General features: G+C 38.9%; 3 protein-coding genes across 8 annotated transcripts; 2 read left to right on the top strand and 1 right to left on the bottom strand.

Moving 5' to 3' along the window:
* Positions 1-899: 899 nt before the first annotated feature.
* LOC105037449 (valine--tRNA ligase, mitochondrial 1) lies at positions 900-20,047 on the top strand. Of its 6 annotated transcripts, none has more exons than XM_019848493.2 (24): positions 900-1,195; positions 1,347-1,535; positions 1,714-1,772; positions 2,163-2,204; positions 2,471-2,515; positions 4,892-4,954; positions 5,078-5,247; positions 5,335-5,407; positions 5,795-5,860; positions 5,985-6,068; positions 7,342-7,419; positions 10,711-10,794; positions 10,892-10,971; positions 11,190-11,247; positions 11,365-11,667; positions 11,774-11,944; positions 12,986-13,185; positions 13,319-13,721; positions 15,751-16,002; positions 16,081-16,581; positions 16,669-16,766; positions 16,900-16,999; positions 18,497-18,642; positions 19,673-20,047. In XM_019848493.2, the coding sequence occupies exons 3-24, from the start codon at positions 1,764-1,766 to the stop codon at positions 19,830-19,832; spliced, it is 3,186 nt and encodes a 1,061-aa protein (XP_019704052.1). In that variant the 5' UTR covers positions 900-1,195; positions 1,347-1,535; positions 1,714-1,763; the 3' UTR covers positions 19,833-20,047. The 6 variants fall into 6 exon arrangements, with proteins under 6 accessions (XP_019704052.1, XP_029118286.1, XP_073100982.1 ...); XM_073244881.1 differs by having other exon boundaries at positions 982-1,195; positions 1,279-1,535; XM_029262452.2 differs by having other exon boundaries at positions 982-1,195; positions 1,279-1,535; positions 1,723-1,772.
* A 15,325-nt stretch (positions 20,048-35,372) lies between these two features.
* Positions 35,373-48,388, top strand: LOC105037440 (uncharacterized). The gene is made up of 4 exons (XM_010913105.4): positions 35,373-37,159; positions 37,890-38,044; positions 39,395-39,618; positions 46,994-48,388. The coding sequence occupies exons 1-4, from the start codon at positions 35,647-35,649 to the stop codon at positions 47,778-47,780; spliced, it is 2,679 nt and encodes an 892-aa protein (XP_010911407.1). The 5' UTR covers positions 35,373-35,646; the 3' UTR covers positions 47,781-48,388.
* Positions 48,389-53,183: 4,795 nt separating this feature from the next.
* LOC105037429 (uncharacterized) lies at positions 53,184-59,221 on the bottom strand. The gene is made up of 7 exons (XM_010913097.4): positions 58,820-59,221; positions 58,137-58,721; positions 56,744-57,099; positions 54,460-54,671; positions 53,836-54,092; positions 53,569-53,747; positions 53,184-53,472 (listed from the first exon to the last, which is right to left on the bottom strand). Exons 1-7 carry the CDS (start codon positions 59,016-59,018, stop codon positions 53,389-53,391), a joined length of 1,872 nt encoding a protein of 623 aa, XP_010911399.1. The 5' UTR covers positions 59,019-59,221; the 3' UTR covers positions 53,184-53,388.
* Positions 59,222-72,089: the final 12,868 nt, after the last annotated feature.

The following is a 72,089-nucleotide window of genomic DNA, read 5'->3' on the forward strand; positions in this document are numbered from 1 at the left end:
ACCATATGAATAGTATTAAAGTTGGTGTTTTTGTAGTTTATAGCCCGTGGCACTTCTATCTCGCATTAATTAACGAAGTCCTTTAAACCAAAAAATCTATAATGATTATTAACTCCACCAACATTTGGTGGAAGATAAACTATGTCATACGAATTCATAGCAAGGAAAAATAGAGGGTTCCTATTTATAAGAGGAATCATAGCAGGGGAATATAGAGGATCAATTATTTATTAGTACACAACTTTTGGAGAAAGAAAGTGGACCCATCTTAAATACTATCAAATAATTTGATTTATACTGGCTTCAATAGTATTTGATCAATGCCAAAGCCATAAATAGCTTAAATATTTTTGTGCTAAATCAAATGCTTATGTGCTGTAACAGAGGAATATAGAGCAGCTCCTCATTTATTTTATATATATATATATATATATATATATATATATATATATATATATATATATATATATATATATATAAAAGGGAATATATAACTCCCTAGAAAGGAAACTGGGGCCATCTTAAATATTATAAAATAATTTTGCAGCCAATTTTCGATTAGGATCTCACAAATCTGCCATTCCTCGTTGTCTCCTCCTCTAAGAAACCTCACAAAAGATCTTATATTTGTCCCGATCTTTGATAGGGTTTTGATATAGTTTTAAATGATTTTTGATCAAATCAAAATGTGATATATTTTTAAATAAAAAAAATATTCTATGTATTGTATGGGTTATATGTTAGTAATATAAAAAAAATATACAAATTCTCAAATGTTTGGTAGGGGTATGGTTCGGTCCAGGCCGGCCCATTCCTAGCCGTATCCCAAGAAAACGCAATCCACCGAACTCAAAGGGAGTTCAGAGTCTAGAGCTCTCCTACCGCGCCGAGCTCTAGACTCTCGCGAGATTTTTTTTTTCACGGTCACGAGGTTGTTTTTTTTTTTTTTTTTTCCCCTCAACGCACCGGCAGCGGTTTTTTTTTTCGTCGAACCGTTCCCGAGCCCTAGGACGCCCCCGCTATCCTCGCCGCCACCGTCCGCCGGTCTCCGCCGTCGCCTTCCTCTTCATCATCACCGGCGTCGGCCTTCCCCCTTCACCTCCCTGCTCTCCTCGCCGCTACCTCGCACCGGTCTCCGCCGTCGCCTTCCTCCCCATCGTCACCGGCGTCGGCCTTCCCCTCCGATCTCCCTCAGGTGCTTTTAATTTTTTCATCGTTGATTTTTTCTATGTTTTGCCTTGGTTTTTTCTCTTTAGAGACCCAACTCCTCGATCGCAGCGTCAAACTCTCCCCTTACATGGACCCAGTCGGCTCCGAGCCTTACGAGCCATGAATCATGATTACAGCATTTCGGATCCGGATCCGGATCCGGGTAAGAAGATGCAAATCGTGTCCGAATCCAAAACCGTCCAGCCTCCAAATTCCTAAACCCTTCTCCCCGCCGTTCCTTTATTTTTGCCCCTACTTTCGCCGCCTTCTCTCCTTTACGCCGCCGCAGTCTCCGCAGCTGCTTGGAGCCGCTCCACCGGAAGGCGGTACGTTGATTTGTTTCCCCTCGATTTTTTCCTCAAATCCGACCTCGTTGTTTGAATTGAATCGAATTGATCTGTAAATCAATTTGTTTTCTTGTTCGTTTACTTTCCTATCTCAATTTTTTTTTCCTTCTTCACAAGATTAGCTGATTATTGCATCTATTTGATTCTATGATGGTAGTTTGTTCAGGTTCGGAATTTAAGAAGCCTTTTGCTGCCGCCAATCCCTCCATGTCTCCGGTAAGATCCGCTATTTCTTTAGATATTGGTATGATTTATTGAGATTTATGCTCCGCATATCTCCTAGATTAGTAAAAATGAAGGGCTCTTTTTCGATTTTTATTGTCTCAAAATGTCGTCTGTTGATTTCAATAATTGGATGGTATGAATTTTTAGTTCATTGAAGGAGTAATATATAGCTACTCTCTATTTGCTTTAGCCTCTAAGAGTAGTGTATGTGGAGCAAATAAGTTGATGCCTTTAGCTGAACATAAGTTTTTCCAAGGTGTTTTGCAATTTGCCTTCTAATACTTTTGAAATCAAGTAGATTTGGAGTAGTCTATGATTTATGATGGGCGAAAATGGATGAAAGTTTGCATTTTGATCTTCGCTTGTTAATGGTTTGTGCAGATTGGAGAGGATGGATTGGAGAAAACAGCAATGGAGCAAAAGGTTTGCTGCTTGTCTGCTTATCTTCTACTGTTTTGGATTAAATGCATTATTATTTACAATTTTTTAATTGTTACAGGCAATAAGGAGAGACCCTAGGGTTTCTGCTTACTGTTACTGTGGCTTTGGTTAAGCAAACATTACCAATTAAATTTTCAATATTTATATCTAATATTAAACTTAAGTAGATAGTGAAGTTACCATATTTTGAAGACAAAGAATTAAAATTTATATATACATTTTGACCAATGTTTTAATGGCATGTGCAGCTTGAAGAGGAAAATTTGGAGAAGAAATTAAAGAAGGAGAAAAAGGTTTGCTCTTTTTTTAATCCTTTTTGTGCTGGTAGAACCCAGTGTATTATAAACATAAAATACAAGAAGTGACTGAACATGGTGAAATGTGCACAAGAGCCATATGTAATTTTCCTATGTAACGTTCTAACATGCTACTAGTCTTTATGCTTCAAAATGCTATTGTTACAGGCTGACTTAGACTCTTTTGTAAAGTACGGTCACTCTCTTTGCATGCTTGAAATAATAATTTGGAGAAATATTCCGGTGAATCAATAAATCAACTTGACTTGCTATTCTAAGGCCGTAGAAGGAACAAAGCTCTCCATGCTTTTGCTACACTCCACTCTTCTTTTGATAACTGCTGGTTGCAAAATGAGCTATTACCATTCTAACACTACTTTTTAAAATGATAATCATATGTTTAGAGGAGGATATAAAGAGAGAAGAAAGCCCCTATAGGAAGTCAGTAGGGGTGGCAATGGGTCGGGTATGGATCGGATCGATCGATATCCGTACCCGCCCCGCCAGCAAAAAATTCATATCCGTACCCGCTCCATACCCATCTCGGGTTGGATTGGGTCGGGTCGGGTCGGATCGAGCTCCAAGAATGGATTGGGTCGGGTCGGATATGTCTGAAATCCCTATATGGTTAAAAAAAATTTTGTGCAATGAAACAGAGCCCTATAAATTAAAAACTTTTTGTAACCAAAGGAAGAATCTTTTCAATCAAAAATCCCCAACCTTACAAAATATCATGCTTCTACCAAGATTAAGCTCTCAAAACCTCAAGGAACCAACTCACACCGCTACAACTCGGACAGTATCCCATATACTTGAGGAAAAAAACCCAATTGGAACCTCGGAAACCCCTCTAAACTATTTCAAGTGCTCTCCTTTCCCACAGATCTCTAAAAAAGATAATGAAAAGAAAAGAAAAAGAAGCAAAAAGGAAAAAAAAAAGACAATATATGTAGGAAAAGGACTTACCTCTCATTTTTTTTTCTGCTTTTCCTTTGTTTTCTTTGATTTTCCCTTCATTTTCTCCCTGTTTTTCCTCTGCTTTTTCCATTCTCAAGAGTCCCAATCGGGTGGGGGGCTTGGAGTGGCTAAATATGGAAGCTTAGGCCGAATACGGGAAGCTTAGACGGCTAGGGTTTTGTGTTGGATATTTGGGTATATATATATATATCGGGTTGGATTCAGAGTGGGGCATACTATCACCCATACTGGATGTATACCTGCTTCAGATTTTTTTTCTAAAACCCATACCCGCCCCTGATTTTAATCGGGTCGGATAAAACCTGCCTCTTTTGGTTCGGATCAGATCGGGTATCCGACAGATCGGACCAAATTGCCACCCTTAGAAGTCAGAATGAAAGAAAAATGGAAACGTGCAGCATCAACAGTATTAATTAAGCACCAACCGTGGAAAAGTCCCAATTTTAGTGGGTAGAGATTCAGTGAGATCTAAATATCATTTATTCAAACCCAATTTGATGTTATTTTCCCACTTAACTGTTTATGGCCTTCTTACAGTTTTGCTTATTTCTATTGAAGTCTAGAATTGGCTGCATGGAATATAATACTTTGTTTTCAATCTCTTTTGCAGAAACAGAATTCTGCAAGAATGATAGTTTGTTTCTTCTGTCTATATAATAAACAAAACATTGATTAATAAAAAAAAAATGCAGAAAGCAGATGCATGACTGAATAACTGTTTTCAATTGGGCAGTACATTGTGTGGACTTTGATCTTTCCTTTATGTTTGGGCTTGTAGGCACTGGCTGATGCCTGTGAGATGGGTTTTCTGAGGTTGTAATTTGGAGTATCCCCTTTCCTTCTAACCCCTTACACCCAAACAAAAGAAAAGACAAGAAAAGAAATGAATCTGTATATCTCACATCTCAACAAAGAATCTTTCTAACAGCAAAACTAATCAGCTTTTGGGTTTAGCACAACCAGAGAAGATATGCATCTAAGAGAAGCTCTAGAGTAATTGCTTTCTTATGTGAGCTACTTGATCATGGATTGCCCAGCTTTTCTTTTGTCTCATGACTTATCAAAAGTTAGAAGCGCATCTGCTCTGCTGAGATTACAGAAGAAACAACTGCTATTGTAAATAAATATGGTAAAATACAGTAAAACAACACAACCAACTGGTAAATAAAGCAGAAGTAGTTTTCAGGTACTCTAATCTAACTTCATTAGAGGATCCATATAGGTTTTTTTGGACATGTAGAAGAAAGCTGAAAGTCTGAAACAATATCATTTGCTGCAGTTCAAACGACAGCTTTGCTTCTTCAACTTCTAACCTTCCTCCTCCCTTCTTCTATTTTATAGTTTTCCAGAGTTTGTCATGTTTGATGAATAGTGTTGTTTCTCTTTCCTTTGTAGGCAAAAGAGAAAGAAGAAAAAAAGCTCAAGGCAGCACAAAAGGCAGAAACTGCAAAACTCTGGGTACTTTCAGCTTTTTTGAGTACAAGCTGACTGTGTTCATTATTTCTAAGTTATTGACAGTTTAAGGTTAGAATATGAAGAAAATCTAATATAACGAAATGGTTATCTTTGTTATTTTGCCAGGCACAAAAGGCATCTGATGGACATAAGAAAACCGAACGAAAAAATCGAAAGAAAGATGCTGAAGAAGAGAACCCTGAGGATTTTGTTGACCCAGTGACTCCTCCTGGAGAGAAGAAACAACTTTCTCGTCAAATGGCTAAGCAATATAGTCCCAGTGCCGTGGAAAAATCGTAGATGCTGATGTTCCTTAATGTTTCAAACTTTCAATTAACTGCAACAATTATGACTTTATAACTCAATCTTTCCTCAACCTTCAGATGGTATGCATGGTGGGAAGCATCAGGATTTTTTGTGGCAGATGCAAGCAGCTCTAAACCCTCGTTTGTAATAGTAGGTGTCTCACTAGTTATAAGCTTTACCTATCATGTTTTTTGTGGAGTATTTAGTATCCAGGATGATGCAAACATCGTCTGAAAAGGGCAAAAAGGTCATTGCAATTATAAGACTCATAATCTGACCATTTTACATGACACATACATTCGGCTAACTTGTCCGAATTAGAAGTTATAGATTGTAGGAACAATTCTTAGATTATTGACTATTGTTGAGGCTTCATAAGAATATTTTCTTCTAAGATTCTTGATGGTCAGACTATAGTTGTTGCCTTCAATTATCTGTTATCTTTGTTTAATTAGGCTGTAACTTTATTTGAAGTCTGTTTAAGTATTAAATTTACTTGGAACTTCTTTAGTAATCATTCTTCAATAACTTATGCAGGTTCTGCCACCTCCAAATGTGACTGGGGCCCTTCATATAGGTCATGGCCTTACTGCTGCGATACAGGTGACCACATGAACCACTTTTTTTCTATATGGAGTTGCTCCACATAAGTATATTTCTTTTTAATGTTTCTTTTTGGTTTAATCTACTTGTTTAGAATTTCTCATGCAATTCTTTGATAATACAGGATACAATTATCCGGTGGTGCAGAATGTCAGGCTACAACACCTTGTGGGTACCAGGAATGGACCATGCTGGCATAGCAACTCAGGTTTTAATTCTGTAATCATCTTGTACCTTGATTATGTTCATGTTGGCTGGCCTTCACAAAGCAGGTGGACAAGCTTCATGGGCAGAGCTGATGTGAAGAATGTTACTTTGATGTTTGACTAGTATTGTTATCCTCAACAAGAGTTGCATGCTTGAACACTGGCATGAAAACAGACAAATTTAGCCATAGATGTGACTTGTTTCAATTGGCTCTTATTAGAGCTAGGTACTTCCATAAGATGCCCAACTATTCTGTCTCAACATATATATGCTTCAGATTAGGATGCTTATCATCAAGGTATTGAATAATTATATATTTCTATGGTAGTCTAGAAAAGAAATATTATTGTATCTTCAAATAGTTGTACTGCTAATTTATTTTCCCAAAACTTGCAATGGATTACCAAATTCTCCATCCTTATGTTAGTTTAGGGCCTTAAGCAATCCATAAGTGTCTTTGTTTCTTTTTGAAGTTTAAAAGTGAAGACCTACTTTTTATTGCTAAAAAAAGAACTATTTAGTAAGTGTTTTGCTTCTTGTAGTTGTTTGTCTCAAATTTAGGGAGTAGTGTTTTGATTGGCCTTGTCTCTTTTATAGGTCCAATGTCCTTTTTAATTTAATTGAATCCCTATATTTTGAAAAATCTGGTATCATATCCATTCTATTTTCAAAGATATTATCCCAGATGACAGAATTACCATTTGGTCATTGAACCCCTATAAATATAAGCGTCTCTGTATTGGTGCAAGCAGTGCATGTATTACTTGTATATGTTACTTGTGGTGTACATTCTGTGATAAATTGTATATGTATTCTTCTATTCACAACATTTTTTACATAAATGTAATTGCATATACGCTAATGCCATTTGACAATTAAAGAAATAATTTAGATTTGTAGCAAATTGCAAGTGTGTTTTCACATATATCAGTTATGTATATACTTGAGTATGGATCGCAACTTCAGAAAATTATCTTCTCTGGTATCAAACTTTTGCAGACCTGCCATATAATTTTCAGAATACAAATACACAACACCCTTTAACTTGTTTGCACATTCCTTCTCTAGTGTACATAATTTTTCATAAACCATCTTTTCATCACCAAAAATGTGCACATAGGGGTTCAACATTCATAGTGATTCTTCAGTTGATCAGCTTCTAAAAGTCAACACTTTTACTCCCTCTTTGCTATGTATTGTTAATTGTCTTTCTATATATTTGCATGCTGACAATTCTTAGAGCTAATTGTTGCAGTTTGTTCTTCATATCTTAGGTTGTTGTGGAGAAGAAGCTGATGCGTGAAAGAAAACTAACCAGGCATGACATTGGACGGGAGAGTTTTGTATCTGAAGTGAGTTTGTTAGCTGTTGTATTAGTTGATATTTCTTGCTTTAATATTGCCTCAACCATTTTCTATCTTTACTCTCCCCTCAACCTGTAACTTCTATTTAGAATTTGCAAATGGGTTGGGTCGGACCAGGGTATGCTTGACCTCAATCATGTCTAGTTCCTAATGTTGGACCCAAACCAAACCCAATAGATGATTGGGTTGGGTCGGTTCAGGTCCACTTTTTTTTTTTTTTTGAACCAACAGGTTGGCTGTGTTGGGGTTGGGTCAGGGACATGTATGACTCGGTCCCAACCCATTCGGGTCTGGATCTGCACTTGTTTACTAACAACAACTCATGGAGAAAAGACTGAATTTTGGATGCTATTCAAGGACAATAATAATAGAAAATAAGAGCCTTGCACTAATCAAAGGATAACATTGTTTAAAGGATACAAATACTTTAAAGGATATAAAGATTATTTATTTTGCCACAACACATAGAGTCCAAATTGAGGAATAGGTTATTCTCATTTCTCATGCAGAGTAGAAACCGAGCACCAGTCTGGTCATATAAACTAGCCACAATTACAAAGTAACAAATTCTAAATTTATGAAGTATATCAGCTTTTTAAGTTAAACCCTGAAATGCACATAATCTTCTGATGCCTAAACAAAAGGCTATCTGTACATGAACTGCATTCCACCCACCACCGAATGCTCATTGCATGAACCATGGTACACCTCCCTCTAGGCGAGCTCAAATAATAAGATTCAAGCACGAGGAACACTTTTCAATACCACTAACAGGAACCTGACAAAATTTTGTCCAAATCCTGGCATTACATAGGTCAAGACAATAAACAAAATGGCTTTGAGGAACAAGATAGAACTTCAATTTAGGTATCATATAAAATGGTAAGAATCCATGCAGGAAGGTTACATTTACATGTAGGATAAGCACACGATTGTCTATAATATGACAAGAATGGAAGAATTGAATTTCATATTCATTTCAGTATACAGCACAGTGTCTTGCTTAGGAACACAAGGCTGCAGAAAGGACTTTTCCATGAGAGCTGTAGTATGAATGAGCTCTTACAAAGTCCAACCAGATACAGAGAATATGCTTGGCCAATTAAATAAACATATTAATACAATTTTCTGAGTCTGTATCATGGCACTGCCATATTTTAATCCGCAAAAGCAGTCAATGGTTGATTAAGCTGCACCAGTTGAAGAATTTAACATCTGAGTCTGCTCAGGGAAACAGGTGGATGATCAGGATGCACCTCAGAAAATTAAGTTTGGAGTAATTAAGCTAACTTCCTGAACAATATATTTAAGAAGCTATATGATTAGACTTCCCAGAATGTCACCTGTTATTTCTTTACATGTCTGAGATGCCAAAACATGAAAACCAAAGCTGATTTAGATAACAGAAGAGCAGCCAGCACTAGGATCCATCACAAGTTGTTGCTGGAGATGCTGCTTTAGATGGAGGATAGTCAGGATACACGTAGGAAAAGTTTACAATCACGAGTTATTGCTGGAGATGCTGCTTCAACAAATACTGAACAAATAGGAAAGTTTACAAGACGGTTAATATTTGTGTATATTGTTTAGAGTGATGTTAGAAAGCTAGAATTGCAGTCAAGAAAAAATTGTGCACAACCTTTAGTGGTCTCCAAAACATAAACTGTTCAAAAACTATTGTTTCTATTGTTTTCTTGTCATGTAGTGTTCTCCATCATGCAATATCTTTTTTCTTCTTTTGTTATGCAATGCAGATACAACTCAAGGATGAACACTATCAAACATGTAAGAATGCACATCCAAAGAATGCATAGGAGTGTATGTGGACATTTTAGTGTAGGATCACCTGATGAAATGGTTGCTGATCGTCTACATGTCGGGCCAGGAGTCAAGAAGGGTAGAGTCCTACCTGATAATGATTCTAGCATGGGGACCATTTCAGTGGCTATTCACCAGATTGTTGGTTTATCCTTTTCTAATTAAAATTTCACTAAAGAATAATGGGATATACTGGTGTTGTTCATCCCAGTCTTAGTAGATGGGGGAAATTGTTTTCAAGTTTCAGGTTCTGCTGTAAAGGCTACATGTTTGATAATCATTTCCAAACTTAGATGATAGGTCTATTGTGCGACTAGATTCTGAAAAGCAGTACAGGAGCTGCACATGGTGTATTTGTTTTGTTAATCTAGCAAGAAAAATCTAATGCAGCGGTGAGTAATGTTTCTTTTCCTTTTCTTTCTTTCTTTTTTTTTTTTTTCAAGAAAGTAATGTAACTACCGCAGTTGTTGTCTTGACTAAAGATCATACAGATCAAGTTCCTTAACTCATGAGAATAAAAAGTGCTCATAATCACACAAAGATGAAAAAGATGAATTCTAGCAGGTTTACAAAAGAAACAAGATCTCCTATATAAAGAAAGAAAGAAAGAAAGAAAGAGAAGGGAAAAAGATGAGAGAGATGAAAGCTAAGATATAGATCAAAACAATCGGCAAACAAGAAACAACAAGAAAACCATTGGAGGGAGGGGGCAAGGAGGCTCACCTTGGTTCTTGGAGTGGGACATGAGTCACAAGGTCGAGGATTCTTGAGGTTGTGGTCGAAGATGGCAACTTGCTTGATGGTAGTGTTCTTGTCTCTGAGAATGAGGAGCTCTAGCAGGAGGGATGGTTATTGGGTTGGAGAGATTAGCGTGCTGACTATAGTTAGATTGTTGGATGATCAATTACACCGGACGGTTGGGCCAAGGTGAGAGGAAGATTTGGGATGTTGACCGGACCGTGGAGGATTTGGGAGTCTCTTAGGAGACAAAAGGAGACCGTGGAGGAGATCAACATGGAGGGCTGAGTCCGGACTGTGCAGGAGGCCAACATCTCGGATGGCCAGATTGAGCCGAAAACATGACAAATTTCAAGGACATGGGTGGACCCAGGGTTTTGAATTGGGAAAGGGGAGATAGAACAAGAGAGATGTCAAGATTAGGGATGGTAAGAGTGAGGGTGGGGTCAGGTAACAAATAGGGAGACCCAAATAGACCCACATAGCATACAAAATCTGATCAGGTCAGGTCAAAGTTTATGAAAACCAGACCCAGCCTGAAATGTGGAATGGGTCCTTTATTTTAACCTGACCTGGTCTTACCAGTCTTCATGAACTTGTCAGGTTTGGTCAGGTCACAGGTCAAGCCGACCCATTTGCAGCCTTTTTTAGAATATCATGATTTCTTCTAGAGTTCTTTTGTGCAACTGCTTATTAATCTACTTTTGCTCTTGTTTTTCATAGGTTTGGAAATGGAAAAATGAGTATGGAGGTACCATATTAAATCAGGAACGTCGGCTGGGAGCTTCTCTTGACTGGTCTCGTGAGGTTAAATTCCATGAATCATTACTGTCTGACGCTGTTTAAACAAATGTCATGTTGTTGCCCCAGAACAGATTCTGATATTGCACTCTGTATCATTCAGTGTTTCACTATGGATGACAGAAGATCAAAGGCAGTAACTGAGGCGTTTGTTAGGCTGTATCGAGAAGGTCTAATATACAGGTCAGCTTGGTCGGACTGAACCTTGTGCATATTGTTTCTTAAAATGCACATCTCGTGCAAGTTAGGAAGCATGATGGTTTTTCTACATTATGATTTCCGCCATACTCCTTAACTTCCCTCTATTGTCTGGGAATGATTCATTTAGGTGGCTGATTCAACAAATCTGTGTCTGTAATTCCATCAAATACATATTATCCTTTTTCTAACTCATGTTTCAGGGATCATCGCCTTGTGAACTGGGACTGCACATTACGAACAGCAATATCTGACATTGAGGTATCTGTTATTATTATTGTTATATTTTTGAACCGACATTTTGGAGTCATATGTTAGTATGATATTTCTAAGATGATTCTCTGTATTTATATTTATATGACTGGTTGGCACTTTTAGGTTGATTATAAGGAAATTAAAGCAGAGACTTTGTTAGCAGTTCCTGGGTACGAATCCCCAGTCCAATTCGGTGTTTTGACATCATTTGCTTATCCTCTAGAAGGAGGGCTTGGTGAGATTGTTGTTGCCACAACCAGAATAGAAACAATGCTTGGTGATACTGCAGTTGCTATCCATTCTAAAGATGAGAGATACACTCATCTACATGGAAAATATGCAATCCATCCATTCAATGGAAGGAAACTTCCAATAATCTGTGATGACATCCTAGTTGATCCAAAATTTGGGACTGGAGCTGTCAAGGTGAGCATCATCTACTTTCATCATTTACATTTGTTGTTTTTGGATTTTTCATGTCAAATCCACATGTTGATTTTTTATTCTTATTTTTAAATCTTCTTTATTGCAGATTACTCCAGCTCATGATCCTAATGACTTTGAAGTTGGAAAGCGCCATAATCTTGATTTTGTTAATATTTTCACTGATGATGGGAAGGTAAATAGCAATGGTGGTGCAGAGTTTGAAGGGATGCCACGATTTAAAGCTCGTGTGGCTGTAATTGAGGCTTTGCAAGCAAAGGTATTGCATTATGTACTGTGCTGCTGTCTTCTAGTAATGTCAGCATTGGTCTACCGGATTGCTTTTTGTTTACATTTTCATTTATTTCTGATATTTAAGAATCATTCAGTAAAAAATAGAAAGTGCAAAGGAATGAAGAGGAAGAAGAAGACAATTGATTCATACCTGTGCAAGTGCCTCTCATCTTTGGATCTTAATGCCTCTAAAGATTACCCTTTTGTCCAATTAATAGCATTTTGTGCGCACTCTTTCTATCTTGAACATTCTTGTCTTCTATCCTATTGAATGCTTTGAGGTGGAGTTAAAACTTAAATGCCCCTTGCTTTTATTAACTAATGTGATGCGCCAATCCATGGAAACTATTGTTGCTTGTTCTTTCTAGCAATCATGAAGTATGAGGCTGATTTTTTTTTTGTTTGTAATTCCTCACTGGCCTATTACAACACCTCAATCTTCTACCCTTGGAAAGAGATCTGGATCCTTGGATTCTGTTATTCTAATAACCCATGGAAATAATATCATCTCTCCAAAATCGAGCTAGAGTCATCCAAGTGGGCTTTTCTTCAGTTTATAGTTTTGGAGCTTCCATGGTACGTAAGAGCTTTATCATTTCCAGTTTTTCTTGTTAATTATAATCTATGAAAAGAGGGCATCAGTGGTAACTAGCATCCCCGTTATTGCCATGTGACTAAGAAACTTATTTTGACTTCTCGTGGGGACAAACCTTAGAGTATAAAGAGCCCATTTGAAACATGGAGATCTGCGAGTCCAATCACTATAAGCATGTCTTGATAACAATGTAGTCCAGCTATTATTGGAAAACTTTCCGAGCTATATAAGTCATACTGTAAATTATATAACTGCCAGGTTTGGACAGACACCACTTGATTACTTGATTAGCCTAATGACCTGAGGCAGAATTTGATGTACTAGTATTGTGTTTTGTATTTATAATGTTCTAGTTTCAGGTTAATTCTTTTGTTCTCCTTCCTTCATGTAGCCTATTGAAATTTTATTGACCAGAACCTTGCTTTGTATCAGGGGTTGTACAGAGGTGCCCAGAAGAATGAAATGAACCTTGGTCTATGTTCGAGAACCAATGATGTCGTGGAACCAATGGTAAAGCCACAGTGGTTTGTTAGCTGTAATAGCATGGCAAAATTAGCTCTTGATGCTGTGTTGAGCGAAGACAATAAGAAGATTGAGATTATTCCACCGCAGTATGAGCAAGACTGGAAAAGGTTCCTCCTCCCCCCTTCCCCCAAATTTTATGAAAAGAAAAAAAAATTCTTGAGGAATTTTGCATCACTAGCAGTTGTCTTATGATACCTTGTGATGTAGCTGTCTGAGTTATCATGGGTTTAAATACTACAGATGGCTGGAGAATATACGTGACTGGTGCATTTCAAGGCAACTTTGGTGGGGCCACCGCATTCCTGCTTGGTATGTGACACTTGATGATGATCAGCTCAAGGATATGGGTTCGTATAATGACCACTGGGTGGTTGGTAGAAATGACGAGGAAGCATTGCAGGAGGCAAAACAAAAGTTCCCTGGGAAGACATTTCAGATTGCCCAAGATCCAGATGTGTTGGACACATGGTTTTCATCAGGTCTTTTCCCATTATCTGTACTTGGCTGGCCAGATGCTACAGTAGATTTTAAGGCATTTTATCCAACTTCACTCCTTGAAACTGGACATGACATCCTTTTCTTCTGGGTGGCTCGGATGGTGATGCTGGGAATGAAACTTGGTGGTGATGTGCCCTTTAGAAAGGTATAAAAATGTTCATATTGATACTACGGAGCTAATGTAATTGTAAATTTTGGAAAAAGTAAAAAACTGAATTATAATAATCTGATCAAGGGCATTTGACAAGTTATAAAAAAAATGTGTCAATTTATTGGTAGGTTTATGCATTTTAAGCAGATAATGCACCATTTCATGGGGGCACACAAAATGATCTGCAATCTACTTAACATTAAATGAGCTATACTATGTCGAGACATTTCTTATCAGGAAGTAGTTTTATAAAATACTTGGTTAAATAATGAATAAAAAATATATTAAGAATACATAATAAAGTATAAATTTGGATTTCCAACAGAAAGTCTGCTTTTTTTCCTCCCTTGAAACTTAGAGTGAAGAAACAAAATGGTGTGATATATTCAACAAACTCTAAAATTTAAAAAACAAGAAGCAATAAATTGGATTTTTTTAAACCATGTCAGACATTATAGAGACCACTGTGGTTCTAGAATGGAGTGCTAAAGATCAGTCATTTCAACTTATGAGAAATGTTTATCATCACTGCTTCAGATCTGAGGGAAAATAAGGCACTTGCAGATTATTTATAAATCCTATGTATGTAAAGAGTGGCTGATTACTGAAGTGAGGATGGGATTGAACCAAGGCCTTGTTTCAGTATGAGAGACTTTCCAACTCAGCCAGTTAGCACCTAGTTTTCACATCTATCTTGGAATCGCAAAATTTGGATCTTTTCTCAGACCTATATTATAAGACACATACAGATTGGTCCAGGACTTTCTTAATCCAACCCATTTATAATGACAACTCTATAATGTAAATCTGCTATAGTAAGGAGGTCCACCTAGAGTAAATATTTAACTTTTCTAATCAAAACTGTCTCTGAAACGATTAAAATTTAAATTCTAATCTAGAGGAATTTAAAAACATTTTAAGCAAGGGTAAACCTTCCTGATGTTCAACTTTAATATAACTCATTCTGACCATAAAAAAGTAGAATAAAGTAGCTAAAAAAATTCCCCATCTAAACTTAACTACGTCTGTAATATTTCATCATGCTCATTCTGCTTTAAGTGAAAGCTGATCTGTAACTGATGATGCATTACTCAACTAATACTAGCATGGTCATAGATAAATCACATTTTGGTCACATTTATTTTAGATTTCAAAGAGTAGCTACCAACATAAATCGGATTTGTGGGTTAAGTTTTGGAATGTGAAATCTGACAGTGTGGATGTGCATCCTGCAATATATACATGTTGTTGCTCATGTTTTCTATATTTTATGTATGCACACATAAGTGGTTTCTTGTTCTGCTTCAACGACAAACTTCTACATTATGCTTAAGATGAATTAGATCTCATCTCTAATCTCCTACATTATGCTTAAGATGATCTCTGATATGGCAGTTCAACTGACAGCTTAATGGATGACTAGTATGCAAGTTTTACAAAAAAAAGACTACTATACAACTTGATTCCATGAATAAAGAGATTGTACATAAAGAGAGAAGAAAGTATTGCTGAAAGCTATTAAGTACTTGGGAATTCATCTATCCAAAATTTTAATCTAAAAGTTGATGTTCATGTGTTTGATGTCATTTGGTATTTTACACATCTAGTGTTATTTTTTGAGATTAACTATTTTAGCTCCTTGCTACAGAAAAAGCCATTTGCAGACATCGATATTGGCATGCAGAGATTCAGATCCCAGTGGGACGTCCCGTGGGATATCAGGATGGGGTACCATCTCATATGTTAGGATAGGCTGTCCCGCTAGTGTCCCAACGTCCCGATCAGGACGCCTTGGGACATTCTCTGTCCCAAGTGTCGGGACGGGATGGGACAGCGACGCATCCCGTTCCATAGGAAAACTGAGATAGCCCCGTCCCACGGGATTTAAAATCTTGTTGGCATATATGTCAAATAGTAGACATTGATATTGGCATGCATATTGAACAGTTCATAGTTAAAAGTAATTCTACTCTTTGAGTCTAGGAGTATACTTTGATATCTACTTGTGTTTCATTATCCTCAGGTTTATTTGCATCCAATGATCCGTGATGCTCGTGGCCGGAAAATGTCCAAGTCTCTTGGCAATGTTATTGATCCACTTGAAGTAATAAATGGAATATCTTTAGAAGGCCTCCACAAACGGCTGGAAGAGGGTAATTTGGACCCAAAGGAATTGAAAATTGCGAAAGAAGGACAAGTGAAAGATTTTCCAAATGGTATTGCTGAATGTGGCGCTGATGCCCTCCGCTTTGCACTCATCTCTTATACAGCCCAGGTTGTCCTGCACTCAGTTGATTTGCTTATATAATTTGTCTTACTTCTGAGTGAACTAATGCCATCTTTTCTTTCTCAGTCTGATAAGATAAACTTGGATGTTCTAAGAGTTGTTGGTTACCGTCAGTGGTGCAATAAATTATGGAATGCCATTCGTTTTGCTATGAGCAAGCTAGGAGATAATTATGCTCCTCCTACTATTCTTGGGGTGGATTCTTTTCCATCCATCTGCAAGTGGATACTTTCTGTTCTTAACAAAGCTGTGGCCAAAACTGTATCATCCTTTGAGTCGTATAGGTTCTCAGATGCAGCTACTGCAGTTTATTCATGGTGGCAATTCCAGCTTTGTGATGTATTTATTGAAGCTATCAAGCCATACTTCTTTAATGACTCAAAAGAGTTTGAATTGGCAAGAGCAGCCTCTAGAGATACTCTGTGGGTATGTCTAGACACTGGTTTGCGCCTGCTCCATCCATTCATGCCATTTGTTACTGAAGAGCTATGGCAGCGCCTTCCTCAAGCAGAGGGAACCTGCAGGAAAGAATCAATAATGATATCAGAATACCCATCGGTTGTAGAGGTAAATTTTGTTCTATGACATTTGAATTCAATATTCTGTTGAATTTCATATTTAGAGTTTGTACACATCAATTATTGTTATTAACAGGCTTGGACGAATGATGAAATTGAAATCGATATGGATATCATCATAGGTGCAGTGAGAAAGCTTAGAGCTCTTCGCCCACCTAGCGACAAAAATGAAAGGTGTACCTAGGAAAATTCTTATGTAGATGAACTTTACTCAATATTCTATTTGTAATAATAGCTTCTTGTTTAGATTTTTTCTCCCTTCTTTTGAGAAACCTTACTCAGGTTATCCTATATTCCCACTTTGCAGACGTACAGCTTTTGCACTTTGCCAAGGAGATGACGTTGCTGAAATGATTAAAGGATATGAGTTTGAGATTGTAACTCTGGCTTCGATATCATCTTTAAAGGTTCCAACCCCCACAACCCCCCCCCCCCCCCCCCCCCCCCCCCCCAAAAAAAAAAAGTGGAGATACATTTTTGTTAGTTTTTTACTTTCTCAAACTCTCCTTCACACTTTCAAGCAATTACAAGAGAATTGATCTGGTATCATGAGCTTTATATATAAGCACCAGCTAACCAGGCTTCAACGGAGTCAGATGTGTTTGTTGTTGTACATTGATAAAGATTTGGAAAAATAAGTTAGAAAAGACATGCTAAAACATAAGGAACCTGGAATCTTGGATATTTTTACAAATTTTATGTGTTTATGATTAGTATTTAGCCACATGTTTATTAGCACCAGTTACATCTGGGTACTTATTAGACTTACAGGTTCGGTTTTGTTTTTTTTAGGAGTTTGAAACATGATCTCATCTCTTTGGCTTTTGAAGAATATTTTTATTGATGATAAAAAATTCTTCTGGTATTATAATATCCACAACCGAACCATCAAAGTTGAGTTGAAAATAATATGGTTTACTCACATCATATGTCATTTTGTAATTGCTTTCCTTTGCCCTTTTTTTTTTTAAATTGGTAAAAGTTTTGCATTTATCAGTTATTATTGCATTTTGTCTATTGAACTAAATGTAAGACCTATCATTAAACCAGCTCGGAATGACCTCTAAACTGCTACCTGTGGTGCAACTTACAGATCACCGCCAGTTGCACCGATATGAAACTATGAACTGAGGTTTGTCTACTGGTGGATGAGTGTTTATGTATGACTGTAAAGTAGCTATGATGTATAGTTCACCAATTTCTTCTCTACAAGCTCCAAATTATGGTTATTTATGCCGAAGTCATACTTTTCATATGTAAACAAAGACCGTTGGAACAACCTTGTGAATTTTTTGTTTGAGGCCAGAATCTATCCATCTGGAACCTCCAGCTGCTTAAATATTCAGGATTGCTTATAGGTTTATTCGCTTACAGAAGATTTAGAGACGAAGTTTTCCTGTTGGTTCTGTGGTTCCTTTGAATCAATGGTTTGCAGAGTTTAAATCACATTTGACTGACAACTTGGTTAAGAGAACTGATAGATTTATTTGTACCTCTAGGTCAAAAACACACAGTAGAGTTGTGCACTTTATGCTCCCCTTGTTGGATGGACTTTGCCTGACCCCTGCTATGGGACCAGTAAAAAAGTTAGGGATGTCCGTGTTGTGTGTTGATGCTTTCCTCTAGTTGTTTGTGTACATTTAACATGTATTATGTGGCTATGTTTTGACTATGCATCCACCCCTCTCTCTCCCCCCCCCTCTTTCTCTCTCTCTGTATGTCTGCGCGCGCATGTGCATGCATGCACCTGCATGTGCGTGTGTGTTTGTTTGTGTATGTGCGTGTGGGTTTGTGCATTCGTGCATGCATGAATGTATCTCTGTGTTTGTATGCATGCATGTTTCTTGGTGTTTGCAAGCTCTCTCTTTTAGTTAATGCATCTGATCTCAATGATACTTTTGTAGGTCTTGAGCGAGAACGACGCGTCTCCAGTTGGGTGTGCAATTGACATTGTGAATGAAAATCTTTCTGTGTATCTCCAACTCCAAGGAACACTTAATGCCGAAGCTGAACGTGAAAAACTCGGGAAGAAGAAACAGGAAATAGAAAAGTGAGTTCATCTACATCAAACTCAGCATGATATACTTCTTTTTGCTGCAGTAATAATTTTGCTTTCTCATCTGATGATGTGAAGTTGATTCTCTTTTCTGAATTCTCCTGCTTACCTGCATTTCAAAAATTGCTTCAAGAAAATGGGGCCCTATAGTATAAGAGATCAAGGAAATGGCACTTCATTTGTGACTGACACCAGATGATCTCACCATGAATTTACTTTTGAACAGCCCTAACTGCTCTTTTGACTATATATGCTCGTACTTGAATTTCCTTCAGACAACACTTCGGCCTTTAGAAAGTCTTTCCAGCAGCAAAGATGTCAAAAGGATGTTCATTTTTGTTTTTGTTTTTGTTTTTGTTTTTTTTTTTTTTTTTTTTGTGGGGGGGTGGGGGGCGGGTGTTTGTGGAGACAGAACTAGGAAGATTTACTGCTTAAAGCCAACAGCAGTTAGCTTAGCTGGTTGGCACCTTGCCATCCGGCTGGGCACTGTTGTTTTGTGTTGGTAGTTTGGCAATTTTGCATGACTTATCAATCTTTTGACATTCTATTTCGGTGGCTGGGTTGGTTTAAGGCATATAAAGTGTTGGACATTGTATCTGTGGCTTGGTTGTAGGAACCCTTGTGTGCTGCATGCTTGGAGAACATGGGCTAAGATTTGGAAATTTCTTACCTTGGGTGCCGCATGTATAGCCTAAATTGTTTTGCTTTGGATGATTAAAGCCTGTTACATGATTTCAAAACAAATAACCTACTATTCTAATGCTAGTTAGGTTACATAGTAAGAAATATATGTGGCATTACTGCATTGGTTATGACTTGTACAACCATCTAGTGTTTTCCCATGTAATTGAGATCAGCTATCTGGGTCAAGTACTGAAACCTATGCTGGATAAACGTGTACTTGATGCTGCAAAATTTTATTGCTTGATGGTTCTACAACGGTCTACCAATTGCTGTAACATTCATTGCTTTCAACTAGTAGCTAGTTTGTTTTGTTTTAATGTTTTTCTGTTATTGCTGGCAGGCTACATGCAGCTTTGGCCCAGATAATGAGTTCTTCAGGTTACAAGGACAAAGCTCCACAGAGCGTCCAAGAAGATGACATTAGAAAGCTGAATGCTTATTTAGAAGAACTGAAGATCATCAATGAAGCTGAAAGAGATCTAGATCAGATTATAAACTGAAAAAACTAATGGAAGTTTTGGTAAATTATATTCCAGTGATTGATGTTAATTCTTCTTCTACATAGACTTCTTTTGCATTAATATTTACGTTCGAGCTGATCCCAAATTGTTAGGGTAATGCTTGATAGCTATTTTTATGGTTATTGATATTTATATCATATATTGTAGTTCTATTTGGATATGAGGTTAATGTTACAAAAAATATCCTTTCTTCAGATTTTATGGTTTTCTTCATCTGCCTGCTTGTAAAATGTTCTACTTGGTTGTGTCATTAAGTACCTGAATTTCTGAACTTGAAGTTTAGTTACTCAAGCTAAAACTAATCAAAATAAAGTTACAAGGCTTTTAATCATGACAAATACAAGCCTACAAGTATTCTCCTTGTGTATAGAGGATCATGTAAAGCTGTAACTATAACACAAACTGTTCATTTTTTGGCTGAAAAAATTAGAACAGACTATGCAAAACAACAGTTTTGAATAAACTATTTGAAACAAACAATTTAGAACAAGCTATTCAAGTACTGTAATTCTCAAGTGGACCACCGCCACCAAGCACCGGGAGAAACAAGATCACACACTAATAAATATTGCTCTGGTGTCTCTGGCCTGCTGATCGTGAAACCAAACCCTCTTTCTTGACAGGCTTTACATGTTCCATTATCTTAGTATTGGGTATTGGGCACATGTGATGCACATGAAATGATGTAATATTTTATTGATCCCATCTTATAAATAGGTTTTCATATAAGTAGATTAATAGCATCTGCTAAATTTTGGGTGGTACATTGCTCTTGTTTCGTTCTTTCAAAGCAAAGTGCATTTAACCGGTAAGGGAGCAGATATATTGAAGCAATAGTCAGCCAATGGGGAAACCAATTTAGAATAAGATGCATGTGGGACTTATTCTCCATGTACTTTCTAATTGCAAATTCTTGACTTTGACAGAAGGAAGTCTCATAGCTATGATTTTTCTCTTTGTTTTTTCCTTCTCACAGTCTATTTTTCGATGCACTTACGTACCAAAACCAATGAGCCGTTACTAAGAAACATCATCTCACTATTTGGTGGCGGGTTGCAAATATTTATCCTGCTATAAGAAATATGAGCTGAAGCAAGAACTCTATACATATTATTTCTCATAGCTTCCGTCCAGGATTTCTATAGTCTACCTCATTTATGCTCCAAACCTAGTTAATCTGCAATGGTTCAGGTTTCAAATTCTCCCATTTCGGGGTAAGAAAAATGGAATGACAATTTAACTAGAGAGCGTGAAGTCTGTAAACAGATGTTGGGAGCCATTGGCATTTAATTTTAGGATTTATTGGCAACAACCTTCCAGTTTGTGTTTAACATTGATGTTCCCAACAACAGGAAAACGATCAATTCCATTTCAGCGTGAGAAAAATGGAATAATTGTGCGACTAGAAAGCACGTAGTCTGTAAGTAGATGTTGAGAACCTGTGGCTTTTTTTTTTTGGCAATAAAAAAGAAATGTCAGGATTTGTAGGCAACAACCTTCCTCCTCGTATTTACCATCAATCATTTTAAACAAAGTCGATCATAATTTATTTGGAAAATTCTCCAGTAAATGTATACTGTACGACAGCGGCAGAATAGCCACAGCAGTAGAAAGTTACGAACTCCACTCGAATCCGATTGTACTTGAATACAATGTTTCAGGTTAGCTCAAGAGCAAGAGTTTTAGAGAGAGAGATATTGTTTTTTTTTTGGATAAAGATCGATTATTTATACAAATTTAGTGTGAATGTATCTAATAAAATAAAAAAATAAAATATTTTTAAAATTTTCGGAGCATCCATCGCAACAACATTCACTGCATCTTTAGCCAACAAAGGAGGCGGTGAAGAGGGTGGATACTGATGTTGATGGGTAAGGAGATGCTCTATCCAAGGCATATCAATAATTTAAAAAAATACTCTAGAATCCTTTTATATATATAAAATAAAATAAAATAATATTATATATATAAATGTAATACATTATGTTTGAAAGTATCGCAGCTACGCGTGCTTAGCATGTGCCAGGTACTAGCAATAATAATACAAAGAAAACAAAAGCACCCATCCTGAAGAGTTCGGTTAAATACAATGATGGTAATCATACGGTAAAGACGGGCTTGTTTTGATCTCTTTGGAAGATGTGAATAAGCAAAATCAGTAAAACAGGAAGAACGATATTTTCCATCCACTTGAGAAAGCAGCAAAGAAGCATTATGCTATCCAGATGGATCAGTTTTGATCTCTTCTGAGCATGTAACACTCTTCCTCTCCTCTTCACCTCCTCTTTTATCGTTCTTCAACAATATTCTACAACGCTATCCTCAGCAATTAGCCCCTTTTAGAGCCTGTGCTTCATTGGCATTCTCTTCTTCTTGGGGGAGTTACCCATCAGCATCTTTAGCCAACATACTAATGCTTGAGTCTCTTGGATTCGCAAGCAACTACCAATAAGAGGGTGTTTGGTTGGAGGAATTTGGGATCTAGAATTGGAATGAAAATGTGTGATCTTCATTCCAACCATTTGATTGGGAGGAGCCTCGTTCCGATTCTAATTTTGAGACGGAATGGAAATGGTCTAATTTACTTTAAACTTTATCTGTACTCTTTCTTAAGGATTCAAATTTTTATTCTGATTTCGATTATAAATCAAACACTTTAAGATATTTTTGACCATTCTGATTCCGATTCCTATCTATTCTCATTTTCATTTCGATTCTAATTGTGAACTAAACATCCCCTAAATTCAACTTCAGATCATACTCAAGTGGAGGCAACTGCTCTTGACAGAAAGCTAAACTTGGCAATAGCCTTTGCATGATAAGAAAATGAGAGTCATTCTTGTTGGAAGAAGTGGAAGGAGGCCAACCCATGCTACAGTTACTTGGATCCAAATTTTTGTGGATGCACCATCTAAGAATTGAATCAAGAATCTCTGGTTGCTAAACAAATTCACTCATTCTCCTCAATTCATCTCAAATAGTCTTTCTTCCTCTATGCCACCTTATAGCCCTTGTATGGTGCATGAAGTCCTCCTTTGCATCTTTACAAGCACACCATCCCTCTCGCAATCCAAGCTACAGCACCTTATCTCTTAGCAACTTACAAGTACTAAGATAAGGTGGAGTTCTCTAATCTACCATCACCTCAAAGTATTTGCGACCCTCTTCATCGCTTCCTTTGTTCGCACAAAGGCCATGGATCATTGTTGTGTACATCAAAGCTGATAGCTAAAATGCCCTCCCATATGAATGATCCCATTAGCATCGTAGCGGCAGATGCTAGAGTCACGAAGCTCCCATTTGATTTTCGATCGGAATCGAAGTCGAAATAGATTAGAATAAGAATCACAATGGCCATATCCCACAAGTATTTGATTCATAACCGAAATTAAAAGTGGAATTGGAATCGAAATAGGATTTGATTACCACAAGAGAGTAAAAATTGAATTTTTAAAAATTAAAATATTTTCATCCATTTCTAAAATCGAAATGAAAAATCAAGCTTTCCTAACCAAATTGTTGGGTGGATGTCTGGCCAGGACACTACCTCCCAAGATCCTTTCAGTACCACGCGATGCAGCAGGAAGAAAGAAGAAATAAAACAAAAGGAAAAACAATCAAAATACGTGGATCAGCCACAAAAGGGCTCGCCTCCACGGAGCATGCAAACTTCACTATGAAAAGAAAATTTTACAAGAGGAGACCTCACCCTCAACCCTTGTACACCCAATTCTCTCTCACATAAAGTTCCCCTCACAAAAGTTCTCTCTCTCTTGGAGACCCCCCTGAACCCCTGAAGTGTCTGGCGACCGCTGTCCAGGAGCCTCCTGCTCCTTCTCTCATAGCACGTCTGCCTCTCTCTCTTCAATCGGGGTCGTACGGCTTTCGTACGGCGAGAAACCTGAACACCTCTTCTTCTCTGTTCGTCTCAGGCTTTTTAAAGGCTTAAACCTAGGTTTAAACTTGATTAGAGAGGGATTAGGAGTCCTAAACAAAGCCAAAAAACTCCCTGGACCGTCGGATCAAGATCGGGAGCCTCCTAGGCCCTTAGATCGCGCTCCGGTCCACGGAATAGTGCCGTAGACCGCGAGAAACGCGTGGGAAACGCCCACGCGGTCCACAGGCCGCGCCGTGGACCACCCGGTCCACGGTGGACCGGGGCAAAGGGCCGCGGGCCTGGGTCACGCATCCCGTGCGGGCCTGGGTCGCGCGTCCGGTGCGGGCCCGGGTCGCGCATCCCACGCGGGCCTGGGACGCGCGTCCCGCGTGCCGCCGCCTGCGGCCGCGCCGCTGCCGTCCGCCGTCGGTCGCCGGCGATCCTCCACCGTCTCGATTCTCGTGCCGACTTCAAAAAGCTCGTATCTCCTCCATCCGAGCTCTGTTTCAGGTGATCTTGGTCTCGTTGGACTCCGTTTTTCGCCGCGAACCTTGCTGTGGGCTCAATGTGGGCTGAATCTCGAGGCGTCAAATCCTAACAATCTCCACCTCGACTCGATATTCGGCCTCCTCCAAACTCCGAGAGCTTCTGGATCTCCTCGCCCCCATGCCCTGGGGCAATCGCCTGCTGATCATGGATGGGCAAACATGGGAGTCGAGCCAGGCTGCTCGATCCCATCTTTGTCGTATGCTGTGCTCCTCCTGACCTGAGACCTGCTCGGGGCATCATCCTGCGGCAATAGGAATCTTACCTTGCGACGTCGCCTCTCGTCCTCCCGAGTCTCCTGTCTCGTGCCCGATCCACCTCCTGGAGCTCCACCTCGCTCTGGGCTCCACCTGACTCCCAATGCTCCACCTCGCACTGGGCTCCCTGCCAGGTAATAATGTCCTCTGCTCCCCTTCTTCCCATCTTGATAGTGCTCTTCCCCACTAGAAGAGCAGTCACCAAGGACTCGTACGAAGGGGGAAGCGACGCCAGCAAAACCAGCACCCTGGTCTTCTCCTCAACGTTCTCGCCAACGCTGAGAAGGTCGGTGAGGATCTTCTGGAAGTGGCTCAGATGCTCCTGCACGCTCTGTCCCTCAGTCATCCGCAGTTGGTAAAACTGCCTCCAGAGGAAAAGAGTGTTGGTGAGAGACTTCGCCATGTACAACTCCTCGAGCTTCGACCACAGCACCGTCGGGGAAGTCTCGCTCAGCACATGGATCACCACCTCATCCGTCAGGTACATACGGATGGTACTCACCGCCTGCATCTGTAGCCGTTTCCAATCTCGCACCTCCATGGTGGTCGGCTTCTCATCGCACAAGAGAGCATCAATCAACCCCTGTTGGATGAGCACGTCCTTCACCCTTGCCTGCCACAAAGAGAAATTGCTCTTACCATCAAACTTGTTGATCTCCATCTTGATTGTTTCTGTTTTCTCCACCTTCAGTCTTGCTCACCACCACTGCAATCTGCATCCTTGTACCGCCTTGCTCTGATACCACTTGTTGGGTGGATGTCTGGCCAGGACACCACCTCCCAAGATCCTTTCAGTACCACGCGATGCAGCAGGAAGAAAGAAGAAACAAAACAAAAGGAAAAACAATCAAAATACGTGGATCAGCCACAAAAGGGCTCGCCTCCACGGGGCATGCAAACTTCACTATGAAAAAAAAAATTTACAAGAGGAGACCTCACCCTCAACCCTTGTACACCCAATTCTCTCTCACATAAAGTTCCCCTCACAAAAGCTCTCTCTCTCTTGGAGATCCCCCTGAACCCTTGAAGTGCCTGGCGACCGCTGTCCAGGAGCCTCCTGCTCCTTCTCTCATAGCACGTTTGCCTCTCTCTCTTCAATCGAGGTCGTACGGCCTTCGTACGGCGAGAAACCTGAACACCTCTTCTTCTCTGTTCGTCTCAGGCTTTTTAAAGGCTTAAACCTAGGTTTAAACTTGATTAGAGAGGGATTAGGAGTCCTAAACAAAGCCAAAAAACTCCCTGGACCGTCGGATCAAGACCGGGAGCCTCCTAGGCCCTTAGATCGCGCTCCGGTCCACGGAATAGTACCGTGGACCGCGAGAAATGCGTGGGAAATGCCCACGCGGTCCACAGGCCGCGCCGTGGACCACCAGGTCCACGGTGGACCGGGGCAAAGGGCCGCGGGCCTGGGTCGCGCGTCCCGTGCGGGCCCGGGCCTGGGTCGCACGTCCCGTGCGGGCCCGGGTCGCGCATCCCACGCGGGCCTGGGACGCGTGTCCCGCGTGCCGCCGCCTGCGGCCACGCCACTGCCGTCCGCCGTCGGTCGCCGGCGATCCTCCACCGTCTCGATTCTCGTGCTAACTTCAAAAAGCTCGTATCTCCTCCATCCGAGCTCTGTTTCAGGTGATCTTGGTCTCGTTGGACTCCGTTTTTCGCCGCGAACCTTGCTGTAGGCTCAATGTGGGCTGAATCTCGAGGCATCAAATTCTAACAATCTCCACCTCGACTCGATATTCGGCCTCCTCCAAACTTCGAGAGCTTCTGGATCTCCTCGCCCCCATGCCCTGGGACAATCGCCTGCTGATTATGGATGGGCAAACATTGAAGTCGAGCCAGGCTGCTCGATCCCATCTCCGTCGTATGCTGTGCTCCTCCTGACCTGAGACCTGCTCGGGGCATCATCCTGCGGCAATAGGAATCTTACCTTTCGACGTCGCCTCTCGTCCTCCCGAGTCTCCTGTCTCGTGCCCGATCCACCTCCTGGAGCTCCACCTCGCTCTGGGCTCCACTTGACTACCGATGCTCCACCTCGCACTGGGCTCCCTGCCAGGTAATACTGTCCTCTGCTCCCCTTCTTCCCCTCCAGCACAATCCTATCGCCGCGTAGTACCCTCAGGATTCCTCTACCAGCTACCGTCCTGTAGCCTTTCGAATCCAGTCTGCTAAGTGAGATAAGATTCCGTCTGAAATCGGGTATGTATCGGACCTCTCTCAATCTCCTCACTGCACCGTCATGTGTCCTCCAGCTGACCGTCCCAATGCCTCTGATCGCACAGCTCGATCCATCCGGCAGATATACAGTGCTCTCACTGTTCTCCAGGGAGTCAAACTGCTCCTCTCTGCAACACACATGATAGGGGCATGCAGAATCTAATATCCACTGCTAGGAAGAAGTAGATACCTCGTCAGATATCTCCAGGACATCTCCATCTGAATCGCTGCCGGCCGTCGCTACAGCAGCCACCGTCCGATTTTTCAGTTGAGAGCAATCTATGGCTAGATGCCCCAACTCCTCACACCGGTAACACCTGGTTTTGCTCAAGTCCCTCCTGGACTTAGACCGCCCTCGTTGCGATCTTCTGTCGCTCCGTCTACCGCCTCCTGCACTTCCAGAAGCCACCAAAGCTGAGCTATCGATACCTGAGCTCGAAGCTGGGTTCTCCCTCCTGAGAACCTCGTTCTGGAGTATCGCCGTGGGTGACCTCGTCTATCTTGATAGTGCTCTTCCCCACTAGAAGAGCAGTCACCAAGGACTCGTACGAAGAAGGAAGCGACGCCAGCAAAACCAATGCCCTGGTCTTCTCCTCAACGTTCTCGCCAATGCTGAGAAGGTCGGTGAGGATCTTCTGGAAGTGGCTCAGATGCTCCTGCACGCTCTGTCCCTCAGTCATCCACAGTTGGTAAAACTGCCTCCAGAGGAAAAGAGTGTTGGTGAGAGACTTCGCCATGTACAACTCCTCGAGCTTCGACCACAGCATCGTCGGGGAAGTCTCGCTCAGCACATGGATCACCACCTCATCCGCCAGGTACATGCGGATGGTACTCACCGCCTGTATCTGTAGCCGTTTCCAATCACGCACCTCCATGGTGGTCGGCTTCTCATCGCACAAGAGAGCATCGATCAACCCCTGTTGGATGAGCACGTCCTTCACCCTTGCCTGCCACAAAGAGAAATTGCTCTTACCATCAAACTTGTTGATTTCCATCTTGATTGTTTCTATTTTCTCCATCTTCAGTCTTGCTCACCACCACTGCAATCTGCATCCTTGTACCGCCTTGCTCTGATACCACTTGTTGGGTGGATGTCTGGCCAGGACACCACCTCCCAAGATCCTTTCAGTACCACGCGATGCAGCAGGAAGAAAGAAGAAACAAAACAAAAGGAAAACAATCAAAATACGTGGATCAGCCACAAAAGGGCTCGCCTCCACGGGGCATGCAAACTTCACTATGAAAAGAAAATTTTACAAGAGGAGACCTCACCCTCAACCCTTGTACACCCAATTCTCTCTCACATAAAGTTCCCCTCACAAAAGCTCTCTCTCTCTTGGAGACCCCCCTGAACCCCTGAAGTGCCTGGCGACCGCTGTCCAGGAGCCTCCTGCTCCTTCTCTCATAGCACGTCTGCCTCTCTCTCTTCAATCGGGGTCGTACGGCCTTCGTACGGCGAGAAACCTGAACACCTCTTCTTCTCTGTTCGTCTCAAGCTTTTTAAAGGCTTAAACCTAGGTTTAAACTTGATTAGAGAGGGATTAGGAGTCCTAAACAAAGCCAAAAAACTCCCTGGACCGTCGGATCAAGATCGGGAGCCTCCTAGGCCCTTAGATCGCGCTCCGGTTCACGGAATAGTGCCGTGGACCACGAGAAACGTGTAGGAAATGCCCACGCGGTCCACAGGCCGCGCCGTGGACCACCCGGTCTACGGTGGACCGGGGCAAAGGGCCGCGGGCCTGGGTCGCGCGTTCCACGCGGGCCTGGGCCTGGGTCGCGCGTCCCGTGCGGGCCTAGGTCGCGCGTCCCACGCGGGCCTGGGACGTGCGTCCCGCACGCCGCCGCGCCGCTGCCGTCCGCCGCCGGTCACCGGTGATCCTCCACCGTCTCGATTCTCGTGCCGACTTCAAAAAGCTCGTATCTCGTCTATCCGAACTCTGTTTCAGGTGATCTTGATCTCGTTGGACTCCGTTTTTCACCGCGAACCTTGCTGTGGGCTCAACGTGAGTTGAATCTCGAGACGTCAAATCCTAACACAAATGATTAAAATAAAAATTATTTATTTTCATACTTATTTCATAATTTAACTCCTTCCAACCAAATACCGGCCTATAATTAATTTTATGTTTGGACAGGAAGAATGAATGCTGTCTAGTCCAATCATGGCTCAATTACTCGAGCCCATCATACAGCAGATTAATGAAAAAGTTACTCATGGTTTACTTGAAAATTTGCAAGTTGACGTCCACCCGGTGGAATTATACCAATATCGATGGGCTAAATTATAGCAGGACTCCAGAGCATCTGTCGGCCAGTATATGGCTTTCTTTTAAATCATCAGAAATTGATTTGGTACAACAATTGATTCAATTCAATGGACTTTAAAACTGAAGTCACTGTCCGTGATTTTATTGGATTGTACATCTAATATTGCGGATCTTACCAACCAATTGTACCACTCCACTTTCTTCCATTCATCAACTTTTTTTCTGTTTTCCTTTTGGGGGACTCATCCTTATTACCTCAAATCATTCTTATTATGAGAATTAAAAATTAAAGTACACACATATAGCAGATTGTATGTGTAATTTAAAAATTTACTGTTCAATATGGCTGTAAAAACATCAAAAATTTTATAAAAAATAAAATGGATAAAAAAAATAAATCAGAAAGAGAAAGAGAAAAAAAAAGAGGGATGAAAAAAATAGAAAAGTAAGCAGCGCAACAAATCAAGGCAACACAATGTAGTCCTCTCATTATTGATAATGTAAGGTACAAAAGCTCTGGCTTATCAAAATGGAAAATAAAAGGATGTGGGAGGAAAAGAGGTGGAAAAAAAAGAAAAAGAAGGAGAAGAAGAAGAAGAGAGAAGAGAAACCTGCCAGGGACTTCTCTGTCCATGCAAGACCAGAGAACCCATATGTTAACAGTTATCCCTTCTTTCTTTTCCAAAACTCAAAGCTTCATGAAGTTTGTTGAGCGCATGCGTTGCATTTGCCAATTACTAATTTCTTTAGTAAATTGGTGCACGAAGCTGGTTGCAAGCAATTGCATTATAGCCATATGTATCTAAATCAAATGCTGTAATTGACAAACATGGCACAAAACATCAACAATATTTTTGATCGGAGAAAATTTGGTTCTAAAATCAGAATAGGAATAAGTGACTCCTATTCTAACAATTTCGTTTGTGGGAATTCCATTCTGATTTTGATTTTAGTAAGGAATGAAAATGTCTTAATCTTCAAAAATCCAATTCTAACTCTTCTCAATATTTAAATCTATTTCAATTCTGATTCTGATTCTAATTACAAATCGAAAACATCAAAAAATATGATCATTCTAATTTCTATTTGAATTCCGATCTCGATCGCAAACCAAGCACATCCTAAATTTTTGAGGACTTCTAGATGCTGCTTCATGGAGCCAAATTATTATTCAGTCCATGTCATGGTAACCACCTATATCTTTGCACCAACAGCAGTGCAAATGGACAAAAATGCTAGCCTACAGGATCCAACATATATGTTCTTAAACCAGTACTCTTAGAAATCCTCCAGTTCAGACAACTACCACTCTGCTTGTGATCATGGCTTCATAGACCAAACCTGAACCCTTTTAGTCTTTATAATACACCTACCCAATCTTGTGAGCCTATACTTGGACCCTTTGCAGAATAAAATCTACACCTGGGATCCATAAATCTCTGCCTCAAAGCAGAGAACAACTCGACCACCATCTTCCACCAAACCAATAAAATAATGCTGCAATTATCTGGCTAAAATTCATTAACTATACTTCCATCAACCAGCTCAGGCACTGCTCCAGTTCTCGATATAACAGAGTACGACTTAGATTAAAATAATACAATTCACCTTCTCTTTTCCATCTCCACCGCACCAAGTCAAGCACTGTTCACTTTGGGATCCGTCTCGGTCCTCCTCTTTGTTACCGCAAGTCCTTTTCCTTTGACCATCCTCTCCAGTCCTTCATCCATGCATCCATAAGCTTCCAACAATGGCTTGAGGCCAAGACCTCTTGGATTCACAAATAACAAATGACAAGACGCAAGCCAGTTCACATGCTCTGTTGTTTTGTGAACTCGAGGACACTGCCTCTGCTGCTATGGATCTCAAACGTGTGGGTGGGACCCTATCAAGAATCTTAGTGATTCTTCTTTGCCAAAGTGGAAAACGTTATGACCTAATCTTCTCCAGCTTTAATATTATTCTTCTAAGTCATATAATTAATGGTTACCTTTCTACGCTGACGTCCAAGAGTGTGAACTTTTTGGAGAGCCAAAGACAAATTTTGGGTGTAAACTTGCTTTTGTATAATTTGCTATGTGGGCTCTAGTGGTTTGATGTGGATATGAAAGTGGATATTCTATTGAAATATCCATGCAAAAACTTCTTGGTAGAGTGTCTGTCCTTTTGATCCTAAACAAATTTAAGTTGTTAGTTGATTTGTTTAAGGTGGGAGTTGCTTTCCTTTCAGGAGTATAGCCTTTTCTGCTTGTTAGTGGATTGGTAGGCCCCGGAATACAACCCAAGCTTACCTAATTTATACATCGATGCATTGCTAAGTTGATACTCATGGGCATAAAACTAAGGTACGAACTTGCCACCTCAAGTATTAATCTCTTTGAATTGAACTTAATAAAGCATGATTCAAAATTTTGCATCTAACTATTTAAATTATGACTAGATAGCCATGTGAAGATGTTCAAGTTATGAAAATTTAATGGTCTGAAATAAAATATAACTTCAAAATACTTTTAATACGGATGGCAATTCTTAACTGTTTAATTTATTTCAGCTCGTTATCAATCGGATTATATTACCTATTTAATAAAATGATGAGGCTTGGATCTATTCTTTTTATCTATTTAATGGATAGGTTGTATTTTAGTCGGTAAATTTTTGGTTATCCTGTATTCAATCCAATCCATATCTTATCCAACCCAATCCGATTGCCACCTGATGCAAATAAAATGCGCTTTTCTTGTGGTCCTATGCATAGACATTCTTTATGTGTGAGCAACCCATGAAAGATCGAGAAGATATTAGATTAAATAATCTCATTAAGCCGGATACGATGGCTACATACGAACATAATTAATACAGCCCATAGGATAACTGTAAGTTTTTTCAGACTGGAGCCTTTTGAAAGAAAAAGCAGGAGAACTTAACACTAGTTCTTTGTTTGATAGCCATTGGATATTCAACCCCTACATGATAGCATTTTTATGTTCAGCTCCCGCACATAATTAGGCTTGTGTGTTTCATATACTCATGTCTATTTATATATATAATTAAAGCTACACACACAAACACACACACAAACAAGATGTATAGATTTGTAGATAGGCTTGGGAACTAAACATAAAATAAGCGTTAAAATGAAAAAAGTAAAAAAATTAAAATTTTCGATCAAGAGGGACTAAACATAAAATGATAGTCAATCTAGAACATCATCCCTTACAAAAAGAAAAATGTTTTAAACCCATCCTAATCATCCCATCAGCCTTTTAGATCACAAAAATAATTTAAAACCTACATAACCTAGCGGTCCCATCAAACTATGGGCTATAGAAACATCCAATTTTGAAAATTGAAGGGCCAGAATAAGATCTAATGTTGAAAACATTTTGGTCCGATATAGATCAAGCGGGGACCAAGTTATACATATTGTACTTGTGGTCCCTTAGTCTATTACATGCTTTGGGCGTTTTCAAAACAGAAAATATCCGAATGGTATTAAATAGAAATTATTCTCAAGGAGTCCAATTGGATAGCTACGTACAAACATAATCAATACAGTATGTGGGATAACTATAAATTGTTTGTGGAGCCCTCTGAAAAAATAGAAGATAGGATAACTACGTGCAAACAAAATTAATACAATCCATAGAATAACTATGAGTTGTTTTAGGTTGATCCTTCTGAAAGAATACCAAAGAAGTATGTTCCAGCATTTTATGTTTCCTCTCTGCTCCATTAGGGCTACATTTCGCATATAGTTAGATCTATTTTTGCACGGTATCCACTTATAAACAAGATGTACATTACTTGTGGTCAGGATTAGAAATTAAGCATAAATAAAATGACCACTAAATTGCACATCAAATTTTAAATCAACAAGGATTACATATGAAATGTTGATCTTGAATGGGCTAGAATAGGATCTAAATTTTAGACTAAACAATATCTTGGTCAAATTTAATCCAAGCTTGACCCAAACAATATCTAATCTACTTGTGGCTATCTTTTGTTGGAAATAATCGATCAAAATATCTAGAAATTGTTATTATTGTTTATATGATTTTAAGATGATTTTAGTAAGAAAAAATAGAGTATTAAAAAAAATAAAAGATTGAAAAGATTTTACCTGAATCGAGGTGTGTGAAAGATTGCCCTAAGAACATAATTTGCTTTCTACGTATGGACTTTGATGGTACAACGATCCAGCTCATCTTCCTTTAACGAGGACGATCGTTGGAGAGGCTGATCTAAAAATTTTCTTTAGATGCTATGCCTAACTAATAAAAAAAGAAGGTGGAAAAGAAAGAAAAAGAAAGATGTGATTTGTCTCAAAAAGAAAGTCTGCACAGAAGAGAAAAAAACAGAGATCGGTATTTTTAATTTATGCCAAAACAATCGGATGTAGCATCTAATTATAGACTATGTCCATGTTATTGAGAAGGCGCCATGGTTTAGAAGAGATACAGTATTTCAGAAGCATCGTATTTTTTTTGAAAACCAACATTCTTTTATGAAAAATCATATCTTTTTAAAAAGAATCGTTAAAATAACAATAAAATTTTAATATTTTTAAATAATTAAAAATAAAAAACTTTATTTTTTTTATTTTAAATAAAACCCCACCATCTTTAAAGTGATCAACAATAACTAAAGAAAGGCGTAGAAAGGTGTAGGTTATAACTTCTTCTCGAGAAGTCGAATAGGATAATGATGTAATTAATGCAGCCTATTGGATAACTATATATTATTTTATATTGGGGCCTTTGAAGGAGCCGGAGGTAGGATAACCATGCACAAACGCAATAAATACAAAGCACAAGGTAAATATAATTGCCTTAGGCTGCAATATTTAGACAGAAAAAAAAGTAATAAATACAGTCCACAGGGTAAATATAAGTTGGTTTAGGCTGGAACCTTTTGAAAGAAAAAACGGGAGACCTTATCATTTGATTAGCATTTGTAAGAAAAACCGGGAGACCATAATATCAAGTTTTTCTCTTAATTATCATTTGATGTTCAGCTCTTATATATTAGCATTTTATTTTTAACCTCTATACATGCCTGTAAATGGTTAAACTTCTTTTTTATATATTATAGTTATCAGAATCATGCACAATCCCGTCCATTATAGTATGCACAACCGTAGATATCACAACTACTATATATTATAAGTATAATTTTAGTAAATAAGCTTAAAGCAATCTCTAAGGGATCAGGTTGTCATATTCAAATTTAGCATTTATATCGAATTATACGATTCTGCTATTGTATTATATTATATTTGTTCCTTAATATCTTTCTTATTATCATAAGATTTCGTTGTTGTATTCTACTATATTTGATGGCTCAACTTGTATATAAGGGCAAAAATTTGTTATTTTTAATATAATTTTTTTATTATATAATTTATAAATAAAATGTGCATATATGCAAATAAATTTGAAAATTAAAATACGTTTGATTCATTACTGAAGACAGAACCAAATAGGTAGAATATGAATTATTTATTTTTATTCCTATTTCAAAATTTAATTTTTTTAAATTTATTTCAATTTTGATCGTGAACCAAATATGCCCTACATATCATATGGTCATCAAAATCAAAGATTAGGTATAAATTTTTGATCAACGTGGCTAAACCTAAAATGTTAGTGAGATTATCTCAGAAAAGGTAAAAGTTTTAATGATCCGACCTGCTGTCTCCAAGCTACATCGCAAATAACAGCATAAACCCACATAACCTGCGGGTCCCATCAGGCCCGTGGGCCCAATCGGTATGTCCCTCGCCGGGGTTTGAGGGGGAGGGCCCGCCAGAAAGGAAATAACAGTACCAGGATGGCATCGTCCTTTTCGGCCCCAAGCCAATCTTTTTGAAAAAGATGGTGCGTTTTATGGAGCGAAAACGATAAAAAAGAAAAGGACGCCAAAAAGCAGCCTAAAAATCTCTTTCCCACATCCCGCCCATCACCCTTACCAACCCGTTCACCTCACGGGGTCCCACCACACGGTCAATCTGACACCATTCAAAACGCCAGATACTCGTGGGCCCTCACGTCTCATACTCTCACACACACATCACACTCACTCGCTTCACACACTCCCCCCATCGCCATCCCATCAGCACCGGCCGCTCGTCGTATTTACCCCCAAAATAATGCTACGGTTCCCAGTCCTTGTACCGAAACTTTCCTTCCACCCACCTTTTTACCGCGTACTAGCACTCAGGTGGGGACAAGTTGGTACCTTTGTTGGGCCCCGTAGCAAGCTTTGCAGTACAGAGGACTCCAGCGCCACGTTTCCCGGCTCTTTTTTCCTTTGTTTCTTTCAAGGCCCCGGCCACGTGCGCCGCAGTCTGTGCGTGAAAGTTCCCGGTCTCCGCCTCCCCCTCCGCCGCTGCCCGAAAACAAAACCAATCACAACCCACCCCCCTCTATTCTCATCTCCCCACCGCCACCGCCGCCACCGCCGCCGTCGCCGCCACCGCCTCTCTTCTAATCTCTACTCTTCATTCATTCCTTCATTCGTGACCTCATCATCTCTCTCTCTCAATCCTTCTTCTTAGTGTGTGTTGTGTTCTCTTCTGTTTAGATTAATGGGTTCGATGGGTTGTGGATGGAGATTTTGTTAGCGAGGGGAAGATGGGGTGCCGGAGCTCGAAGGCGGAGGAGCCGCCAGTAGTGGCGCTGTGCAGGGAGCGGAGGGAGCTGATCAGGGCGGCCGCCGACCACCGCTTCGCCCTCGCCACCGCCCACGCCGCCTACTTCCGCGCCCTTGACCGCGTCGGCGAGGCCCTCCACCGCTTCGTCCAGGAGGAGCTGGAGGCGGCAGCGGCGGGGCCGCCGGCCCTGGCTTCCCCGGTCATTACTCTGCCCCCTTCTGATGGAAAGGGGAAGGACACATCTGGTGCCCGTAGATCCGATGGTGGCGGTAATGCCGGTGATGTCGGTGCCTCGTCGTCGTCTTCTTTGAGAACGATCTCTCACGCGCATTCCTCCGACCGCCACCTGCATTTCCCTTCCGATTCTGATTCCGAAGAGATTTCAGAAGAAGAGGATGAAGACATTCAAGAAGTTCCGCAACAAAGTAGTAGAAGCAATGAAGGATTAGAAACAGGAGGAGGAGGGAAAGGAAATTCGTCATCTCGTCATCCGAATCCTTCTCCACCATTCTCTTCTTTTCCTCCATTTTCTACCGTTCCTCCTCCTTTCTACGCCGTCTCTCCTCCTTTCTCAAACTATCCAGTTCCTCCTTCCTCGAGCTATCAAATCCCTCCTTTCTCGGCTGTCCCTCCTTCTTACTCTAACTATCCAATTCCTAATTACTACTATATGAAGTCATCTGCCACGATTCCGACCACAATCTACCAGGAACCTTATACAGGATGGTCGGATTCGGGCTATATGGGATACGGGTACGGATATAGCAACCCCTTGTACAGATCGCCGCCGATGGCTCCCGTTGGAGATGAGTCCTTTCACTGGAATCAAGAAGTGAGACCTGCTACTCCACCGCCGCCGCCACCACCACCGCGACCGCCGCCGCCGCCGCCGCCGCCGCCTGGGGGATCCTCCTGGGATTTCTTTAATCCTTTTGATTCTTATGAGCAGTTCTACTCTGAACTCTTGAAGGAGAAGTATGGGATGGGTTCGGTGACGAGCAGTCCGAATTCAAGCGAGGTGAGGGAGCGGGAAGGCATCCCTGATTTGGAGGAGGAGACTGAGCAGGAGATTGTGAATGAAGATGTGGAATTGAGGAAGGAGGTCGATGGAAGTCCAGGAGACATGTATTCTGGTGCAGGGAGTTCGAAGGCTGCAGCAGTGGAACGAGAAGTGGGTGAGAAGGAAGATACAATCGTCTCCGGCGTGAAGGAGAGTCAGAGCAATTCTGAAGTCAGTGAAGTGAAGGGCAGTGGGGAGGAAGCACACCCGAGGAACAAAGGTGCAAGCTTTGAAGAGGAAACATCACTGGTCACTGAGGACAGTGGACCGAGCAAAGTGAGTGCAGTGTATGCTCATGGTACCAGGGATGTTGTGGAAGCTGTGAAGGAGATCAAGGAACAATTTAAATCAGCAGCCAGTAGTGGTGAAGAAGTCTCGAAAATGCTTGAGGTGGGCAAATTACGTTACAGATCCAGGAGTAGAATTCTAAGTGGTGGGTATTAAATTATTTCATATTGTTCTGTTTCTGGCTCTGTTTGCAGCTGTCTATTTGGTAGCTATGACAAATCTTAAGACTAGACCTCAATGTGTGGAACTTAGGTACGACATTAAATTCTAGTAGAAAAGATACCATGGCTACCATAAAATGCTTATTGCCAAGTCACATTCTAGCATGGTTGAAGGCTTCAACCATGACAGAATTTATTTAAAAAGATTTATATGCTAGTTGTTAGTCTTCTTTGATATTACTAGTCTTGCTGACATGAGAACATGAAGGCATCAATGAAAAATATTCCGATGGGTGAGTAGACATAATTATAGTCAGTCATGTAATTTTCGTTTGATGATTTTGAGAAATATTCCAAGGGGTGAATAGCCATGAAAAATTAATTATGTTATGAGAACATGACTTTTCTTTTGTATATGCCATGTTGTGACATTACCATCCTAAACTTGTAATTTATTGCTTCTCATTACATTTATGAACAGGCATTTGTACTATTTTTTTTCAATCTTTCACATTTGTTTCCATTCCTTTAAAAGACACACAAAAGAAAACAACTTCCTGAAATGCTTTTCAGAAACAAAATTCTGAATTTCTGATGCCAATAAAAACTCAGAAGTGATGTGTTTCCCCTCTGTGCTCTGTTGGAAAGAAATGCCTCTGTGCTAAATATTGTGAACAATTGCACAAGTAGTTAATCTTATTATCCTTGTTGCAGTGATCTTTTCTTGGATTTTGGATTCCATGGCTGCACCAGGGTCAACATCTAGCCGCGCAGCTGCCGAGAAATATATTGATGTTGAGCCCGACAAGCTTTCAGCAACACTGGACAAACTGTATATATGGGAGAAGAAACTTCAGAAAGAAGTCCAGGTATATCTCGTAGTATGCTAATCAGTACTAATGTTTATATGCCATTTTGCATGACGTATTTATGATTTCTTTAATGTTTACCTTACATTCAGGAGATGCAACCTAAAAGGACATGAAACTGTTTGAACCAATCATCTAACTTTGTGAAAACTATATACTTAGTTTTGATAACCTTTTATTGTTAGAATACTTTTCCTTGTTTAAATGGCCCTGTAAATTCTGTACTGCCACTGGGTTCTTACTTTGTTTATGGTGAATTGGACCCTTGGCCCTCTTCTCTTCTTTTTCCTCCCTTCCTCTTCTTTGCTTCCTTTCATTGTATTGCATTTCCTTTTATGCTCTTAATGAAAGTGATTAGAATTTGTATGATCTTCTCTCTGAAAGATAAGGAGCTACTAGTATTGTGAGTCATTCAAGACTTTTCCCTTTTAAGAAGGTCTTAAATTAGCATGAGAGAGCTCCCATAGATATTTCAACATTCAAGCAGGATTTATGTGTTCTAGCTTTTGGATGAGCAACAAGAGGAAAGCATGAAACTTTTTTTCCATCTACTAATGATACTCTAGTAATTTTTTTTTACCATAATCTTGTGCAATTTACTCATGTTGGTTGGTAACCAAACAGGTCGGCAAATTTCCACTGGCCTTGTTTGTGTATGCTAATTACACCTTCCATAGCTGACCTTCACTTTCTATCTACCTTAAATATATCAAATACATCACATTGTTGTTTAAGTGTTCATATAATTGAAATTTCAAGAAATTTATGCTAATAAGCTCTCTTTGAAATATATCTTTTTTTTTTTTGTAAGTAAAATACAGCTTCATGTCTGAAGAAACCCTGACAGAAAAATAATTATTACCGTCTGTCAAATGAGAGTAGGATGTGCTGACATTTTGATTCAGTTTGTTCAAGTGGCTTGAAGTTCCTTACAACTCCTCTCTTTTATGGTCACAATATATTATTCACCTTTTCCTTTCTCCAAACTGTGCATCTTACACAAGATTTATTTCCATTTTGGGTAAGAGATTATAACCTTTGATTTGTGCCTATGTCAATGTCATTTTCTATTCAGGCCTTTGGGCTAATTCCTGGTGATGTCTGTGAACTAAAAAATTTCTAATAACAATGAAATGCATTATTACTGCTTAAGTGTTGTTGTGTATATGCAAACATATTTGGATATCTAGGACCTGAAGAGCTGTTTATGCTGGAAGCAAGGACTTACATAAATATAATAAAAGAAAGATGAGCAATATCGCTTTCTGTATCTCCTTTTTAATGAAAATTAGGAAAAATTATGTGGCCCTATATTATTTTTCATTAAAAATTCTTTGTTGGTTGTTCCAGGAAGAAGAAAAATTGCGGATCATATATGACAGGGAGTGGAGGCGACTGAGAGGTTTGGATGTTAGTGGTGCAGAATCCAATGAGATAGATTCTACTCGGGCTTCAATACGAAAATTGCTCACGAGAATAAACATTGCCATCAGATCTGTGGACACCATCTCAAGCAGGATACACAAGTTAAGAGATGAAGAACTGCGGCCCCAGCTTATTGAATTAATCCAAGGGTAAGAAAGCTAAGATACTCTTCCATAAGTGTATATTCATCTATGTGCATGGCCATCCTTTATCAATTATAGATATACCTGAACTCGTTCAGTCATTGGATGCATTAAAATGTAGGTAGCTCATGGGGCTTGTATGTTTTGAAATGTTGATATCATCGTGTTACTTTATGTTATCTAGGTTGTTGGATGTTTAATCATCCTGTAGAATATTATACATATGTGTGATTTGTTTTTTGATGGGCAAGCCAAGACCAGATCTGCACTCTTAATGATGCAGATGCTCTTCTAGATCATCTAAATTATGAAATTCCTTTTTTCTCAAAAAATTATGAAATTCCTAAAATGTATTATCTTTCGCATGTTTGGATTGCTAGATGGTTACTGAACCACATGTCAAAGACCAGGGCATCTTAAAATTAACTTTCTCATGAAATACTCTTTCTACTACTGCTTCTGTTCTAAAATCAAATATTAAAATGGCATCACTTTAAAGAGAAGGTAACTGGTCATTTTGTCATCAATATCACATTAGTCATTATGTTGTTCGATCCACATAAATGCTTGTTTCTGCATATTGTGAGCCATAATGTTGTCCTTAATTTTGAAAATAGACTTAAGTAGCAATTGGTTAATTGAAGAAATCAGTTCAATTGGAGAAAAGTGATAGGTATGCCATATTTCTCATTAAACAGAATGGTGTAGAACATGCGATGGAAAGGTGGAGAATGTGTGACTATACTAAGTGCTACTGACAAAGGACTAGAGTTGAAGCCTTTTTTTTTTTCTTTTCAAAACATTTGCAGGATGAAAGAAATGGAGGTGAAAATTAAAAGAGCTGGGATTCAAGGGACCAGCTTAACATCTGAAAAGAAATTTAGAAATGAGTTTTGGTAAAATGAAGAGTTGATTATGCAAGTTAAAAACTAGGATGATTTATGGATCTATTGGTTTCTAACTCCTTTGTGGCGGAATCATTCCATGCCAGCAAGGATGGTTTTGTGACTCACCAAAAAATGATAGAACATCATCAGGCGATTAACCCTACTTGTGAGAAACTAGGATTAGAGGATTTTTTATAAGAAGATCAGATAATTCTAGAATCATGTTTCTCAGGATTCATGCTTGAACGTTGATTAATTATGCTTCTCGAACAAACAAGGCAACATGTCAGTAATTTGTTGGCTTAGGTTGCAATCAATTTCCGACCATATATAGCGAGGACTCCAATTGACTGTCGATATTGGTCATTCAGTAGTTTCCAAATAAACAAGATATCCTCTTGTTCTAGATCGTAGCCAATGCATGAGTCAGTAATATTGGGTCCATAGTTTTACGTCCCGATGGGATGGGGGGCATCTTGGCTATCCAATCGTATGAGAAAACGGGATCAAGACGGATTCGGGACTTTGATAATCCATGCAAGGAGAGAAGAAAAAAGAGGAACGAAGGAAAGGAAGAAAAGATGAAAAGAAAAAATAAAAGGAAAGAAGAAAAATGATAAAAAGAAAGGGAGAAGAAAAAGAAAGAAAAAATAAAGGAAAGAAAGGTAGAAGGAAAGAAAGGAAGAAGGAAAGAAAGATAAAAAAAGAAAGAAAGAAAGGAAAGAAGGGGACAGAGATGGAGGATATTTATTAGGATGCATGATCGAGATTGCTGTTGGGATGGGATGGGACAACGGGGCATGTTGTTCTATGAAGAAATCGAGACATCTTTGTCCCACGAGATAAATCCTGACTTCCCTTCACTCATTGAAACAAAGGAGACGACCCTTAAACGAAGAAGTTGCAAAAGACGGTGGACTGGGTAACCCACCCACACAAGGGTTGACTTCTCGTCTGACAGTGGGAGGAGGAACGGAATTGTTGGAAGGCCATCGAAGAATTGGTTTCATCGAAGGGGTAAGTAGATAAGAGAGGTGCAGATAAACCATTGCATGATGGAAAGCATTAATGAAGATGACTATTTCCATCACCCAAGCTGCGGGTACCAACAAGCAAGGGCACTCCCAACTCTTTTGGAGCATGTCGCCTTGGCCAATTCCCATACCTCCTTCAGAGAAAATGTCACCTCCCACATGAATTATTAGCATTCACCCGCTTACCCATCCAATCCGAAAGCAATCCAACCCATTGGAAAGTGAACATCGAGTCATGTCCTAGCCTACTAGGAGAACAGAGGACTTGAACCTGCAGATAGAGAAATGGATCTCCTATCTATCCTCTGCAGTGGAGCATGTTTATGTGCTCTATCCCTTATATATATGAATTTTGGGCTGGGATGAGCCTTTTGATTTATGGACTGAAGGAGATATGGTTAAGTCCCTATAGAATAGGTCCAAAACAGAAGAACTGAAGATTTAAATTGCAATTGCATTGTGAAGTATTGGCATCGAGCAAACACCACTTCCAGAAAATAGGTATGCTGCTCATGCTTGATGGTGCACAATCATCATGTTGGCCTAATAATCCATGAGAAAAAACATGTATAAGGTTGAATTTTCACAACCAAATGATGAGATGTGTGGAGAAATAAAGTGAAGGAAGGTGGCCGGATACTTCTGCTCTCCAGTATTTTGCTTCACTGCCTCTGTTCTTATCTCTTCGCCCGGTGTATCTATTATCCCATCAATCAACTCTCATGATATGAGGGACTCTTATCTGAACCGTTGTTCATGTTTTCATGTGCATTGAACATGTCAAAATCTAGTATGAACAAAACGGTCACTGCAGCTTGATCAAATGCAACAGCAATTTGAAATCACCTGTTGCCCATGAGCAATGAAACTTGAAGCAGAATAGTTTAATCAGGCAACTCAGACTTTTTGCACATTGATGAGCCATGTTTGTTATGTATGTTGGGTTGTCTTGCATGGGATAGCAGAGGGCAGCTAGCATCGGCTCTCATAGATTTATAAGGTGCAGTCTAACCAGGGCCATGACAATCATAGTCGCAGGTTGATGATATAGTTTGATGCAGCCAATCGTGCGATCATTGTATAAAGGGCTTATAGTTTTATGAATGAAACTTAACAAAAACACGGGACGCTGTCCTCCATGTACAATATGTGCAATTTAACACTGGCATTGGAAGGATTTCATGATTTGTTGTTAATGTCATGATAGTAAATATAATGGAAAGAAGTGATTGATGTAAGGAGACATTGAGAGAAAAAGTGACAGAAACAAAGGATGGTCGACTTACCTCCTCCTTTGGCCTCTACCTTCTTCTTGCTCCTGAAGAATGCGCCAACACTCCTCTTAACATTGGCAGCTTCTTATCAACCTTGTTGATAAGGCCTTAAGAGAGCTTTTCCTTCACACTCCATTTGCTTTACAAATCCTCAATGTGTTTCTTGAAGGCTGCAGAACTCTCAATTATAGGCAAAGGAGAGGTCGGCATTGGGAAGAATCCCTCATGAGAAAGTCTTGGATGTGAGACTTTATGATGAAGTAACGTGCCTTGGGGGTGGAGCTAGGATTTTCATGTGGGAGAGTGCAGTTGTTACTTAATGGATTATTGTTATTTGAATGGAAATTAGATTCTTTACTCTTTGATTAAAAGGTATCATAAATAACTCCATATTGATATGAATTTTTTTTGGTAATTACTCATTTTTGAATAGTCGTAATAAAAAAATTCTACTATGTGGATTACAGTTCTACTGTGTCAAGATGGATTCGACCATAGAAGACGTGGGATGCATTTCCTTCTTTTAAAAATAGGAAATTCGAATATTCTTAACACCAGTACCATGAGGTCATAAATAAGAAGCAAGTAATAAGATTCACCATCTTGCCTAATTCTTTTTTGTTTGGAAAAAAAAGATATTTTCCATCTTTTCGTAGGGACATCACAAGAGGAAGGTAACATTGATCTTTGTGATATCCTATAATGAGAGGATGCAGCTCAGAGAGAGAGAGAGAGAGAGAGAGAGAGAGAGAGAGAGAGTTGTTTATCGAGTCTTATAATGGCCCATGGATGTGTTCATTCTAATCCATATCCCTAGAGGTATGGAAAGATTAGGTTATTTTGGTCAACTAATACTTTAAATCCCTATAAAATAGGCCATAAAAATACCTCAACCATCTTAAAATGGGAGACTTAGTTGTTTCGCACCAATCTGAGTGGGATATCTATTTGGCCCTTTTTGATGGAGTATGAGATATTCCTTCTTATGTTTTAGTTGATAGAGATTAAAAAAAATTGAGTGACGCTGGGGAGTAACTAAAGAAAGTGAGAAAGCTGGAACAGTGATAGGTGGGTCACAGCATTGCCATCTTATATCAAAGGGTTTCCATTGAGCCAGGGGCATCATGGCCCCACTTGACATCCAGTTGGCCTGCCCTAACAGGCCTTAATCAATGGAATGAGGTGCCGGTAGGGGTGGTGCCAGATTTTTAATTTTGACATGGGGGGAGAGCAAAGTTACAAGGTCAAGTCCTAACTTAGTTGACATGGGGGGAGAGCTAAGTTACAAGGTCAAGTCCTAACCTAGTTGAGAAGATATATGATATTTGCCCCGCTCACAAAATTGGTATTGGATTTCCAATATGATGATAGAAGTTGAATTCAATATAATTCAAAAAATGTACGTTCTATGAAAATATCTTTATTTAGCATATTGATGTTGTGATAAAGATTAAACCTTTTGATGTTTTGATAAGAGTACATGAGGTGTGGATGTTGCTAAGAGAAATCTGGGATTGGATAAAGCCGTAACTTCATGGATTGAAGCGTGGTCCCTCTTCAAAAATTGCAACGGCCCTGCCATCATCAAATTCCAGAAAATCGTGTTGTACATCCTTCAAGCTCTTTGGCTTACTTGAAATGATGAGGTACTGTAGGGCAAAACATCAGCTCATACTCAATTGCTCTTACTGCAGTTTGGCCCATCGCTAAGTTTTGTTGCTCAAGGATTGTTGATCCTCCATCTGATATTTTGAGTGACCCACTTTCTCCCTCTCACCACAAGCCTCATGGGATACACCCTTTTTTCCCTATACATGGACACACCTTGTTCATTGGTCCACCCCTCACTTGGATGAATCAAATTAAGTTTTGATGGCTCTATCCACATGAATGACAGATGTGGTGCCGAATCCATTTTTTTGGGCCTGATATGCAAAATACTACCTATGGTTGAGCTCCATGCTGCATAGTAAGGGATTTGATCGGCTTCCTCCATTCCTGGTGTCAACCAGATCTGGGTAGAGCATGACAGCAACCATCATCACCTAGTTTAGCAAGCCTTCCGAGTTCGATGCAACACATCAACATCTGCAATTCTGCATAACTCCTTATGGATCTTGGATTCATTCCCTAAGTTCAGAATTCACATACCCTCAGGGAGGGTAGCAACCCTACCAATTAGTTCACCAATGTTTCTTCCTCACATGAATGTTGTTGCATTTAGTCTTGAGATTCCTAGCTTCTCTAATGTATCTAGTTCAATGTGATGCAAGAGATGTATCTTTTGATAGAGGTTGGTTCTAACTTTGCTTTGTACCACCAGGGTTTCAACCCCCTTTTTTGCACCAAAACAAATTACCATATTTGCAACAAGGGTATAATAAAGCTATCAAATTCTAATGATAATACTTATTGGTTTGCTATGATAAAGTATTAAAGGGGCTTGGTCCGTTTGCCTGATGATTAAGCCAATAATCAAAATGCAAATCAATATTTATCTAGATAATAATGAGTTAATGACAAACATTATGATCATAATAGAAGCAAATAATCTTCAATTCAGACAAATGTTATAAAGCCATTGTATAAATAAGAGAAGAAATGTCAAATTCATGAAGTAATCATGCTTTAATAATGCTTTCAACCAAGAAGACAAAGAAACAAATGTAGTTATAACTAAATAAATATGAAAAAGAAATGAAAACTGTATAATTGTTGTCAGCGTATCATCTTGGCAACCAAACAAGCATTGAAAATAGGAAAGATTTGAACAAATTAAGTGACCTATGTTTTTTCTGTAGTTTTTTAATTGGGAGAGAGATTAAAGCAAATAAGCTTTTGGCTAGAGGGTTATGGAGAGAATTAGCAAGCAAGGATTAAGGTCCCGGAGGGATCTCCCATGTGATTTAATGGCAGCAATATCTTAGTGGGCATTGAAAGTGTCATGGAATGCCTGTGGGAGCAGAAGGATATTTCAAAGCAAACACTACCCTAAAAGGAAAATATCAAGCAATTATAATACATGGATCTAATTCTGGGATATGAATATGACAAGATACAAACATGTTGAGTTGACAAATCTTATAAGTACGACACATAACTAGAGATAGAGGATAATAAATAATTTTTCCTTTTATTACACATTAAGTGTACTGTATCATATGATAAGAATTAATTTTGTTTAGACTATTGAAAATTGTAGAATTTTGTCTTTCACAGTCTTTCAATGGACAATTTTTTGTCAGGACTATGGAAGTGCCAGCTGTTTAAAACCTTCTGGCTGGCACGGGCTGGCATGAAACCTATTTGTTGCATTGGAAGAACTGAAAAATGCAGACACATTGAATACAGAACAATATGGGTGGATAAATTGCAGACATGCTTTGAGTAGTCTCTGCATGCCAGTAGGGTTTAGGTTTCTTTTTTTTGGGACCAAGATGCTATAGATGATTTTAGCTAGCGATCTGGAGGATCTAACATTCAAGACAGCATAATAATATTTGGAGCTTAGGAGTTGTACTGATAAAGGAGATGGAACCTACTTAGATGGTGCGAGCCTACTTAGATGGTGTGACCTTGTGAAACTAATTCCAGAGGAGGCCATTCTAATGGGCTTGGACTTTGTAAGATGGTAGGAAAGGGGAGGGATATGCCTTGGAAAATACAAATTGTCAGGAAAAATTTAAAGCATCTATTGTTGACTGAGGATGCACCTTTTGATAGGAATAGGTTGTGGATAAGATTCAATTAGTTGATGATCCTAGATGGACAGAGCAAGGGCTTGTTCTTCATATGGTAGAAATAAAATATGGAAGATAAACTATTAGCTAGCAAATATGAGTGTGAGTTGAAATATATTCTAAAATTGGAGTGTGGTGTGGCTCAAACTTCTGTGACCATATTGAAAAGCAACGGTTTTCAAGTTTTGCATGCTTTAGATGTAAGACTTGTCACCAGTTTGAATTATGTTCCAACATTTTTGGACTCTGATAATCTGTATTTTTGGATGTGTCCGGTGATTCTCATAAATAGAGAAACACGTGCACATGTAATTCACAATATGCTTGGACATAAAGTAGACATGCAGGCTCTGATTGTACCCAGCCATACAGTTACTTCTGTTGGTTGTACAAAGAAGTATATGAATGTCTCTCCACATGCTAATGGAACTTTGTTACATGTGCAGATTGATAAGAATGTGGAAATCCATTCTTGATTGTCATCGCAGGCAGTTCCAGGCAATAGTTGAAAGCAAAAGCCAAAGTCTGATAGTGAAAACTGGGACCCAAAGAAATTCGGCTGCAAAGGTGACCATAGAATTGGAGCTGGAGCTCCTGAACTGGTGCTCATGTTTTGGCAAGTGGGTCCGCATCCAAAAATCTTATATTGAAGCCTTGAATGGATGGTTAATGAAATGGCTTCTTCAGGAAAAGGAAGAAACACCTGATGGTGTTGTACCATTCTCCCCAACCAGAATTGGTGCTCCTGCTGCTTTCATCATGTCAAATGATTGGTACCATATGATTGAACGAATATCAGAAGCTGAAGTGATAAAAGCAATGCAAAGCTTTGCTGTGAGTGTTCATGGGTTATGGGAGAGACAAGATGAGGAGGAGCGCCAGAAACTGAAGGCTGAGTATCTGTCCAAAGATTTCACCAGACGGCTCAGGTCACTGCAGAAGGAAAGTGGGATGCATGGGCATCTCGATATATTGGATAGGACAGCTATCTCTGTCTCCAACAATGATGGAGCTTTTCATGATGACCGTATGATGGCTTTAGATGAAATGAGAAAAAGATTAGATGAAGAGAGAGCCAAGCATGAAGAAACAATAAAACAGGTCCAAGAGGTGGCTGCCAGCAATTTGAGGACAGGTTTAATTCCAATATTTGAAGCATTAGGGAATTTTACTTTTGAGACGCTGAAAGGTTATGAGCAAGTCAGAATACCAGATGGCAGTGCAGGTACGTAAGCTCTGTGCCACCAGTTTTGTTGAATTTACCGGGATTCTCAAGTGTTTCCTTTTGGTTTGGAGGCAAGAAAGTGGATTTTACCGTGATAAAAAAATGACTCTCCACGGTTATCGCCTGTGAGCAGAGTGAACAGTAAGTTCAGAAAGACCCCAGTAATTGCTCTGACTTCATTTATAAGTTGAGGAAACAATCGGAGGGCACTGTAGAAACCAGAAGACTCTTGTCCAAATGGTGGGCTTTGTAAATACCCATCAGGTTCTTGAATCCTGAATCAGATGGCCACCGATTTGGGAAGCATTGCATTGCCAGTTAGAATGGTTAAGTAGAGAAACCATTAATTTGTTTGGTAATCTTTTGAGAGCACAGGCTGCCTTCTGGTTGCATGGCTTATGATCCGGAAGACACTGTGCTTTGTTAACTGACTAATTTATTAATAAGCAACTGCAGTTTTTCTTTCAGAGGATATTAGTAGGTTTTAGATTGAACTGTTCAGCTGAGTAGCATAAGGTGGCTGTACTCAAATATATTGAAATGCAGGATGCTGTAATTTAGCTATTAAAGTCAATCATTTTACATCCAATTGGATGGAATTTTGTTCAGCACTCAAGCAGCTTTTTTTTTAAAATCTCACATCATTCTTTTCTTAGTTTTGAGTGCTTTTCTGGCTAGTCTGCTTGAATTAGGAGGTGCTCATCCTCGGAAGAAGAGGCATGCATGGTGTCTGTAGATAACTCACCAATGTCATTTCTGCTTGTCTAAGATGCCTGCAATAACAGTGTTGCACCTTTCATTTGTTATGTCAATTTTATATAACTTGATTCCAAATTATTAGCTTGCTGCCACCTGGGTTAATGATGGCATGCTTGATCAAGTTTCAAAGATAAGTAGGAATTTTTTTGCAAAGGGTATTCCCAAACCCCTGGTCGGCACTATATTGGTCAGGACACGGCATTCAGGCCTAAGAAGGATGGTCTTGGCACTTGGGTGGACCAGGCATTCAATGATGCTTGCCATAAGTTGTAGATGTTTTGTAAGGTAAGGATTCCCTACGGGTAAAGTTTGTGCAGGGAAAGTATGGAACTCTTGATCCCTTGGAAAACCTTTCGCCTAACGAAGCTTCTTGGGCATGGTGTGCTGTTTTGCATGATGGCTTACAGGTGATGATTGCTACAGGTGAATCTACACGTCTATCAGGATCCTTGGCTGTTTGACTGCCACATTTCTGTGAAACCTATGTGAAATATTGTCGATAACATATATATGGATACATAATAACGTATGGAACACTGATTCGGTGCAGCTACTTTTTGGGTCTAACACTTGCTCTGGTACAACAAATACCCAGGCTTATACTTCACAACACAAATGACTATTGGCAAGGTAAGTCTGCTGTTTCCAAGCTCTCTAAGGCTGTTTATGTATATTCGACGGAGTTTGTTTCGGTGCTCTTTAATTATATTTTATTAAACAAAGATACTTAAGAAAATTCAAATCAAAGGTCACCACAACCCCTTTTATCTTGCCACCACCGCTCTCTACATCAGCTCTCTCTCCACCACATTGGCCACCTCCCTTATTAGCCCCCTCTCTCCTGCCTGTCTCTCCTCGCATATTCCCGTTGCTGCCATCTCTTTCCGCATTGGCCACCTCTCCCTCTCTGCATCGGCTGCCTTTCCGCCACATCAGCTGCCTTCTATATTGGCCCCCTCCCCTCGCCACCTCTCCTCTTCCTCCCTCTCGCACCGTCCCGTCACCGTTTTTCTAGATCGACTGCCTCCCCCTCCCCTTGCCACCGCTTTTTCCGTGCCAACCGCCTCCTCTTGTATCTCTATGTTGAATACCTCTGTGTCAGCCACCTCCTCCTCCCCTTGCTGCCACTTCTCCCCATGTTGGCCGTTTCTTTGCCGCATTGATATTCTCCACCTCCTCTCTGCTACATTGGCCGCCTCCCACCAGCCCCTTCATCTCGTCCCCTCTCCTCCTCCCTCTTCTCGCATCGTCCCCTCGCCACTTCCTACGTCGGCCTCTCCTCCTCTTCTCTCTTTGCACTGTCCCCTCGCTACCTCCTGTGTCGATTGCCTCTCCTCCTCCTTGCACCGTCCTCCTCCTCCTTAAGCGATGATCTCCCACGATCTCCGAGCAATGATGGCCCACAATCTTCGAACGGCTCTCCTCCTCGTCCCCCCACGATCTCCTCCTCCTCGGACGCCTCTCCCCCTCCTCTTCTCCCTCTTTTGTTCCCGTTGGTGGTGGCAGTGCATGGATCACAAGAACCCTCGAGGCCGTCATGGACTAGACCATCTGCACCTTGGTCCTCCCCCCGACCCCATCTCCTGATCTAGCCACCTGGATCATGGGGCCCCACCTACATCGTTACCATGAAGGATGCCCCACGTTCCTTGCACCGCAGCCCCCCAACGACCACCTACGTTGTCGTTCTCCATTCCAAAACTCACGGGGACTTGTCATTTTTTTTGATATAAAAGTGTCTAGTTCTAATTATTTACTACATCAGCTATACATATGATAGATTAAAATTAATTGCTGATAGATAAATTAAGATCATTCATCTTAAATTGGACGGTCATAAAAATATTAATGATAAAAAGGTTAAAAAAAAGCCCTGAAGCATCCTAGCAAAACCCATATTTGACGCAAGGCTTCGATCAGGGTCAACAATGGAAGTTGAAAGTGGCTGCACGGGTGAAGTGCGTGGAAATTGTTATGGAACGGCTTGCCCACCAAACCTTGGTTGAATGCCTTGCAATTAATTGCTGACCCTGTGCGTCCAGGCTTGGCTCCTGAATCCACTGAGCGTTTATTTTTTTTTCAACGAGGTACTTCGCTTTTTCAGCAGTAGTTTGGGAGCCCTGGGCTGGCAACGGGCACATCACGGAGGCTGGTTAGAGCCAACCTTTTGGCATGGTTGTCTTGACCCACGATGGGGAATGGCGCTGGTGGCAACCATTCTTTGGGGCATACAGGGAGCAGGGAATTCAGTGGTTTTGATCTTGCTCTCGTGGGAATGGATTCTCTGCTATACTTAAAAAGCATCATAGAATATTATATATTTTTCAAAAATATCCATCAAAAAATAAGTGATCGTGCACGTATAATATGCATGTTTCAAAAATATCTATCAAAAAATGAGTGGCCGCGCACGCTTACACACGCGCATTAAAATACTAAAAAAAAAAAAGATAAAACCTAGAGATATTTGAATAATTTAGATAAACATCACATAACCATCTATTTTTTGATCGACGTCTCAATATATGCACAGCACTGTACGGTACTTTTTGAGTACCGCAGAAGATTTCGTTCCTGCTCTCGCACCCACCAGCTCGTCGGATGTTTGCCATGACGCGTGACTACAATGAACAACGTTCACACTATTCAATGAGACCAACAAGATCAGGCCACAGGCCTTTCATAGCCTAGGCTGAAAATATTTTTTAAGCTTTGGGCCGGACTTAACTCTAAAATTATTTTCCAAATCCTGGCCCATTCAGGTCAAAAGATGGGGCCAACATGAACCGGCAATCAATCAAAGAGAGACATGTTCCTTTTGAATTTTGCTATGGTACTCTAAAATCTATTTTAATCTTTTTATTATTGATTTTTTTTTTGATCATCCGATACAAGATTTACCCGCCCACAATCAATTTTAATTGGCCATGTTTGTGGCTGGTGCGACAAATAATTTAAATTATAGAAGCAATCTGAAAATAAAAAGTTAGCTTAGTGTTGCAAATAATTAAACGTTGAGGGGCATTTTTAAAATTGCTTTAACCTTCCCGCTAATGGAAGCTGCGTATTTTAGTACTTCTTTGCTTCTTCTCCTTTACCTGCATTACTGCAGCCTTCTGTCCCCTCACTATCTCAACTGCCATTGATCAATGCTTGCCCCTCCCCTGCCACCTTAACCACCTCCTTTTTGATCTCCAACTAGTGATCAAGCCCCACAAGCCCCACCCCACCTCCGCTTCTTCATTTTTGCTTTTGACCGCTATAGCTACTTCTCCCTCCACCACCTCCTTCTTGATCTTCGATTGATAATCAAGCTCGGCCCGGCCCTCTATTTTTTCTCCTTCACCTTTGGCCATTGCAGTTGCCTCTCCCTTGCCACCTCGACTATCTCCTTCTCGATCTCCAAACAATGTGATCAAGCCGCATCTGATCCTCTACTTTTTTTCTTTGCTTTTAACTACCACGACCACCTCTCCCCTCGCCATTTCAATTGCCTCCAATCAAGCCCTATCCCTCCATCACCTTGATAGTGGTATTGTTATAGTCATCTCTCTCTCCACTATCTTAATCGTCTCCTTCTCAAGATCCCACCATCTCATCCTCCAGTTTTGATTCTGACAACCTGAAGCTTGATAAGCAACTTAAGCCGAGAAAAAATGGGCAAAGGAGGAGGGCAATTAGAATGGCAAGAAAGACGGATGGTGAGAAAAAATTACAGAGGATAGTTGAAAAATTATAAAATAATATTTTTTAAAAATAATAAAATATAAGAAAATGAGAAGAGTGATGGATCTCATTATGGAGTAATATTTTAAATATTTTTTATAATAAAATATTATAAAAAAATACCGCAGCGAAATTTATTTCTTTTTGAATTATATCACCCAATTTTGGGGATGAGAATACTTTTAATTCCTCTCTTCATGGATGTCCATGAAAATAATATGATCAACAAATTAGATATGTTTCTTTTTGTTTCTACGCTCTTATCACATGTACACTTTTTTCTTTTCCAAGTGGATTATATCTATTTAAAAATAATTGAAAATACATAATAAAGTACACTTTTTTGGTACATAATAACAAAAAATTAGCAAAACACCTAAAATCCTCAGCAAAATAACACCATTAGTGTTCATCACTGTTTAATATAACATCTAATGATAGCTGTAACAATGAAATTTCACAGCTGCTGACGGTGATATCTGAGGACATCCAGTAATCTTCTTTCTATAAATCTCCAGAAAATTAGCTGATAGACATTTATACCAAGATGAACAGTGTGAACGAAGCTCCCAAAAGCATATTACTACAAATGATGTAACTTGAGCTCAATAACAGGCACTTTCATTTTGATACTGACACCAACCACCACTCTTGCACATGTTGAAAGAAGGAACAAGGCTCAAGCTAAAGAGAAATAAGAAAGAATGGAACTAAGCAAAAAATTTAGTATTACCAGATCTGCAAGATACATAAAACAACAGTACTAAGCTCAAAAATCAGGAGCTTAAAAGTGCCCCAAGCAAAAAATTTAGCATTACCAGATCTACAAGATACATAAAACAACAGTACTAAGCACAAAAATCAGGAACTTAAAAGTGCCCCAAGTAATACCAAAGAATAAAGAAGGAAAGAAAGACCAGCACCCAAAAAAGAATGAAAATTTTCCAGTAACGTGTAACGAGGTGGCAACAAAAATATTAAAATTAGAGCAATGTAGGACACGAAAAATAGTGCCATGTGAACTTGCAGCCCCAGGCAAGGAACTGCCATTGGAACCTGACCAACATCAATGACTGTGACTAAGCCTATCGTACGTTCCTTTGACGATTATTCCCACGGGATCAAAAAATGTCATCTCAACAATTGATTTGGAATATTGCCCTTATCTTCTGCTCTGTGCCGGAAAAGTTTTGCAACAAACCGCCTTTCACAGTCCTGAAACAGGTTTCATAAAGCAAAGAAAAAGAAATGGTGATTAGCAAAAAGCAAAATGGGGTGTTGTATCTCTGGTCTGCAAGTGTTTGCTATCACCTTGAACATATTGAGATAAAAAGGTTTTGTAGGATTCATCCTTCTCAGCTTCAAATAGGTGTACGCAAAGCTCAGCTGGTCTCGAGAAGTGAAATGGTCGACCTCATTAAACCAGAGACAGGAAAATAGGTTTGACATGGGCGTATGCGCTCTCACAATGAAAGATCCTTCAGGAACATCTGTCCATAATTAACAGCAGAGATGGTGATCAAATTAGGCGACACTTGAGCCATATTCAATGAACAATATTTCAAGTAGGTTCCATACAGCTTGGTAGTGGTCTGTTAGGATCCAAGGGATCAAATCTTTTCAACCCATCAGCCTGGTAGAACTCAAACTGTTGATCGATGAGCGTATGGTTGAACTTGTTCAGTTTCTTATTTTGCAACACCTCCTCCCACACACAGTGACGATCATAGTGATTAGAAATAGCATACTCATAACCTTTACGCCAAAGGAAATATTCTAAAATGAGGAGAGGATCACTCTGGAGCCGCAATTTACTATCCAACCAGATTGAATACCTGAACAGCAATTACACAATATATTGCAAATATTAACAGCAAAAGTGACAAAAGGATACAGGATAAACTGACTACAACTGTCCTCTGGGGTTGGGAAAAAAAGGAGGCAGGATAAGAGAAATGGGCGAAGGCAGGGAAGGGAGGTGGGGGAATGGGTTTCAACTTTATTTCTCTCACTGCTAACAATATGACACATTTTATGTGGAAAAGCACCATTTATATTCATCAAGTAAAATCAACTCACAAGGTTATGAAGAGTTTTCAAATCATAAAATTTTAAGAAAAAACAATGGAATTGATATCCAAGCAAGGCAATAATTTTGAAAAACCAAATTTCATCTGCTCACCTAAACAGCTTGATTCTTACCTGGCAGAAGGGAAAAGTCGATGTGTCAAAAACTTAGGTATTTTTCCAACTCTCCGCATGTCAGTGTAAGGTAGATTTTTTACCACTACAATCTTCCATAAGCCAATAAACCCTGAATTGTCTATTTTTTGACCTTCTGACAGTAATGTCTGCAATGTGATTTCATCCATAAACATAATAAAGCAGACATTTTTCCTTGACAAACGTGTAACCTGCATAATGCAGAATAGTTATATTCCTGTATGATGATTAGCCATGCATATAATTATCAAAAATTGTTTCTGCAAAATTTATGTTTGTGCTCATAAGACTGGAAATAAAGTGCTCCATGATAGAAGATGGTGATTGTTACTTCAACAACGATGCATAAGTAACAGCAGGCATTTATAATTAGAGACAGAAACAATAGATCACCACATCATCTGATAACATTTAAAGTTTCTTACAATAGTGTGTATAACTAGTCTTCAGAACAATTTCCAAGAAGCAATCTAGCAGAATATAGGATCAAACTTTACATCATATACTAGAGAAAGCGATGAGGAAAAGCATTTGGCCTTACATTTTCCACACTTTTTAAGATTGTTGTGATTGTACAGCAACTGTTAGTCTCCCCCAAATGCACCTTTGCGTTTCTAACACAAGGTACTGCCATGGCACTGCCCGCTTGAGTCCACATTGCACTGCTTCTCACGAAATTCTAATTTACATTTCATCAAGACTCGCACCAAAATCCATCTACTTGATGTGGAAAGGCTACTAAATTCACCAACCAAAAGTTGCACAAATTCTGCTAAGTCATCTGACAACAACCTCATCTTCACATCCGCCTTCTTAATTTTGTCACTGTATCCTTCATTGGCACCCCACAGTCACCAATGAATTGGACGCCAATTATGCTTTTGAACTCAACTACCAGGTGTTCACAGCCTTTGTAATTGCCATTATTTCCCAGAGTAAATTAATGTGGTTGAAAATTCCATCATCCTTACCAAAAGTCCATTACTGCTAAAATCGTATCTCACTTTCATCTCAAGTTCCTCTATCATCTCTGTTACTGAAGTCCTCCTCAATAAACTTATGACCCTTTTGTTAATAATCTTCTCCATCAAAAATCACACCAAAACAAAGACAGGGATCCTTTTCTCATATTGCATGTCATTTATTTCATAAGAAAATTGTCAGTTATTAAACAATCTTTTATGACTGCTTCCTAGTACTTCAATCTCAGTGTTGTTGTAAGAAAATACTTTTATTCAAACAATTAAGCCTCGTATCTTTTGAACAAGCTAACATAGACAAGAGTTTGCGCATCATCTATGGTACTGCCATACATAATACAAAAACACCATGAACAATCATTTGTCCAAAGTTTGAGGCAATTTCTTCCATTCTGTATATGGCATTGAAGATATTCAAGACATTCTGGCCTGCCCAAAAATCTATTCAGACAGTGTCTCAAGTCATTGTCGCTGATTATTTTTAACAATTATCCCCTTAAAACTATTCACATACTTGATATTCAGATAGTTATTTAGGTCAATTCATGGAAATGAAATACAATCACATTGAAAGGCATCAAGGTCTGAGAGACCTTAACTCTAATGGTGTGGTCGCAGAAGCAGCATGGTTGATTTCATGCAATACAATTGCTGTGTGTGTGTGTCCTCAAACAAAAAGCAGTAAAAACAGTGAGCAAGCTCAAGTAATAGGAAGAGAGGAGACAGGGGGGAGAGAGAGAGAGAGAGAGAGAGAGAGAGAGAGAGATGGAGGGAGAGAGAAGAGATTTAGAATGTTTAAATAAAACTGTCATAACAATCACTACTATCTCGATCGTAAATTGAAACCCAATGTCTCTTTTAAAAAAAAAAAAATTATAATGGATGCTCGAATATTTTTGTTTTATGTTGTCAGTGTTCTAAAAACTAATGAACTAGTCAGAAAACAAGTAGAGTGCAAGTATGAATAGTCAAACACGTGAAGGTAATGTGCTCACCCACCTGATCAACAGCAAAATAAATACCAAATTACACCACAAAATAAAATATCCCAGTTAAGCATTCAAAACCAGAAAAAATCATAACAGTCTCATGGACTTGCTTGTTCAGCAAGAAAAGTCTATGAAGATATAAACATGGAGGGGGAAAAAAGAAAGAGCCATTGAATTAGAAAGTACCTTAAAGGGAGAAAATATTGAGACAGCTTTAGTAACTTTCATTCACAACTGATTCATCGAATCTTTTCAGTTCATAGAAAACAAAAACAACAGAAAATAGCCTCTTACCACTTTGTTATAGGGTGTTCTCAGATTATCTGACTTTCCAAAGATGCAAGAAGACACAGCTATGTGGCATCTGCTCATGTATCTCACATCATCTTCTGCCATATCAAATCCAGTACTTGGCGATCCTTTAGGACCTCTTACAAAGCCACAGTTAATTTTTTGGTCACGTGCATAATATGACTCCTCCCTTTCTTCGGGACTTTGATGCCCCGCAAATCTTGGTTCCCAATTTTTTAAATCATTAGAACTGTTTTCTATTTCTTTATACTGCAAGGAAAATCTTGAAAATTTCTTGCTCTCTAAAGGCTCCACAAGTTGAGCTGTAGTGTTCAAGAATTTTATCTTGCAAGATGAGCCTGACAAAAGTTTGAATATAATTGAAGCAAGCACCACCAGAAAAAGAGTGAAAAACAAAAAAAATCTCAAATTATATGAAGAGGAAGAGTCTCATCAGGGCATCTAATACAAAATACATGACCATATGATGCAAACTATGAATGTGATTGGGAATTCCACCATGCAAATGTGTTTATGAATAATGTTGTGGCTTGTGGCTTTCTAGGCAGAGAAACACAAAGTTGCATACCAATGCATAAATATATAACCAAAAGGATTCTTCAGCAACAGCAAGAAAGATTAAAAGACCAGTATATTAGTTGTGCCTTCTTCATAATAAGAGATTTTACTCTATTTGTAGAGGACTATGTTTAAAACTATTAAATATATACCCATCCTCCAAGCTACCATGCACCCTCTCTTTCTCACCCACCTCGACACATGTGTGCACACATTCTTGCACTCTAATATTAGACATATTACCACTCTCTAAGCTACTATGTATTGCCGCAATCACTCATCCGTGGCAGGTATCCACCATCCGCACAACTAGCACTTCCAACTGTCTATTCAACATGGTTTCACAATTAGAATTCAATTTCACCGGTGTTAAATTTAACGACCATGGGCTCTGTAACTGTAATTGTTCCAGATTGTATCACTTCATCTCTTGTCTGGAGTAGAGGCAACAACATAACCAGCATCAGACACCTGATAAGCACAAGCAAGTGCTAGAGAAGTCTACAACAATTTGTTACAGAGGCCTCTATGGTTGGTAATTCAGGTTGTCCAATTAAAAGCATCTACAAAAGCCACGAATATATAGTCCACCTAAGTTTATATAACACGCCTCATGAAACTTCCATTTTATCCAATAAAAAATATGCTGGATATTATTTTATAAATGGACCCTCGTCTTTATTGATGGTTATTATGCTAATATCATGACTGCAATTCTTTTTCTCATAGAGAAAACTACAATGTGATCAAATTGGCATAAATTCGAGTGACATAAATATCATACAGCCAATACAAACAAAAGAGATTGCAAACTCACCTGAAAACTTGTGACGCCTTGGTTTCCTTTTCGATGCCAGCTTCTTCTCCCTCTTACTATCACCACCACCCCCTTTTCCAGAAATCACAGAAGAATCCTTCTTCAATTCACCAGTTACTGCATCTCCGCCAGTTTTGCCCTCACCACCAAAACGCAACTCCTCGTCGATGCCATCATCCAGAACATCAAAACCATAGCCATAATCATCATCTGCATTACCCTTCACAACTCCATCATCCCCCCAAAATTTCCCTCCTTTCTTCAAAGAGTCCTCATATTCCTCCCGGTAAGAATCCAACTCCGCCCGCCCGCCCTCATTGTACCATCCATGATCCGCCGAATGGCTCCGCCGACTCCCGACCTTCTCATTCTCCAAAGTCCGGCCGCCGTCGCCGGGAAACTTCTCGTCCTCCTCAGCGTAATCCCGGTCCCGCCTCCTGTCATCCCTGTCCCAATACCTCGAATCCCAGCCAACCTTGCCGGAACCCTTGCCGAACCTCAGAACCCTAGGAATCGCTCCCTTGAGTCTGAGCCTCGACTCCAGCTTCCTCCCGACGTTCTCATCATCCAATCTGCTTCGAATCTCTGCACAATGGAACCAAACTGTCACAAGATCAGATCCAAACCAGGACCAACCCTAGAAAACGAGACCGGATGCAATAAGGGAGAGAGGAGACGGAGACCTCCGTGGCGGGAGAGGAGGTGGTGGCTGGAGAAGGCGACGAGGAGGGCGAGGGCGAGGATCACGGCGATGGCGCCAGCGGTGACGCGGAGGGGAGCCTTGCCAGGGCGGCGTGGGCGGCGGGAGCGGCCGGCGGCGGTGACGCCACCGTGGGGGTCGGGGTATGTCCGATCGACGCCTGATTGCCGGAACTGGGCCATCCGACCATCGTTTTCTTGAAGAATGGAAGAAGAGGCTTTATTTTCTCCTTCTCTTCGTCTTTTCTTCTTCTCTCTGTCTTCTTTGGACTCTGGACTCTGCTTGCTTTGTCTTGGTTTTGGAGAGCGTTTTAGCGGTGGAGCACGGTTGGGACTCGGGAAGAAGAGGGCCTGATGGCGGTCAGGGTTTTTTAATGGTTTGTTTGAGCCGTTGTTTTGGAGTCTACGTTTCTGAGTTAGATTTGGTAATTAATGTGGTCTATATTTTTTTGCTGCGGTGGGTAATGTGGTTGATATTTAATGGAGGAGCGGAGAGGATGTTGCAGATAACGAGGAAGGGAAGTGGCGAGAGATGAAGGCTGTAACTTTCGTGCAAAAGAAGGATCCACCTCCCTTAAGCGAATCTACAGTTTGATAACACGCTGCACAGATCTGAAATCGATCTGAATGCCATCATCTCCGCATGCACAGCTCTATAAGCGATAATGATTGTTCACTGTTTTGATTTGTATTTTTTTTCTTTATCAGAAAAAAATAAAAAAAATAAATGGAGTAAACGTATCTAAGTTTTTTTTTAATATATATTTTTAAAGTATAGTCTGCATGACTTCAAGTACCCTTAATTAAGGTAATTAAATATTACTGAGTTACATAGCTTATTTCTTTAATTTTTTTTTTTTAAGTGTAACCTATATCTTTAAGAGGGAAAAGAGGCAGCTTTGAAATGCTGTGAACATGGTAAAATACTCAATAAAATTGTGGGAGGACACTGGACACTACTACCAAAAAATCCAAGTAACTGACATGGGACTTCTTTTTAAAGCTACTTTGCATTCAAATCTTTGTGACGTTGCTTTACTAATTACTAATTCAAATATAAAGGTGACACGAGCATCACCACGTGTGTACACGGGTGTCAGTTTGAAAAAAGAAAAATTCTAACGTGGATGATCGGCGTTCTGATACAAAAGCCGGCATCATTGTCCAGGCTAATTGGTGACCTGTGATCCGTAACTTTTTTTTCAACCGTTGCGCGTGACGTTGGGTAATTATACTCCCATCTGCCGTCTTCCATAAAGAATGTCTTTTTGCAGCTGCGTGGGCTCATCTGCGAGAGGAACAATACGGTCGCAGCCGTCTGCATGCGGTCTTGGCCGTGGACCGGAGTTCTATCTGCGCAATCCGGTGTGCCATTGATGGGGCTTTTTTTTTTATTTTTTTTTTATTTTAAGAGATAATTATTATCATACTATTTTTTAATAATAATAATTTTTAAAATAAAATAAAATTTTGTATCTTTTTTTATTTTAAAAAATAATTATTATTGTATCTATTACATCCAACTCCCATATCTAAAGTCGGATGGACAAGAGGATGATATATGTTGAAGACATTGTTTGAACTTCGAGTTCGACTCGAGAATCTACAAAAAAAAAAAATTTATCGGAATATTTTTCGATGAGAATCCTTCGATTTTCAAATCAGAAGATGGAGAATAATGAAAAAGAGAAAATGAGAGTTGAGAACTTACTGTGAGGATCCTCGCGTCCCTCTATTTATAGAAAGAGAGTTGGAGTTGTGCATGCTATGGAGTCTTGGTCGATCCCTGATTATTGCTCGAAGATTAGGCTGGCAGAAGTTTTTTTCTTTTTGAAAAGTGACTCGATCGCAAAAATATTTTTTCTTATCTTGACTTTCTTAAATCGAAAGCTGAGTGGATTCCATCAATAGAGCCTGTACATCATAAGCAAGCAAAGGTCGGCTTAAGCCAACTTGAGAGCAATATTTTCAAAATCGAATCAAATATTGGATTGAAATGAAAAAAGGATCAAGGGTTAACCAGTCAGCCCGATCAATTGACCCAAGATCCTATCATTCTAGGAGAGATAGAGTAGGCCCTCCTATTTCGGAGAACAGCGATAAGGGCGGATGTGGATTCGTCCAGATTCGCCAAAAGAGTAGAGATCGCGATCAAACAACAAGTAAACGTATACTTGGATCTTGATTTTACAAGCTTAGGAGTGGTGAGCTATAGAAATCCATCCCAGAAGTACTATCAAGTCCCGATCTTTTCTCATGGAAAGAATCCAAATAAAATAAAATAAATAAGAATCGCACACCTCCCATAAAAAATAAAAAAAAATGAAGTATCAGATTACGATACGATAAGAATTAGCAATGGAAACAATATCACAAACACCCAAATGCATTATGCATCAAAAAGACCTTCAGGGAGGGAAAAAAAGAAAAAAAAAAAATATATGTGCCGGAAGAGGTAGCGGCACCCTCCTCACATTTCTCGTCGTCAAGAAGAGATATGATCAGAAGAGGCCCAAAGGCACCAGATCTCTCCCCTAGAAGTAAGGGGTGGACGGAGAAACGAGCTTGGGAGCATTGGACATTGAGATCGGCAACAGGAGGAAGGGAAAATGAGATCGAAGATGGGATGGATCGCCTTGAGATCTTTGCGAGGCCTCCCACGGCGAGGAGGCAGTTTTTCTCGGGGTTCTCGATGGTGGGGTTGGAGAAGAAGGCAGCAAGATCGTGGAGAGCGGGAAGGGGATTGGTGGAGGACATCTCATTGGCGATGGCGGAGGAGGAGGAGGAGGTGGAGGACCAAAAATGGATGAGGCGACGGAGGGTGAGGTTAGGGACGAGGTCGATGGAGGGGAGAGGCTGGTGAGTGGCAGGACAGGTGCAGTGATCCAAATCGAGCACCTACTCTGGGGCTTTAAATCGTAAAGAGGCAGAGACCGTGGCACTTGTTTTGTGGGCGACGACAATGAGGCTAGGGCTCTGGCCTTTGGGCGGCGACGACAAACGGAAGAAAGGAAATGAAGATCGGAAGACGTTGAAGACGAAGAGTCGGGACCGATCCAGAGAATTAGAATACCCTCGATGATTTTTTATCCGTAAACGATTAAACCATCGCCCGGTCGGTTCATCATAGGTCAATCGGTTCACCGGTTCTTGTCGATTTTTTATGGGTTGAAGATCAACTAGGTTCAACCCAAGTTCCGCTCCGAGATTAAAATCGATTCTTAATCCGATCGATTGATCCAGTCGGTCTGGTCCGATTCTGAAAACATTGCTTGAGAGTACTTCGATAGAGCCGAGATGATCACCTCAGCCATAGTTGAAGTCTGAACTACCATCTATGCTCCCTTGCTCTCTTTTTGGCTACTGAAGTCCGATCTCTTAAGTTCTTTAGTTGATGCTGAGGACGTGCTCGGTCAAGGCTGAGATAGAAATCCACACCAATACTATTATCTAATAATTATTGTATTTAAAAAAAGATAAAACTTTGTTAATTATTTAAAATATTTAAGCAGCTTATACTCGAGATTTTAAAATATTTCAAACTCTTGCGTGGTTATTACTCAGAAAAAAATCTGTAACATTTAAGAAAAATTATAGTATTATTTTTTTTTAATAAAATGTATGTAATGTTTGGATTCTAAAAAATTGCATCACTTTAGATATTTGTTATTTTTAAACTTTTATAAATATATGGAATATAAGAATCGGAAGTAACAATTTATTTTCTTTTAACTTTCTATTTTTTTATTTTTATTTTTTAATTTTTATTCTATACTTCATTTTTTTTAAATATAGTTTTTGATTAAAAATAATTAAAAAGTGCAACCTTCTATCACATTTGCATTCGATATTGTTTTCAAAGGATAGAACTTTTAAGGATTTTTTTGGATCTATAAACTATCAAAGCTTTTCAGAAGTGGGTTACTTAACTAAATTATTTTCATTCACTTGTTTCTATTTCTTCGATCTAGCACAACATTATCGCCAAGCTTTTTTTTCTTTTTATTTTTATTTTACCAGCATAGATATATGCCACGTAATTATGCATGGAGTGTCGAGCACGTAAAAGCCCGTGGCAAGTGGTGCTTTTCGAAACTAATCCTCACTCCAGCATGGGGTGCAAGATCCATGAGGTGTGAAGATTAAGAATCAAAATATTTTGTTTGAGAAAAATAAAAATTTGATGGGTTATCAAGTTTTCATACGGTAAATTATTAGATTTTTCGTACATAATGAGTGTAACAAAGATAAGTAATGCCGTATAGAGAAAAAAGAGAATAGAATAAATGGTTGGCCTCCATGAAAAAAGTGGAGCCCGTAGTTCAGTCTAAGCCCAACTCGGCAATGTCTCACTCAACGAGAGGGAGAGGAAGGAAAAAAAAAAAGAGGAGAGAAAGCACATGTCAATAAATCAAACAGGTCAGTTTTATATCATTTGAAAAGGAGAAGTGAAGTCAAATATTCTGGGTGGGGTCACACTTCTGGAGTTCTCATTATAATAGTTATATAACACGGGTGATGTAGTAGTATAGTACTAGTATTGGACAACATAACTAACACGAAGGTCTATTAATTTAGAGAGGGATATCAAGTGCTACAATTGGGTATAATGTAGTTGCAAGATTTTTTATTGTAATTGTAGAAATATAAAGATAAGTTACAGAGATGTGAGATCCGTATAACTAATATTGGATGGCCAAATGATATTTGTCACCCCTCACAAAATTTGAGGCCCGTGATGAATTTAATGATTTTTTTTCTTTTTCCTTGTAGTTAAGTTTCTAAAAGAAGGATAGCAAGCAAAACATGAGGTTGAACATAGAGCTGAACTCAAGGGATCCAAATGGAGTCAAACTTAAAGAACTTAGTTGGAGGCGAACTCGCAGAATAGAAATTCTGTTAGGTATCAATTATTTATTTATAAAATAATTATAAAATAAATTTTAAATTATTTGAGGGTTTTTAATTTTATCCTAAATTTTAATTTAGTGCAATCAAGTCATTAAACTTTTAGAATGGCTCAATTCCGACCTTGGTTATGTCTGCCGTTTAGATACCGTTAAGAATGGATAATGTGGCATCATGTAAGGGTCACGTGAGAGGGTTAATAGGGCTGACATGGAAGAAGGCTTTTTTTCTTTCACCGATCATTCTTTGCCTCCATTTTCTGATGACTGGATATCGACGACTCTGATGAGAGTGGTACTTTATCGATCGACGAGCAGATAGTGACCGGTAGTCCTCCATTTCTATAAGATAATTTTTTTATCTTATATTTTGATTTTATTTATTAAGATTTGTGTAGATTTTTTTCATAAATCCTAATTTCTTCGATCCGAAAAAAAATAAGAAAAAATTGATTTTGAGTAGCAAGTGACTGAAAAAATAATTTTTTGGTTGTACGTATGTGGTCCCAAAGCTTTCTGATGTGCATGGAATATAGTCCCAAATTATATTAAAGTATTTTAAAGCTGTTGAAGCTTTATTAAAGCTTCTGTTTGTAGTAAAATGGGTCCCAAGTCATCATCGTCTAAGTGGTCCCAAAGCTTTTTGAAGCTGTTGAAGCTTAATTAAAGCTTTTGTTTGTAATAAAATAGGTCCCAAGTCGTCCCCATATAATCCCAAAGTTTTGTTTAATGTTTTTGGATTTAGTAGAATGCAGTCCCAACTTGTTGTCTTCAATATTCATGGAATATAGGAATCCATTTCTTTTTCAGCCAGGACATCTTTGTGCTAGATGATAGTATGCTACTTCTTAAAACAGACTTTTGTGTAACTATTTTCTTGTTGTTGGACATAATTTTTTTGCTATTATTACTGATGTTTCAATACAATCTTTTTAACATATCACAGAATGGATTGTCTAATCATTGCTATACAACATGGTGGAAAATTTATCAAGATGGATGGATGCACTAAATATGTTGGCAGGAATGTGGCATGTTGTGATATCCATGACATAGATAACTTATCTTATGATGAGTTACATGATATAGTGGACAACCTATGCATGGATAAAGTTGTAAGATTATTTTGCAGAGTGTATATTCCAAATGATGATTAGGGAATGAGGCTTGGTTATGAAGATGGTCAGCTTCAAGAAATGATAAATCTTGCATTGGATAGAAGAGAATATCTTTATATTTATATTGACCATGAAATAATCAACAAACCAATCAGTAGAAGAAGACCTAGGACTAGAAGTGTTACTAAACAGTTTATGGACAATCAAGGCTTAGAACCAGTGAGAAGCAAAGGAATTGGACAACAACCAGCAAGGGGCAAATTAATTAAAGAATGCAATTACTAAGCAAAGTCAGCAAGCAGTGGTAAAGAAAAAAAAGAAAAGGTACTTGACAGAAGACCTAAAGAGCTAATTCAGATTGATGAGGAATGTTCTAGGGATGAAGAGTATGTCCCATTCAATAACAGTAAGGATGAAGAGTATGTCCCATTCAATAACAGTGAGGATGAAGAGACTGATGACAACTTTTATACAGATGTTGAGCTTTTAATAGATGATGAGTTGATAGCTATGAGGGAATGAGTGAGGGAAGAAAAGAATAAAACTAAGAAGAAGGAGGATCATGTGTAGAGGGAGCATTTACCATGTGTGGGTGAAAGTACAGGAGCAAGTATATATGCTCCTTTAGATGAACTTGAAGAGCAGATTGGGTACGATAGTGATTATCATAATTCATCTGAGTTTGACACACCTGAATCAAGTCTTGAGCATGAGCTTGGTGACCTCACGAAGAGGAAGAGGTGGGCTTATTTCAATTCAAAAATTGATATGCATCATGTCAAATTTTATAAAGATATGACATTCAACACTATTGAACATTTTAAAGATGCTATGTCAAGTATAGTGCAGCACAAAAGTTTGATGCGAGGTTTGTAAAGAACGAGGCTACTAGAGCAGAAGTAAGATGTACATTTAATGGGTGTTCATTCAGAATATGGTGTTCATATGAGAAAAATCTTAATAGACTCCAAATCAAGACTTATGTTGATGAGCATAGATGTGTAAGAAGCCATAAGAACAATCAAATGATAGCTAAATGGATTGCAAAAGAATTTGAAGAAAAGCTTAGGCTATATCTTGGTGACAAGCCCAAAGAGACGAAGCATGATATTAGGACAAGATTTGAAGTTGATGTTACCATTACTAAGTATTGGAGGGCAAGGCAATTGGCTTTGGAGACCATTAGAGGATCTCACAATAAACATTATATAAGGCCACCTGATTATTGTGAAGAGATCAGGAGAAGCAACAAAGGTGTAACAATAATCATGAAGGTTGAGAGGTCCGCTGATGGCTTACTATTCCAAAGATTGTATATTGATTTTGAAGCTCTTAGAAAAGAATTTTTGACAGGTTGTAGGCCCATTTTTGGCCTTAATGGTTGTTTCTTGAAATGGATTTGTAAGAGAGAGCTATTAGCTGCGATTCATAGAGATACTAATAACCAAATGTTTCTAATTGCATAGGCTATAGTAGAGGTAGAATGTAGAGATTCTTGGAGTTGGTTCATTAATCTTTTGACTGAAGATCTACGACTTGGAGATGGGTTGGGCTGGATTGTTATTAGTGACCAGCAAAAGATAAATTTAAGTCCATTGCTTTTTAAATATATATCTGCTTAGTTATGAAATATTATACTAATTTATTTTTGCTTGTTATATATAGGGATTGGTTCAATTAATCGACGATTTGCTACCACGTGCTGAGCATAGAAATTGTGCAAGGCATATATATAAAAATTAGAGAAAAAAGCATAGGGGTGGAGTTCTAAAGTCCATCTTCTTCAAAGCTATCAAGTGTACTACAAAGGTAGACTTTATGGATATACTAGATGAGATGAAAGCTTTATTTGAGGAAGCATGGAAAGACTTCACGAATGCAAATCCAAGAAAGTTTGTTAAAGCCTTCTTTAGCCCATTCTCAAACTGTGATGTAACAGACAATAATATATCTGAGACATTCAATAGTTGCATACTTCAAGCAAGAAAAAAGTCATTGATTGATATGCTTAAAGATATTAGGAGGGCATTAATGGTCCAAATGGCAAAGAAAAGGGAACAAAGTGATAAGTGGCATGAAAAAATTGCCCTCGAATACAAGAAAAGATTGAAAAAAATAAGTTAGAAAGAAGATGATGTGAGGTAATTTAATATGGTGAAAGCAAATATGAAGTCACATACAAGAGACAATCCTACGAAGTCAGCTTGGTTGATAGGAGCTGTGCATGCAATGAATGGAACCTAACAGGCATACCATGTAGTCATGCCATATATGCTATATGGCATAAGAATGATAACGTAGAGGATTATGTGGCAGCATATTATACAAAGGATGCATGGAAGAAGTGTTATGAGTATGTACTTCAACTTGTGAATGGAAAAAAGTTATGGCCTAGGACTGGTACAGAGGTAGTGCTACCTCCACCAGTAAGAGTAATGCCAGGCAGACCTAAAAAATTGAGAAAGAAGGACCCACACAAGGAATCCAAGCATCCTCATAAGATTTTAAGATATGGAAGACACATGACCTATCAGGTTTGCTTCAAAACAAGCCATAACAAGCAGGGTTGTCCCAACAAAAGTGATTCATCGACAACTGATCCACCTCCAAAGAGACCTAGAGGAAGGCCAAATAAAAATCAGATCATCACAACCAAAAGAAAAAAATTTACTTCCCAATTTCATGCCTTTTTATTTTGATCATTATATATCAATGCCTTATTACCTTTCTTGTATCAGGTTACATCTATCGGAACCAGTACCAGGAGGCGAGCAAAACTGCCAATTAAGAGAAGCAGAAGGCAAATGCTTCCTGAGGGTTATAGGCTATATGTTTCCCCAGATATTGAAAAAAAAAATTTTATGATAAGATTTGTGTCCAACAATTGAGTTGTTTAATGTCACCTTACTGATTTATATGTGCAATTGGTTTGTATAGAGACCAAGCCGGTTGAGATACATCAGTGGAAGAAGTGTAACTCAAATTAGTATGGGATTACTAAGAGCACAAGTGGATGCTAGAAGGAAGAAATAGAATGAAGAAACTCAGCCATTGTCTGATTAGTCAGGAACTCAGGGTAGCATCATTGACAATGCTTTGTTGATATGGTGCATTGTGTTGCCGCTGTGGAAGCAGTTCAAGATGATTATTCTTCTTGTTTATATAGATCAGTGGTTATTTTGGGTTATTTGTAATAGCTCAGATTATTACAAATAGATTTGAACTTTTCATATTTGTAATAGCTCAGGTTATTTTTGGTTGTTTGCAAATCTTTTGATAGCTCAAGTTATATGTAATGGAACAATATAATGATACATTACATTATATTTGATTTAGTGGTAAATGTTCACTGTTGATGTTTGTTATTAACTTCTATTTTTCAGGTTGGAATTATGAGTCCTGGGTTTGGTTTGGATGTTTCAATTATTGAGAATAAATGTATGTGCAAAGAATTCTGTCAATATATGTTTCAGTTAGCTGAAGGAATATATGTGCAAAGAACAAATGTATGTGCAAAGAACTCTAATAATGTATGTGCAAAGGACTCTATCAATGTATGTGCAACGAACTCTATTAGGGAACAAATGTATGTTTTAGTTAACTGAACAAGTTTGTAATTCAGAATTTGTATGTTAGCATTCCTTGGTTGCTTGTCTCTTAAGTTGAACAATGAACCATAAATTTCATGTGATGGTATAAAACATATGGAATTGTCTTAAGGTGCTCGACATGAGTTGATGCTTGAAGCTGCTCTCAGAGACTTGTTGTTGCTTCAATAAGCTTGGAGTTTATTAACAGTGTATCTTACAGTTCTTAACAATTAACAGTTCTTAACAACTAATGTTTCAACTTTCACCTTTCCCAGTGGCACATGACTTAATTAATAGTGGCATGGGATTGAATGTTTTATATTTTAGCTTTATTAACAATGGCATTCTCATTGGCATTTCCACTTTTTCAAAAGGTTATGATACATAACTTTCTGATACAATATATGTATCATATATTGTATGGGCAATCAAATATGGGGGGGCCAATCAAAATTGAATTCCAATATAGCTATCATCTATGAATTCCAATAACTTCATTGCAATCAAAATTGAATTCCAATATATGTCTCATCTATAAATTCAAACATAGGTAGGGGCAATCAAATTTGATTTGCAGTATATGTATGACCTATGAATCAACCTATTTGAAACACATCTCGACCTTTAAGCATTCATTGTTTAATATATAAGGGATGATGCTTAGCACACCTTGACATGTCATTTCACTCAAGAACTTTCCTTGTGCCATTTTATATTTGTTGGTTCTATGCATGTGCCAACTGACCATTTAATCTCTTTCAAGCTTTACTATTTCATATCGCAAGTTTATTTTAATGAAGATAACTTTACTAAAAGGAGATACAAATATCAAACATAAACCATTACATTCAATAACTTTGAAGTATAATATTGATTACAAAGTTGATTTTCAAAATCTTTAAAATTCTAGAGCTGGTCTAAATGGTATGATGACCACTTTTAAAATCATTACATAATAGCATACTGAAAGTTGATCAAAATATGACCACTATTGTTAGCAGAATGAATAAAAATATGATTGCAATCACATATAGCTTCTCCTTTGCCGTATGCTTAGCAAGCTTCCTCTTTAACTCTACACATTCTGCTTTCAGCCTTGATACCTCATCTTTGATGTCAGTAGCCTCTTTGTTTAAATCCTCTGTTTCTTCTAATAAATTGATTGTCTTTCTTTTGAGTTCAGCCACATGTTCTTTTAAACTAGAACTTTCTTCTCTGTATCTTCCAACTATAGCAGACAATCTTTTCACATCAGCTTTCAAGTCCCTTGCTTCATCTCTTTTGTCAAGTAGAGTTACTTTGGCTCGACTCTTTATCTCTGGATCAATCCAAGCAAAATATCTACAATAGGAATCATTCTGCCACCAATTAATATCCATATTATAACTAAAAAACTCATAGTAGCACAATTTAAGAAATTAAACATTGAAAAAAGAGTCAGTTGATACCGATCATACTCACCTGATAATTTGGACAATCCCTAAACCTTCATCCAGAATTATTATCGCTCCATGAAGTCCATAATTTAGCTACAAAATCACACTTGCACTGACTAGGAGCTTCATAGCTTCCAATTGACTCCATGCTAGAGACTGGGGAGTCATGTGACGACCTTCTAACTCTTGTAGATGCCATGTCTTTTAACACTTATCTTTCTCTCACTGATGTGCTGCCCTTATGAGTTGTAACCAGAGTCAATCAGCGATAAGTCGGATGAAAAGGATAGATGGATTCAGGAAGGTAAAAGTTAGATAAAGAATGAACAAAATATAATATAAAGAAATTATCTTTATCATGCGAATGAAGGACAGATCACCACCTTCTCGCCAATCGACAAACCACTACCATCACTGGTGTTGAGTCACCGAGAATAGGAGGGATGATCGGTTTATATAACTTAGATGAAGAAAGAAGTAAAGAAAAAAGCTTTTTTCTATTTTAGCCCCATTTATCCTCTCACGTGACCCTCACGTGATGCCATATTATCTATTCTTAATGACGCCTAGATGACAGACGTAACAAAGGTCGGAATTGAATCATTCTAAAAGTTTAATGATCTGATTGCACTAAACTAAAATTCAAGATGAAATTGAAAACTCTCAAATAGTTTAGGATTTTTTTCATGATTATTCTTTTATTTATCAATGTATCAGTTTTGTGTCACCAGATTGGGTTGGATGGGGTCGGATAGGGTTGAGTTAAAGATCAATCCTAACCAAGATTACTTGAAGTTGGGTGGGTAATCGCAGCCTAGCTAGTTTAAGCGGCTTTGCTAGCGATTATATGTGAAGCCTAAGGGCATGTATGGTTCAGTTTGGGCTCAAGTTTCAAATCATGTCAACTTGAATCGATTTTCTAAAATAGAAATCCAAATCGAGCCAACCATATAGAAAAAATGGCTCAAACCAAATTAAAAAAATACATTCAATTCTGTTCGGTTTACTAGGTTATGGACTATTAAATTTATGTCAAATATATAGCTTATAGAATGGGCTAAGTAGACTGTTATCTATTTTAATTTTTTTTCTAATCATGCTAAATAGGCAGTTTATAGGATGGTCTAAAGGGGTAATTTGTGGATGGGCTAAATATAAAAGCAATGGACTATTGAGGTTAGGATAAAATATAAATGAATCGATGATAATTCATATGATATATATATATATATATATATATATATATATATATATATATTAAAAAAATACATTCAATTCTGTTCGGTTTACTAGGTTATGGACTATTAAATTTATGTCAAATATATAGCTTATAGAATGGGCTAAATAGACTGTTATCTATTTTAATTTTTTTTCTAATCATGCTAAATAGGCAGTTTATAGGATGGTCTAAAGGGGTAATTTGTGGAATGGGCTAAATATAGAAGCAATAGACTATTGAGGTTAGGATAAAATATAAATGAATCGATGATAGTTCATATGATATATATATATATATATATATATAGGGCCAGCAAAATATAATTCGACTCATCAATCTGATCCATATTTGATCTGTCATAAATAGGTTTAGATTTGAGCTAAACGGATTTGGATCATAAATAGATTGATCTATTTAATCCATTTAATATTTGGATCAAATTTAGATTTCAGATATTTGGTTTGTTTAACTCATTTAATATTTAGATCTTAGATAATCTGTTTAACCCATTTATCCTATTTAACCTATTTAAGATTTATTTAATCTATTTAAAACTTGCTTAATCTGTTTCTGATCTATTTAATCTCACCTATTTAACTTGTTTAATTCATTTAACTTAATTTGATTTATTTAATAAATGGATTAAGTGGGTCAGATTGTGTTACTAGTTTAATAACAGGTCGGATTCAGATCTAAATTTTTAATCTATTTAATAAATAGATTGAATTTAGATTGATGATTTTTTGATCTAATCTATATTGACTTAACCCATAACCAACTCGATCTGACCCAATTGCCATCCCTATGTACATACACATACACCCTAATGGGTTGATTTAGTTTAAATTGAGTTTTTCAAAATTAAAATTAAAATTGAATCAATCTTTTGATTTTTAAATTTTTTAATAGAAACTAAACTAAATTTTAAAAAAATCTGATTCAAACCGAATCGAAATTTGAGGTTTGGATCAGTTTTGTATTTTG

The sequence above is a fragment of the Elaeis guineensis genome, chromosome 1 (assembly GCF_000442705.2).
Source record: "Elaeis guineensis isolate ETL-2024a chromosome 1, EG11, whole genome shotgun sequence".
NCBI classification, from domain to species: Eukaryota; Viridiplantae; Streptophyta; class Magnoliopsida; order Arecales; family Arecaceae; genus Elaeis; species Elaeis guineensis.

Bases quoted from the DNA above. Each gene is read 5' to 3' on its own strand.
- LOC105037429 (XM_010913097.4), bottom strand. From the start codon at position 59,018: ATGGCCCAGTTCCGGCAATCAGGCGTCGATCGGACATACCCCGACCCC. The intron at 58,722-58,819 runs GTCTCCGTCTCC...TCCATTGTGCAG, and splicing joins CCTCCTCTCCCGCCACGGAG to AGATTCGAAGCAGATTGGAT. The intron at 53,473-53,568 runs GTGATAGCAAAC...AACCTGTTTCAG, and splicing joins TTTATCTCAATATGTTCAAG to GACTGTGAAAGGCGGTTTGT.
- LOC105037440 (XM_010913105.4), top strand. From the start codon at position 35,647: ATGGGGTGCCGGAGCTCGAAGGCGGAGGAGCCGCCAGTAGTGGCGCTG. The intron at 38,045-39,394 runs GTATATCTCGTA...TGGTTGTTCCAG, and splicing joins AACTTCAGAAAGAAGTCCAG to GAAGAAGAAAAATTGCGGAT. The intron at 39,619-46,993 runs GTAAGAAAGCTA...TTACATGTGCAG, and splicing joins CTTATTGAATTAATCCAAGG to ATTGATAAGAATGTGGAAAT.
- LOC105037449 (XM_073244881.1), top strand. From the start codon at position 1,337: ATGATTACAGCATTTCGGATCCGGATCCGGATCCGGGTAAGAAGATGC. The intron at 6,069-7,341 runs GTTTTAATTCTG...TTCATATCTTAG, and splicing joins ATGCTGGCATAGCAACTCAG to GTTGTTGTGGAGAAGAAGCT. The intron at 11,668-11,773 runs GTGAGCATCATC...TCTTTATTGCAG, and splicing joins TTGGGACTGGAGCTGTCAAG to ATTACTCCAGCTCATGATCC.